The 72,089-nt window shown below is 38.5% G+C and overlaps 5 protein-coding genes and 4 non-coding genes across 9 annotated transcripts; 6 read left to right on the top strand and 3 right to left on the bottom strand.

Annotated features, from left to right (window-relative positions):
• Window positions 1-17,021: 17,021 nt before the first annotated feature.
• Window positions 17,022-17,093, top strand: TRNAP-UGG. The gene has a single exon. It is a non-coding gene; the product is annotated as a tRNA-Pro (tRNA).
• A 536-nt stretch (window positions 17,094-17,629) lies between these two features.
• On the top strand, window positions 17,630-17,701 carry TRNAP-UGG. Its single transcript has one exon. It is a non-coding gene; the product is annotated as a tRNA-Pro (tRNA).
• Window positions 17,702-19,551: 1,850 nt separating this feature from the next.
• On the top strand, window positions 19,552-19,623 carry TRNAP-UGG. Its single transcript has one exon. It is a non-coding gene; the product is annotated as a tRNA-Pro (tRNA).
• A 1,370-nt stretch (window positions 19,624-20,993) lies between these two features.
• TRNAP-UGG lies at window positions 20,994-21,065 on the top strand. Its single transcript has one exon. It is a non-coding gene; the product is annotated as a tRNA-Pro (tRNA).
• Window positions 21,066-22,594: 1,529 nt separating this feature from the next.
• On the top strand, window positions 22,595-27,323 carry LOC113358107. The gene is made up of 4 exons (XM_026601633.1): window positions 22,595-22,930; window positions 25,008-25,687; window positions 25,959-26,388; window positions 26,479-27,323. Exons 2-4 carry the CDS (start codon window positions 25,443-25,445, stop codon window positions 26,830-26,832), a joined length of 1,029 nt encoding a protein of 342 aa, XP_026457418.1. The 5' UTR covers window positions 22,595-22,930; window positions 25,008-25,442; the 3' UTR covers window positions 26,833-27,323.
• Window positions 27,324-29,403: 2,080 nt separating this feature from the next.
• LOC113360370 lies at window positions 29,404-29,793 on the bottom strand. Its single transcript, XM_026603883.1, has one exon. It carries the CDS (start codon window positions 29,791-29,793, stop codon window positions 29,404-29,406), a length of 390 nt encoding a protein of 129 aa, XP_026459668.1.
• Window positions 29,794-30,453: 660 nt separating this feature from the next.
• Window positions 30,454-32,516, bottom strand: LOC113360369 (uncharacterized protein K02A2.6-like). Its single transcript, XM_026603882.1, has 3 exons — window positions 32,487-32,516; window positions 31,043-32,385; window positions 30,454-30,892 (listed from the first exon to the last, which is right to left on the bottom strand). The coding sequence occupies exons 1-3, from the start codon at window positions 32,514-32,516 to the stop codon at window positions 30,454-30,456; spliced, it is 1,812 nt and encodes a 603-aa protein (XP_026459667.1).
• Window positions 32,517-41,475: 8,959 nt separating this feature from the next.
• On the top strand, window positions 41,476-46,836 carry LOC113360368 (probable serine/threonine-protein kinase SIS8). Its single transcript, XM_026603881.1, has 13 exons — window positions 41,476-41,640; window positions 41,751-42,312; window positions 42,385-42,425; window positions 42,994-43,062; window positions 43,297-43,397; window positions 43,486-43,564; window positions 43,666-43,764; window positions 43,862-43,930; window positions 44,087-44,136; window positions 44,246-44,327; window positions 44,770-44,864; window positions 45,100-45,159; window positions 46,677-46,836. Exons 1-13 carry the CDS (start codon window positions 41,476-41,478, stop codon window positions 46,834-46,836), a joined length of 1,632 nt encoding a protein of 543 aa, XP_026459666.1.
• Window positions 46,837-47,223: 387 nt separating this feature from the next.
• On the bottom strand, window positions 47,224-48,315 carry LOC113361921. The gene is made up of 2 exons (XM_026605002.1): window positions 48,061-48,315; window positions 47,224-47,378 (listed from the first exon to the last, which is right to left on the bottom strand). Exons 1-2 carry the CDS (start codon window positions 48,284-48,286, stop codon window positions 47,260-47,262), a joined length of 345 nt encoding a protein of 114 aa, XP_026460787.1. The 5' UTR covers window positions 48,287-48,315; the 3' UTR covers window positions 47,224-47,259.
• Window positions 48,316-72,089: the final 23,774 nt, after the last annotated feature.

The raw sequence follows: 72,089 nt of genomic DNA, 5'->3' as shown, positions 1-72,089 counted from the left end.
TGCAAAAATCATCTTCCAAATAACTTAGAATTTAAACAAATAAATCTAAAAACATTGCAAGATAAAAACGTTGGCAATATCTAGTGTACTCATAATAATGGCTATTCCAAACCCTAGTTATCCTTCTTAAAAATACAAGAATAAATTCTCATAAGAAGTTTCCTAGACATTGAGACCTCTGAAAAATTCTTTATCGTCCGCGAACTCCTTGTTGTCAATAGCCATGGGAACAAAAGGTTCATGAAGAAAGGAGTCAATTCCAACAAACCTTTTGAACTGATGCCGAACCAGGGCCTTCTGAATTTCAAGAGTTTTCAAAGCAATAGCCTTTATTTCCTGAATCTCCTTCCTTGTTTCTTTCAACTCTTCAAGAATATCAGAAACTTCTGAGAATTGGAAGGAACAACTCTTGGCTTCCTCACATTCCTTCTTTTTTCTTTTCAAAGTTGGAGGTAACAGAGATTTATCTTTTTCCTTCATGATTGATAGCTTAACAATCATATTAACATATTTTCCATCAGAAGACATAACGCTTGGAGTATCCATACAAGCGGATTTGTGAGAGGAAATCACAAGGTAATCTCAACAAGCAGTCTTATGATAAAAAGAGTTTCAAGAGAAGGAAAAATGAATGTAGGGTTATGGAACCTTTAAACACAAGTTCGCGCACGCACAACTCTCAACCCTAAAGAGGGTAGAATTGTCGAGAATAACCCCATTTTATTGATTAAACATGGAAATCCTTTCCAAAATCAATTAGATATGAAAGGAAGAACGAATTCCAGACTTGCAAAGCACAACAAAACTAAAAGAGAAAAACAAAACAACATAAAATCAATTCTCTTTTCCTAAATCCTGAGGTGTGCAAAATCTTGTATCTTTTTATAAGGCACACGAGACAAGATGCACCAACCAACACAATCAAGTTGTGTTGGGGTGAACAATAATCTGTCCACCATAACCATTTCGAAAGGAATTCATAGAAACCTGTTTCACAGAATGTTTAGACCATAATTTTTTATTTAGTGGTCTAGTCTTTTCTTTGGAAACTAACTTCTTTGAAAAAGAGATGCGTTTACATACTTCTGATGATTTCTGAACAAGTTTGAACTTGTTTGCTAATCGATTCGCTCTTCTTTGAAGTTTGCTGACATATCTCATTTTGTGTTTGTACTTGAAACACTTTGAAAGTTCATGACCTTTGAGAGAAAAATAAGAGCATGTCAACCTCGAAGATGATTCATACGCCCGAGATGTGTACGAGGCTAGACACATAGTGGAACCTGAAAAATCAGAAGAAGTGTTTCCAGTAAAAACAGATAGATCCACTTTTTCTTCCAGACCGGTTGAGATTTTTTCTGAAAGAATATCAAGATTGATGTATGTATTGCTACAATTATCAAAATCAATATTTTCCCATATAAGTGTAATGCTTGACTTTCCGTCTTCGTTATAATCATAGCTGTCAGAAATTTCATCAAGAGTTGCAGCTAGACCTTTGTTCCCAGTGTATTTTTTACGATTTCGACACTCATTTGAAAAATGACCAAAACCTTTACACTTAAAGCACTGAGGCATATCCTCGTCATTAGTTTCATCAATATCCTTGTTTTTAGGAGGAATACGATTATACGGTTTAACTAATGACCTAGGTTTATCTCTGGAGAATCGTTTACTTCTCTTCAAAAGAATATCCCTAAACTTCCTGTGATCAAGGAGACTGACTTGTCAAGATCCTCATCTGATGAATCAGCCTCAGAAAGATCATCTTCAGAGATGCAAACACTTTTACTTTTGTCAAGTAATTTAGTTTTCTTTTGTGCTTTGAAAGCAACATCCTTTCCGGATTTGGATGTGTGCTCATGATCAAATAACTTTAACTTCCCAACCAGAGTATTTCTGGAAAGAGTTGCAAGATTATTACCTTCAACGATGACATGCTTCTTAGAAAAGTATCTGGATGACAGCGGTCTGAGAATTTTCATCACAATGTTCATTTCAGGAATAGTCTTACCCAATGCAAAAGATGCATTAACAATTTCAGACACTTTGTGAATAAACTCATCAAACGAATCTTCATCTGCTATACGAAGGTTTTCCCAATCAGAATTTAGGTTTTGCAGCCTAGCTTCATTTTCACAGGTATTCCCTTCAAATACGGTTTCTAAGATATCCCAAGCATCTTTAGATTTTTTGCAAGTAGTCACATGATGATGGAGCTCTGGGGTAATGGCATGGATGATAGCATTTAATCCGTCAGAATTTTGCTTTGCAGTAAGAACTGGGCAGCATCATATTTACCAATATTCTTTGGAACTGTTACATCGCCTTCTGTAACTTTCGGAGGATCATATCCATTGAACACATAAACCCATGATTGAAAATCACGCGCTTGAAGAAAGGCACGCATAACAATTTTCGACCATAAGTAATTTGAGTTATCGAAGACTGGTGTTACGTTTATGGAGATATCACTTCTGTCCATATTCAGATCGCTACAAACACAGACTTAAGATCTTTAATGTGTTTGCCTGCTCTGATACCAATTGAAAAAGAGGGGGTCTAACAACCACACCCAACAATTCATTTGACAATCTAAATAGACAAACTCCAATATACTTTCAAGAGAATCAACTAGACAGTCAGACTCAATCTAGAGAAAAGTATATCAAAGAGTTTTGTATCTCTCTTTCTCAATTCAATCTGCAATCAGCAAATAGGAATTTGTGATCCCAATTGAATATAAGAGAATTCACTTGAACGATACCAAAGACCAATGTTCAAGGATCAATCAATTTCAATCAACAACCAAAGGTTTCCCAATTGATTGATTCAACACACAACCTGTGATATTCAATTATATAACAAAATATAATGCGGAAAAGAAATAATACAGACACCAGAATTTTGTTAATGAGGAAAACCTCAAATGAAGAAAACCCCCGGGATCTAGTCCATATTTGAAAACCACACTGTATTAAGCCGCTACAGACACTAGCCTACTACCAATGAACTTCAGACTGGACTGTAATTGAACCCTAATCAATCTCACACTGATTCAACGTACAGTTGCGCTCCTTACGTCTCTGATCCCAGCAGGATACTATGCACTTGATTCCCTTAGTTGATCTCACCTACAATCAAGAGTTTCTACAACCCAAAGTCGAAGACTTGATAAACAAATTTGTCTCACACAGAAAAGTCTATAGGAATAGATAAATCTGTCTCCCACAGAAATACCTAAGAGTTTTGTTTCCTATTTTGATAAATCAAGGTGAACATGAACCAATTGATATACCGGACTTATATTCCAGAAGAACAGCCTAGAAATATCAATCACCTCACAATCGTATGGTAGCGAAACAAGATACTGTGGAATCACAAACGATGAGACGAAGATGTTTGTGATTACTTTTTATCTTGCATATCTGAGATTAAATATCGAGCCAATATTAAAGAAGATAGTACTCAAACATGATAGAAACAGCAAGATCAGATCACACAACTACAAAGAAAATAGTTGGGTTTGGCTTCACAATCCCAATGAAGTCTTCAAGTCGTTAACCTACAGGGTTTCGTGAAAAACCTAAGGTTAAAGGAGAATCAACTCTAGCTTATGCAACTAGTATCACAAGGAGGTGTGGGGATTAGGTTTCCCAGTTGCTAGAGTTCTCCTTTATATAGTTTTCAAATCAGGGTTTGCAATCTAAGTTACCTTGGTAACAAAGCATTCAATATTCACTGTTAGATGAAAACCTGATTAGATTCAAGTTAATATCTTTCAACCGTTAGGTTGAACTTAGCTTGTTATACACAAATGAAATGTACCCTCATTTAGGTTTAGTAACCGTACCTATACGTGTACACCATGTTGGCTCAACCGTAGTTAACCGAGGTTAGCTATATGAACACTCTCATATCAACCTTATTCATCTTAACCATAGCTAGTTCAAATGACTCAAATGAAACTAGTTAAAGAGTTGTTCAATTGCTATATTCTCATAGAAGTATACAAGAACACAATTGAAGTAAAATCGGTTTGATAAACTCGAATCAATTCATGAACATTATAGCCACGGTTTTCAAAGAATGCATTCCTTAATATATAGATGTATTAGTTCATGAGCCAACCGATTTTACAACTTTAACCACTCAAGTATGCAAACGGGTATGCATACTTAAGTAGCCGGTCTGAGTTTGGGTTCGCCAGTATGCAAACGGGTACGCATACTTAGTACACTTCCAAATCCCAATAGAAATTCTCGGACCTATACCTCATGCAAGTACGCGTACCAGTATGTGTACTTGGTACACAGAATTTCATAACTTCAAGTACACATATGGGTATGCATACTTTAGTTCCGGTCATGGATCACATACATGCAAGAATGCACAATATGCTTGTAATCCAATGATGGTTAAGTATTCTAAACTCTTTATTTCAATCATTGAAACTTTCTTAGAGGATGACAATAGTCGTTTTCACACACTATTAGCAACAAAGCAATTTTCAAGTTATTGAAATAATCATAACGAAACATGCCAAGTCTACACCAAATGACTGTATCACACAAACCATATAAGATGTTACTCGGCGATTTTCACATGATTAAGATGAACTTGATTGAAGCGAAATCTTACCAACACATATTCCAAGAAATATGTAAGCGAGTTAAACTCAGCTCGAAATCTCAAATGTGTATAATAGAAAACTATATCGTAACACGACTTATATCTCAATGCAGAAGATAGAGTAGAAATAGATTTTCCAAGTGATAGGTGAGTTTCAGTCTCCACATATCTTTTGTTGATGAAGTTCCACAAGATCGCTTTAGTAGTTCTTCGTCTTCAATTGATGAACGCCATGAAGTCTAATGCTCAACTACACAATTTATCCTAGTCCGAGACATCTATAAGTAGACTAGTAATCAAGACTTATAGTTTTGATCACTAACATTGACAAACAAGCTTGAGATAGCAACGCTTGCGAGTTCGACCGAACAGTGCTCTAACAGAAAGTATATATATGAACTTGTTCATAATCGAAAGGATATCATGATTGATCAGGTTCTTTATTGAATATCATTTGAATGACCAATATAAGATGACAATGTAGAACCTATCTTAACTTATTGAGATTGAGGTATAACCAATTATAGACTATACTGTGTAGCATGTTGTAACCGGTCACAAGTTACTTTGTGGAGCATGGTGTAATGGGTCACAAGCTATATTTGGAAGTTAGTCGTAATCGGTCACAAGCTACCTTTTGGAAGCAAGGTGTAACTGATCACAAGATAATTTGGGAAGTTAGTTATAATCGGTCACAAGTTACTTAGGGAACCAAGGTGTAACCGATCACAAGCTAACTCGGGAAGTAAGGTGTAACCGGTCCCAAGCTACCTATGGGAAGCAAGGTGTAAACCAGTCACAACCTAGTTTGGGAACATGGTATAACCGATCACAACTTACATTGTGAGTCCTGGTATAACCGATCCCAATGAGCAAAATCGGGTTTCTGATATTCATATATCTCTTTATGTTCTGTGTGAAGCTTGGAATTAGGGTTTGCTGGGAAACTTCTAGATGTCGACATTATTTAAACATGTACATAACTCTTATTATTATTTGTTCAAAGATATTTCTTGATTCTCAAGGTGATCCCATACCGAAAAATTGAAAAATATTTAAATATCATTTTCATAATATAAGTTTTGATTACCAGCAATTAAAGCATATCCTCTGTAAAATATTATTAGTTAATGTGCTAGACTAATAATATAAGTTTTCTATGAGAGTTTTCGGAAATATGGTTTGGCATTTAAATCGAAATAGGAAAACCGAAATTAGGTACTTTAATGTGAATATCTTGAGAATATTTTCTGTTTTGGAGTTTCCTTGTTGTCCAAACAACCTTAGTCTATAAATACTTGAGTTTGCATTTTTTCCCCAAACTATCCTAAGAGCCGGGCAAACTTCATTCTAGTTGTTTCTGGTGGAGCCATCTATCCGGAGAGGAAAGTACCCTAATTAGGCGAAATCTCTTACGACCACTCATTTAAATACTTATGTGGGATCAAGAAGATCGACGAGTATCATTGGTGGGAAACTAGATAATTGCATTGTTATTCTAGTTTTCGATTATTGATTTGATTGACCAATGGTTGTTGAAACTTTGATTGCACCTAGTTTGTTTATTCTTGAGAACCATCTCTTCTGATATAAGGATCACTCAAACTAGATCAAAGTATCGACGTGATCTTTAGAAATATTTTGGATCTAAAGACATCTTGTGATAATCCATTGTTAACAGACTCAGTTTTGTGTGTGACTGATCACAAGAGGATTCAAGTTGTGTTGTGCAGGTTATTATTGAAGACAAACAAAGATTTGAAGACGACGAAGTTTTTCTTATTAGTTTTCGTATCTTGTGAATTGTGTGCACAGACCTTGATCGGCTGGGATCCAATTACAATCGTGTTTATCTTTGATAGACTTGATTGGCTAGTTGTGTGAGATCAGCATCACCTGATAGTTTCTCTTTGAGATCTATATTGATTGATTGCAAATATGGAATTTGGTTATTTTGGTAATCAAAGTTTAGGTTGATCTAACCAGTCAAAGGAGTTTATTAGTTTAAATGGAAGAACCTTACTATCTGGGTTACGATCAAAAGGATTGGCGATTCACGTGCGTGACTCTAGAAGGCACAAGGATACTGAGGAAACTAAGTATCTAAGGGATACTTGGTCTCAACTATACGAATTTGGTATTAGATTTTGTATAACAACTTAATTTTGAGAGTATTCAAAACTGGACTAGGTCCCGGGGTTTTTCTGCATTTGCGGTTTCCTCGTCAACAAAATCTTAATGTGTCATTTACTTTGTTTTCTGCATTATAATTTTTATTATAATTAAGTAAATTACACACGTACACTAATCTTAATTACTTGATATTAATCCTAATAGTCAATTGGTTATTACCGTAACTATTGTCAAGTAAATATCTTGTTGTCGTATTGTTTCGACCTCGTCCATAAAAAATCACACAAGGTATAGGACTTAAGTTGTATTGTCTCGACTCTGTCCATAGGCGATCACTTAAGATACCAGACTTATAGCTTGATATTTAAAAGCAGGCAAACATGAAGAGATCTAACAATATGTGTTTGACGTGATCCAACCTATAAGACATGAGTCAAAGTAGGAATAAGTGAATGAGAAAATTAAAGAAAGACTCAGTTAACGTATCACAAGAGGTTATTGAACCACTCTCAGAATCAGTTTGTGAGCAATTGCTTACTTACATATATAGCCTAAATATGTCTAACGAGCTAATAAATAAACTTCAGGATGAGTTGAAACCAATAACTACTGAATGTAAAATGATTCATAAAGATCACGAAAAGTTGAGGGAATATGCTTCTCAACAAATACAGGGACTTGAAGACAAAGCAAGTGTTAGTCTCTCTCAAACACAATTGTTAGAGAAATAGTGTGATGCTTCTCTTGAAAAGGTCCGTTTGTTGGAATAGTGAAAAGACGAGGGGACCCAAATATACCTCAATCTAAAACTTTTCCACACATAAGTCCTTTCTCCGAAAGTGATTGTCTATAGACTGAGTCGAGACAATACAACTAATCGGTTCACACTTTGTGTGATCGTCTATGGATACGAGATCGAGACAATACGACAACAAGATAACTTGTGTGATTGCCTATGGATACAAGATCGAGACAATACAACAAAAAAGTATGTTTACTTGATAATAGGTTCAGACTTAACCAAACACAATAGGATTGCTATCAAGTAAATAGGAATTAAAGTTTGTGTATTTTACTTCTAATTATAATAAAAAAATTATAATTACGGAAATAGAAAAGTAAAAGACACAGCAAGATTTTGTTAACGAGGAAACTGCAAATGCAGAAAACCACGGGACCTTGTCCAGAATTGAATACTCTCAGGATTAAGCCGCTATATAAAATCTAAACCAACTTCGTATAGTTAAGACAAAACAACTAAACCTATAGTTCACCTAGTTCCATCTGTATCCCTGCGCCTCCAACTTGCAATAAGTCACGCACTTGGAACAATTCCTTTGGTTCGTATTCCAAACAGTAAAGGAACAACAAATCTGTTCATAACAACTCTTTTCAAACAAGTGATATGAGTTTAACAAAAGGCTCTTCCGTTTATCCCAATAAACTCCTTTGTCAGGTTCTTAGATCTATCTCAATAACAATTACCAAAGTAATTGTCTAGATTTTGCAATCAATACTTCTTAGTCACAAAGAAAATATATTGATGCCGATCTACTCAACTAATCAATCAAGGTTATCACAAAGATAAACCGATTATAGTTGGATCCCCATCCGATCAATTTTTGTGCACTCCAGAGATTATGAACCCAAATCATAAATCTTCTTCGTCTTCAAATCTTCTAAGATCTTCAGTAAACACCTGCACACAACCAACTTGAGTCTTTTGTGATCAACCACACACGAAGTCTGTTAACAATGGATTATCACAAGACGTCTTTAGATCTACAAACAGTGTAAAGATCCCCGTCGAAACTTCGATCTAGTTTGAGTGAATCTTATATCAGAAGAGAAGATTCTCAAGCATAAACAAACTAGGTGCAATCAAAGTTCAACCACCGTTAGTCAATCAAATCAATCGAAAACTAATAATAAACTGCAATTATGTAGTTTCCCACCAACGGTACTCGTAGAGCTTCCCAATCCAAAATAAGTCTTTAAAACGAGCGGTCGTAAGAGATTTCGCCTAATTAGGGTACTTTCCTCTCCGAATAGACGACTCCACCAGTAACAACACAACTAGGTAGTTTTCCTGGCTCTGAGGATTAGTTTGCTCGAAATGCAAACTTCAATATTTATAGACCAAGGAAGTTTGGACACCAAGGAATTTCCAAAACCGAATATTCTCAAAGATATGCAATAAAGCCAAAAACGGTTTTCATAATTCTTGGAAATGCACTGTCCAAATATTGACCGAAATCTCAGTAGAAAATCTCCAACTAGTAAATGCACATTACTAATTTTTATTTTCTAAAGATATGCATTTTAATTGCTGGAAATTAAAAGCATATAAAACTAAAAACCTTAATTAAAAGATTCTCAATTTATTTCGATCCAGGATTCTTTCCTTTAGCTATTAAGGAATATATTTGAAAAATAAAATATAAGAGTTACTACACATGTTCAAAGTATGTCGACATCTTTTATTGTAAATCCTTTTTCATATTTACAATCTTGGAACCGATTTGCCACACTTCCAAACGAGTTTAGAATTGGTTCATCTGATTTCCAAGAACTATGTGATTGATCAAAAACATTCAATCACCATTCATGAGTTTAACGGTTCTACCAAAACAAGTTTCGGTTCTACCTCCATGTGGGTACTAGAATCGGTCACACTAGTTACCAAAAGTTGGTTGACTAGGTACTAGGATCGGTTACCACATATATATGGTATAAATTTGTATTCGGTTGCACAAGTTATTGGATCGGTCACACCAATTACTAAAACTTGTTAACCTACTACAAGGATCGATTACATATCTTGTGATTAGTCCCAACCAAGTTCTAGGATCGGTTACCCAATGACTAGGAATGGTCACACCAATTACAAATATCGATCATACCATCTCAGGTGATTACTTAAAATAAGTTTCACTAATAAAAGTCATACCAATGCAAAAGTCAGGACATCTGGATAGTTTTACCAACATACATAAACAAGTTATGAGCGGTTATACTGAACACACATATTGGTAATCCAAAGATTTGCAATGAATAACAATACCAATAAGCCTAGAGATTTCCCTTTCGATTCATAAAACAAGTTTATGAATTGTACTTCCTTTGAACGAATGTAAAACATTGTTTCTTAGGACGAAATCTTCACCCATACCCATACACATAATCACAATAACATTCATACGATTATTTCGATGTCTTACATACGAAGTTCAAAAGATAGACGTTATACTTCGTATTGTAATTCCTTAATATTATGTCTAACTAGAGTATATCATTCACATCTTCGCAGTTATGTTTTCAATATGCACGACTTGAAAGATACGTAGGAATGAAATAGTTCAAGTCAAATATTACTAACCTCAAGTGGAAGGATGACGTCATCGTTGTAGCTCTTTACTTCTTCACATTCTTCAAGTCTTCAGTAATACTTGTAAGTCTCATATCCTAGTAACTTTCTAGCTAACCTATACGAAGTTGACTCTATTAAATAATCAAGCGACTCTTTAAATGAGTTTTGATTCACTAAAATATGACAACCAAACTTGGCATACCAACGCTTGGTGGGTTAAACCGAGCAATACTCTAACAAATAGAAACTTGCTGAATCTGAAGCAAGGATTAACTCTCAACAAAAGAGTTTTGAAGAGAAAGAAGGTGCATATCTCTCACGAGAAAAACACCTTGAGACTGATCTTACTGGATCTCTTGATGAAATCAAGACGTTAGAAGAAGAAAAGTTGAATTTGAGAAAATTCAATAATGAAAAATTAACCTCAATATTAGAAGAAACAAAAAATCATCGTGATACACGAGGATTGGGCTGTAAGGGAATAAATGCTTCAAATACAAAGAGGTAAAATTTGTCAAAGCTACAAATTCTTCTAAACCAGAGGCATCCACTAATGTCAAAGATGCCTCTATTTATTGTAAAGAAGTAAAGCATGTCAAGCCTAAGAATCATGCTCGACCAAATTCTTCAAGTGCGGCTATCAAAGAAAGCACCTCCTCTAATGTCAAGAAAGCACAACGTTGGACAAAGATAATAATAAGAAGAAAACTCGCCGAGCTCCAATGCAAGTTGATCCACAAAAAGGTAACATCAAAACTCACACTCCTTATGTTACTAAGCTTTGTTATTTTTTTGGTAATAGAGGATACTTGCAAGGTATGGATGTTGGATTTTCAGGATATTTGTAGATGTGTACATGGTTATACACCAGTGTAATTCCCATAGATATATATTTTTTTTGCGTGTATGAATGATATGTTTGTTCAAGGTTTTTTAGGTGTGTACATATTGATGTAATGTATTTTTCATGAAAATATAGGTTTGTGTGTGATTATGAATGATCAAAATCTGTCGGTGTATATAAAGTGGTGCACATGTGAAAAATAACTGAATAATCTTATGATTTTTTTTTGTGTGTGCATGTGTACTTTTTTGTAAGCATGAGATAACAATGAAACGAAATTTAAATTTTTTTAAAAATAAAAATTATCTTGTCATATTGTATTTTTTTTGTAGATCAAAATATATAAATTTTATGATCTTTGGATTAATGGTCGAATCAAGAAGGTTATTAATGTATGGTCGAATCAGGAAGATGTATTTTTCAATTTTGAATCAGTGGCGGAGCTGGGATTTGAATCTAGTAAGGGCTTCAAGAAACAAAATGCATACTTAAAAATATATGGGCTGGCTTCATCATAGATTTAACTGGGATTGAGTTAAAACTGGTTAAAATTCACATGCATTTTAGCGATTTTTTTTTGTTTGAGGGTGGCTTAAGCCACCCCATGCTTGGTTGTAGTTCCGCCCCTGTTTTGAATATTTAAAAGACTAATTTGTATGTAGTTGAATGAGTCATAACTAAACCGTCTATTTAGATTGTATTCTGGGCTAAACCGCATTTTCCCCATGGAAATGATAAACATATGAGAAATCCCAAGTCAATCACCGACTTAAACAAAAAATGCCGACCCCACGCGAGAGGGACCGTCAGATTACTCCTCGCCCTGGGTTGCACAGACGCGGACGCATGGACGCGGACACTACAAACTTATCGAAAAACTAGGACGCGGACACATATATATTATTTATATATACAATCATGTATTTATATTGCAAAGTCAAGTGTTTCGATCCTAAAAATTAGAAAATGATGCTACATGTGTATAAATTTCAAAAGAAAAAAAGAGATCGTATGTTTATACATGCCGAAAGTCAAGCAATCAATCACTATTAAACACATGGCACATTCAAAATACATTATTAGAACAACACATGCCCAACCAAGGATATACGTGATGTCATTTCCAGTGACAAAACCCTAATAAAGACCTAAATGATTGATCTCAATGTTTGTCTTTCTTCATTTAGTTAATGATAGTAAAAATAAAGGAAAAAATTTAAATAAAAATGAAAAAAGATGCTTCAAACCCGAATCATCAGTGCGTCCAAACCAGACGCGCGCATGACGCGCACATTGATGCGTTGGACACGCGTCGTGCCAACATCCCATGTGCGTCCTGTGTCTGACGCGAGTCAGACGCGGACACGGCTCGAAAAATACAACCGTGCAATCCAGAGTCCTCGGGAGATTTTTCGGTGAGAGAATTTAGCAGATCCCTTTTTCCCATAGGTTAAGGCCCCTTCCTATGGGTGTGGAAAACCAAAGAGTTTGCCATTTAAGCACCCACTATGGAGGGGGCAAAGTGGCCTGGCTAAGTGGCAAATTTGCCATTTAGATAGGCCAGGTCAAGTTTCCACCGAGCGGTCGAGTCTCGACCACTCGGTGTAGTTTACACCGTTAGGTCTTCACTACACCGCTACCGACTTTTATAAGACCGGTCGGTCTAGTTTCCAACGCTGATTAGAATCTGATCCAACGGCAAAAAATATTTCCCCTATAAATACGACATTCCTCTACCATTTTAGATCACACCTTCTTCATATTTTCTTATATTTTCCAATGGCTCAAAACATGTCTATGGCTCAATTCATAGAAGAGGAACATGCGGCCGAAAATCAAAGAGTTGCACTTCGAGCTAGTGTACAAAATGAATTAAGAAGAGCAAATAGTTGGAGAGTTGCACAACAACGCAATTTCAGCACGTTTGAAGATGAATGCATCTGCAGGAATTATGTTTTCTACACTAATCATCCAATCATTGATGACGCATTACGACTTATTCCATTTTGGGAACGCGTTTTAATGAAATTTGAAGAAGAAACAACGAACATCTACAATCGCAATTCGATGGTGTTGGGTGCTCGGTTCTCCATAATTTCCAAGAATGTTAACAAATATATTGAAATGATAAGGGAAGAGGCTCGAAACATGAGAAGTGGTGAAAACCTTCTGGAGATTGATGAAAGATGTCGTGAAAAGTGGCTCCTTGATAACGGAGAGAAGTTATGATATGCAAGCTGTTATAATATCTTAAAAGTTTTGCCCCAATTTAATCTAGGTTTTCAATTCTAAGTTCTTAATTTTAACTTATGTAGAAAACTTTAAACGAAGATTATTATTTATGAAACAAAAGAGTGCAATTACATTAACGATTTAAATAAACCACGAAATAACAACTAACAAAACTCTAAAACTAACGATTACCACCAAATACATAATCCCCTAAGTATGTTGGATCTTGTGAAAACTCATTATTTGGACTCTGAGATGGTGGTTGTGTAGCATCAGGTGAATCATAACCTTGAAATGGTACCATATCCATTGGAGGAGGTTCTTGAAAACGGTGAAATGCTGAACTTATTGGGGTATAAATTACAGATTACCTAAATGCATCCAAATTGAGGTTTCCACCATCAGGAGTAAATATAGGACCTTGGGGAATGAAACCAAGAGGAGACTGGAAATCCATCCCCAAGTTTGCTGATGTTGGTGGTATCTGAGTTTCCTCCACCATACTCTCTTCCATCATAGCTGGAGTGCGTTGCCGACTTCTACGACCTCCACGACCCCCAGTTGCACGAATCCCACTTCCACGACTCCAACTTCCACCAGGCATTTGAGAACTTGATGCTACCGGAGTCTCGGGAAATTCATAACTCAAACTCTCCCTCAAAGCTTCCATATGTCTCAAGTGAAAATTCTGGAATTGATTGATAAAAAGTTCATAATTGTTACACTGATCCTGAAACTCTTCTGGTGTTGCCATCACACCATAGTATGGATAGCTTTGCTGCAAACCTTCACCAGTAAGTGGAACTGTAACAACATCTCCACTTTGTGATATAGTCATGACTTCCAAAGGTATTGGAGGCATACTTGACGACCCCATTTGCGTACTAGGGTACGTAAATAGTTAGCCCGTCGGTGGTGGGGGTTGGGATGGAAGATCTGCAAGTGGAAAATTGCCTAGTGCTGGAAAGTCAACACTACCTAAGTTTTGTGATTGAGTAGCAATATTTAGCTTACATACCTTCTGAAACCAACTGAAATAATCATACTCATTTTCTGGTTGTTGGATCAAATCATCAGCTTCTTCCCAAGGTTGTCCATTGTTTATCAACTTTATCCAATCATCATGTGAAATTAGTGAAGTTGGAAACAGGTTGATAGCTTTTACCTTTATTCCTTGTAGCTGAAACATATGTCTTTCTCCGTATTACCAAATACCCTGACCAATAACTGGATCGTAAAACACAAGTCGCTTAAGGCTCATCTATAGCATGTTTTGTGCCGTTGGTTCCTGATACTCATTAAGGACTGAATAAGACATTGACGTAATGTTGAGACTAGTTCTGCACAGTTGTTGCATCCTTTGCATAACATCGACATTTTGACCATCATTAATCTGACCAATCCAATTATCAGCTTTGTACTTGTACATGACTGGAAAAATTAATCGTTTATCGTGAAGATCAGGTTCGGCGACAGTAAAGTAAGTATACCACCAATACTGAAAAATAACATTGACGAAAATTGATGTGTTAGTACATTCGCCACTAGTTTGACAACTCGGTAATAAATCTAATAAATAGTTCTTACCTCCATTACGACCCAAAATCCATTTAAGCTATCTGTCTTCTTACTTGAGCAATCACTGAGACACATGTATAGCTCAGCCAAAATTGCAGAACCCCAATCATAATTTGGTGCTTTAGTCAAATCTTCTAAAGATTCCAGAAAACCAATTAATGACAGAAAAAAACTTGACCTAACATCCATAATACAAAAATACGTTCAAGCTCGGGATAATCTTCAACTCTGTTTATCCCCTTGCCATGGTAACGGGTCAAAAAAGCCTTCAACCCAGACACTCTTAATCCAAATGAGTGTATCTGTCTTGATTCTAGTTTTCCTTCAGTATCATTTGCGTACAAGGGGAGTAATTCTTTCCATCTTCCTTGTGATATCCACCTTAATTGGTTAAATTGTACTATGTCACCCTCACTTTTTATTCCAATCAACATATACAAATCTAACGGTGTGAACCCTAAAAACAACATGGTCATAAAATTAAAGTTTGTATGTGGCACTAAAATTTGTATCAAACTAAAAAATTAAAATGAGTGTTTATGAACTAAAAATTAAACTATTGAATGGAAGAAATAAAACTTACCACACTCGAAATCCTTAAAAAAACAACGTATTTGAAGTGTTCCACCAACGTTCACAAAGAACTCGCACAATTTGAGTCCGGTGGTTTTTGCCTTTCATGAAATATAAACGCTGCCAAGTGCCAAGGATATCTTCTCAAGGATTCTTGAACAGGTTGGGGGAGTAACTCATAAATTTTGGTTAGCTCAGACCACCCACCTCTTACTTTGGGTAAAAGAACTCGCTCGGGATGGTTAGCTAAATGCGTAGATGTTACACCAGCTCCAACCAGTTGCCTAACATTTGCGAACTCATGCTCTTCATTCTGATCCCATACAACATCACTATCTGCAACACCTTTTCCTGTTTCCTTCCCGTTTCTTTTCCTTTGTCTATTTGTTTTGGTACTACTCATTTTTAAGAAATCACTCTGGTCTGATTTCTAGGGGAGAAAGAAGAAAAAAGAATTTGTGAATGGAAAACTGAATGTAAGAGTGGTATTTATAGCCGGCGGAGCACCGACGGTGAACGGTGGAGACTAAACCGCTAACGGTGTAAACTACACCGAACGGTCGAGCGGTAGAGACTCGACCGCTCGGTGTAGACTCAATCATTTAGTTTATTTCCCATAGTGGCTCGGCCAGTTTGCCAGGCCAGCTGGCATGACAGATGGATGATTTAGCCCTTTGCCATAGGCAAACCCACCATAACATAAGACGACCACTATTGACCGAGGTAGTATTCCCATTTCCCTTCAACTTTCAAGTCTCCACTGGCAACAAAAGAAACGAAACCCTAGAAAATTACCAGTGTTGGCGACCAAAGGTGACCCCTGCTTCAATTTTACGAGAAGGAGGTTATGAAATCTAACCCTAGAACAACATAAACCCCTAGTTTTCTTTAATTCTCTCTAGTTGGATTTCTTTATTGAATCTGAAATCTCTCCCTCTGTTTTCACTTCTCTGGTTTTCAGTGGAGTAATGGAGTTAGTGAAGAAGGGATACTGTGCAGATATTTCGTACACTGGTAATTAATTTAATACAACATCCCTTAGATAAATCGTGGGGTTTGTTTATTTTTGTCAGTTTTTTATAATCAAATTTGGGGAAAACTGTTGTACAACGTTTATTATTGAAAATTGCACGATTATAACTCAACAGAAAACAAGCAAAAATTAAAATAAAATGTTAATATAGTAGCTGTTTTATTGCATTTGACTTCACTGCACTTAGTTGTCTATTTACATTTCTTTTATACCAAGGCTGTTAGCAAGTTCACATGCTGGAATTGAATATATGGTTTTTCTTTTGAATGAAATCTGTGTTGAGATCTCAATATAACATTAGTCATGCCTTTTAACATTGCATGTTTGTGTATATAGGTATGCATAGTTTATTACACCTATCTATTATCATCTAATCCCTATGCCACGATCATCTGGATCATATTGCTACACTGAATTCTTGATCCTTTCTCGAATGGAACCTTAGTGATTTAGTATTTCCTTTTAATAACGCATGTTGCTTTTGCTTCTTGGAAATTTATTTGACTTTGTGTAGTTTAGTACATTTATGCTTAGAGTTTAGATAACATTGGGGATACTTAGTGTATCAACTGTCCCTGTATCTTTTGGTGATGCCTGATAGCTGTGCTCAGGTTGACCTCTAATTTGGGCATTTGGTCTAGTGGTATGATTCTCGCTTTGGGTGCGAGAGGTCCCGAGTTCGATTCTCGGAATTCCCCATGCGTTTTTCATCTATTAGGTAGGTCTGCGAAGAAGGCCTCGGAATGCCCCAAGCGTTTTTCATCTATTAGGAAGAAGACCTCGGAATACCCCAACCGTTTTTCATCTATTAGGTAGGTCTGCGAAGAAGGCTGGTTTCAGATCTATGAAATTTTGTTTTTATGATCTATGCTTCATAGACCACTAATAGATTTGTCAGTGGTTTTCCATTGCATCTTAGATTGTAATAGCCTAGTCCAACAAAGTAAAATAGAACGGAGTTATTTGTCCTCGGACGTTGGAAAGTAATGAGTTTCTGTGAAAGTTAAAATAGAGTAACAAGTTGAACTGTAAATTTGATGTGACCTTCTGATTGATAGGCTGCCTTGCTTTAATTATCAACACCTTGGTTAGCAGCCATCAGCCTTCTAGGAACATAAAGATTGCGTTCTTTACTTGATCATAAGTTGGTATGTATCAAATTAAATACTGTTGGTCTGGTCAGGATGTTGTCTAATTCTAATGATAGTATATTAGTTGTATATACATACCAACCGGGCATTTGGTCTAGTGGTATGATTCTGGCTTTGGGTGCGAGAGGTCCCGAGTTCGATTCTCGGAACGCCCCTTACTCTTTTGATTATTTTGTCTTCCCGTCTGTTAAAGGTGCTACAAGCAAATTCTTACTTGGTTAACTGATGTCATGGTTGTGTTGTTACGACTCAGTGAAACCAACACAATCTAATTTTGATTACATAGACTAGGAGTCAGGACTCAGTATCCATTTTCCTGTCTTTGCGATTCAGTGATATTAGTTTGTCTAGGTGCGATTCGTCATACCGTTGTAGTTTCAGGTAACCATGTTTGACATAGAACTGTGACATATTTTATCTATGAGTTACTTTTTGGGATCTCGATAAGATAACTTGGTGAAGTTTTGTTTGCCTGGCTAATGGTACAAGCTGGTTAACCTCTAATTCCGATCTTAGTGAATTAGGCCTGTTCTCGATAAGATAACTTGGTGACATTTTATTTGCCCGGCTAATGGTACAAGCTGGTAAACCTCTAATTCCGATCTTAGTGAATTAGGTCTGTTTTGTATACCAACTGGGCATTTGGTCGGGTGGTATGATTCTCGCTTTCGGTGAAAGAAGTCCCAAGTTCGATTTTCGTAATAACTGTAACCTTTTTCATCTATGAAGATGGTCAGAAAATACTTCTGTCTGGTTCCGATCAATTAGAACCAATCCAATTTTTTTATCTGGTCCGTAGACTACAGAATGTGCAAGAGTGGTCAGTGATTTTCTTTTTGAATTTGACTCCAAAAAAAGATGCTATTTTCATCCTGTCTTTGAATGCTGTAGTCTATCAATTCATATTAAGTGAACTTATCATTATAGCAAGCCGAAGTGCCGAACTGTGCATGTGAGGCATACTTTCTCTTGATGGATCTTTTTACACTATTCATTAGCGCCCTCTGATTTGTAGCACTAGGTTTCCTATAAATCTGAAGAATGTATTTTCAACTTGGGCAAATTGATTTTAAAACTAAGTATTGCTGAATGATACTCATTGGCTCTGTCTGTGGCCAGGCTAAGCTCTAATTCTGATGATATTGATTTGGTGTCTAGCGGTACGATTCTCGCTTTGGGTGCGAGGGGTCCCAAGTTCGAGAATACCCCCAACCTTTTTCACCTGTATGAGAGTATGAGATTTGAAGTAGGCAGAGTATGAGACTTGTATTTTGTTATATTGTTCAGAGTGTATATAGTTTTATATTGCAAATCTGCAATTACAAATAACGCCTTAGAATAAATAGAGCGTTATTTGTAATTGCAGATTTACAATATTCACAAGTGTCCTGCATATCTGATTTCCGAAGTGTTCTATGCTACATTTCTTTGTTAGTTTATATTTTTAGGTGTTTGCTAGAAGTATTTTATGTGTGTTTCACACAAACAAATTGACATTATGGGATTGCCTATCAACTAAGCTTTTACAATGACTTTTGCTGTGATTAGGTTAACTTCTAATTCTAATGATAGTAAATTACATCTGTTTGTATACCAATAGGGCATTTGGCCTAGTGCTATGATTTTCGCTTGTGTGCGAGAGGTCCCGGGTTCGATTCTAGGAGTGTCCCTAAAACCTGAAATTCTTATGCTGATATCTTAGTCACTTAACCTAACCAAGAATAGTTGTTGCTTCTCATTTTCCGATTGGCATGGACAAATGAATAACTGGTCAACAATATTTTTATAGGTCTACCTTAAACTATCCAGAAATTTTTAGCAGCTCTGTATCAAGGTCATCATCGATATTATTACTATCGATGTTGTCACTATCTACCCTATGTGGGAATACCTACAATATAAGAATTTAGTGGGAATGCCTTATCAGTTAGCAGTGATTTTAGGCATGATCAAGTTTACCTGTTCAGTTTGTGATAAGAACTTAGTTCTGTTTTATATATCAATTGGGCATTTGGTCTAGTGGTATGATTCTCGCTTTGGGTGCGAGAGGTCCCGAGTTCGATTCTCGGAATGCCCCTAAGCCTTTTTATATGCTAGGCCGTTTCAAAGTACGAAGTATCTGAGTAATGCATTTCTGTCTTAGAATGCTTTAAAATGATTTTACTTAAGATGATAATGCATATCTGTCAGGTGCTTGTCAATCAATTAAAGATTTATATGCTAGTACGCTACAAGGTGCCAAGTATCTGAGTGATGCATTTTTTGTCTCAGAAAGCATTAAATAGTCAACAATGATCCTGCCTAAGATAACTATATAGGACAACAAAAACGGAAGAAGCTGGATGCGTTCCATTTTGAATTATCAGATTCATGCATAAAATATATAGACAAATTGGATTCCTAGTCTTTAAGTATTTTCACAATGAATTTGCGACATTGCGATTGGATTTTCTTATTTGGATGTTGTAAAATGAATAAGTGTGTTCGGGTTATGCAGCCATGGACATGTTGCAGCTTCACATGCATTAAGTGTTTACTAACTGTTTTTCAAATTTGTAGCCGCATAGTAGGTCAGGTGATGCAGTATGCATGACTAATATTATAGCTTAAAATCTTTTAGTTCACCATATAGTTTTGCAAGACCTATCAAAAGTTGGAGGTGTTTGCAGACATGTTGATATGTTTTTCTTAGTAGTAATGTAAGACCATGTAATGAAACATATTAAGGTGTAATACTATATACACTTGAGAGTACAACGAACTTAGACATATTGTTTGCTTGACTTGGGTATCGTCAACAATGCCTACTTAATTATGTATGGTAAGATCAGCTGACATTTGGTGTTATTTAGAGCATAGAATCCTGTTCTGTATAACAGGTGGCCATTTGATCTAGTGGTATGATTGTCGCTGTGGGTGTAAGATGTCCCGATTTCGTTTTCAGGAATGCCCTAAGCATTGGCAGCCATTACAATGAAACATGATTCGTCTCATCCCAAAATAGTTTTGGAGCTTGTCTACCATTTTAGGGTCATGCAACTTGTCAAAGAGTTCACTGTACATATGAACTGTTGTAGATGAAGTTTAGCAAATTATCAGCTATGGACAATTCTGCAGATACAAGATGTTGGATGGGATCCATGGCGTTTTTCCTGATGATCCTTAGATGACTAATCAGCTAAGACATGAACTTTCATCTGTAGGATGTGAATGCCACAAGTTTATCATTTTTAGTTCTTAAGGTATATGGATCTGTGTTGTTTTCTTGTACACTTGAGCTGCAGAATCAGCTAATTTGGTTTTGAATAACTATATGAAAAACTGGGAACACTGTTTTAAACAAACAAACAGACCTTGTTATCATGTAACTCATCCGGCATACAGGGTATTATCAGGATGGCCTCCAATTCCATTTATATAGTTTCAGCTTTGTTTATCATGACATCTGGGCATTTGGTCTAGTGGTATGATTCTCGCTTTGGGTGCGAGAGGTCCCGAGTTCGATTCTCGGAATGCCCCAAGTTTTTTTTTTGCCCCCTTAGGTGTTTAATATGTTAGGAATGCTAGACACTATGCATGTTATGTACCAATCACTTGCTCATCAGAATAGAATTTTCATGATCTTAACTAGGAGACGTCTTTTTGTTCTCAAGGGAGATCTCAACTAGCAGGCACCTTTATGATATCAAGAGATATCTGTTACATCTCAACAAAGAGACTCTTACTGTCCACTCATATAAAAGAGCAAATAGAATACAGGCACTTTGATTTGCAAAACTGAAGAGGTTGGTTATAAAGATGAGCGGAAAATCAATTCTCCAGCATATACTGATTGCTATAGAACACCGATGGCTCTGCAAGGTATCTTACATCCCACTGTTATTTTGATCCTTTCCAGTACTGGATTTTCGATGAATCAAAAAACACTACTAGACTAGGTATACGATTATGTAAATCTTATATTATTGTTTTGTGAAGATATTACTCATGAAGAGACTCCGACATCTGAATTTGCTGCTCTATATGGAGGAGTAACTTCACCTCAGCATACTCGCGTGGTCACCTAGTTTGTCCCAGGGTTGTTTTTTTTTCACTTTTTATCCTTATAACTCTATCTGCTACTTACAAAGAAGTTTGTCAGTTTTTTCTTCTTTTGTCTCTAAACTAATTATCGTTGGTTTGCAGTGGAAGACTGTTTCAGTTGCTGGCGGTGGTGTGTTAACATGGGTTAAGATGCAGTGAGTACTCCTCTTGGCCACAACTTCTATATTTTTCGTAATTAATAGAAAGTTGGTTATGCAATTTATTGCATGGTTTAACTCTTTTCTAGGCATGAAGTATGGATTATATTCATCATTGTAACCCACCAATTGTTCATTGTGATTTGAAGTCATCGAATCTGCTAGTTAACAAGAACTGGACTGTGAAGGTGAGCAGCATTTTTCTCCCTTCTCTTACATGCACTTAAATGAATTTTGAAAGAAATGTTTGTAGTTCATACTTCATATATTCATTCCTTGCACTACAAGGTTGGTGGTTTCGGTCTCTTGTGGCTCAAACATGCAACCTTTCTTACAACCAAGAAGTGGAGGGAACGAAAATACTTGCATAATATTGCCTTCAGTATATTTGCATTTTGTAATTTAATTGAGCTAATGGGATTGCCTTCAGTTCTTTGAATACTTAAATGCGTCGATGTGGTTGATACACATCAAAGTAGTCTCTCAACATTTGAACATAATAAACAACTCCCTGCTCATCTAATAAATGAGTCAAGTATATGTGACTTGGCATATGGTCTAAGAATTAATGCAATGAATTTTATCTTGATTGACCGTGTGGTAGGCTGTTGTCAGTATTCTATCTTGATCTAGGGACTAGGGTTCAACAAACTGTTTAATTAGCCAATTTGTAGTTGTGCATTAACCCATGCCTTGTTAAGAAGAAGACAAACTGATATTAGTGTGTCCAAAACACCTCTTAAGCTTACCCTTGGAAATTGTGTTTGTAATGGCCTTCAAACACTAAGAACAAACATCAAAAGTAAGGACAAAATTAGTATAATTAACAAGATGAAGACAGAAGAAAGTAAACATACGAGTTTTGACTGCAATCATAAAAAGCATAAAACCTTGATCTCTTCTTTTATATAACTCCAACCAACCAAAAAGCCTTTTAAGTTCCAAACTACCGAAATACCTGTTACATAGGGTAGAAATATTCTTAAAACAGATATTGTTAAATACTTCTAGAAATCATCTAAATATTAAAAGCAGATTTAAATTACTATATTTGGTCCAGCATCAGAGGCAGTCCTTGGATATCTTGCAGGCAATGGGTCAGTCACTTGATATTTCTGATCATAATAGTTTGATAGTTCACCGGTGAGTTGTCGTTTTTGTTTTCTAATTTATTTTCTATTTGGTCTTGTTTAGCATTATGAACTTTGACGTATTGAGATTGTGGGAATTTTTGGGGGTCAGTGGGTTACAAATATCTGGGGTATTCTTATTAGGGCTAGGATAAAAATGGCCAGATCTAGACAAGGCATTTTCTCAGTCATGGCCAAACAATGAAAACCATTTCTGGCATTTGGAACTATGACAGCCTTAGGTAATCAGATTGTGGTGTTTTTGTTGGGGCTATTTAATTCGTTTCTCAGCTCTTTGGTATATATCTTACGCAATAGTATATACATGCTTATTCATTCACAATTTTTTTTGTTTATCAACAATTTATTAGTATTGATGAGAAGTTACACTCATAATATATACTCCACTGATTTAGTAAGAAACATCACTACGCTGATTTCATAACGTGTGTACGCATCCCAAGTTTTTGAGAAATTGCCGCATCCATGTCTGAGTTGTGGCCGTTTGTTTTGTTGTCTTTCATCATTTGTAGTCACAACATTCTTGTCTTTGAGTATTAGACCCCGGAAAACCTGGCCTCTCTTGAGATTTTACTCCATCCATTTTTCAGTTTCCACTGCACACTGTAACTTGTCTTCCCTGGATGATGTTTCATTCATGTCCTGTCTTGTTTTCCTATTATTGTAAACAGTTATTCGAGGCAGGTTCAGGGTTTTATGTTTCTTAGCACCAGACCCTGGCAAGGTCCAATTTAGTAATGTTAATAGGTACTCATTTTTGTGTTCTTGAAGAATGCTGTGGTAAAGCTATTCCCCACATTTGAGTATTCAGACGGCTTATTTAATTGTTCAGACAAGGGGTAGGATTCGAGGACAAGTTACGGTATATTATCTAATACGATATTTGTTAGAATAATAGTAGTTCATTTAGCATTCTCAGTTGACAACTAATTGTGGCTACAATGCGAGAATGAACACACTTCTATACTTAGCATTTTAACTACTTTCATTTGCATTCTAATTATTACACCATATCATGAAAGAATAACTCATAGACTAAATTAGTTTCCTGAATTATTGATATTTAAGAGATAGTTGACCTACTATAGGATGTCCACCAGCCCATCCAAATTGGAGATGCTTTGCACTAGACGTGAGCAGTAAGCCAAGATTTTATGGTGGCAGTTAATATCTCAACATTTTCACCTTGGATTAATTCATCTAAACTTGAAATTCCTTGCACCGGCAGTTTTCCTGATAGAAATGAATGCTTTGCAGGCACGCCGTATGTGTCTTTAACTGTCTAATTAAATCCCATCTTAGTATGTACTCTGAAGACAGGGTAAAGAGTTGCATCATGACTCGAACCATACAGATGTTAGAAATCTTGTTCAAAGTCGGATGATCGGTAGTCGGTACTATAATGCCAACGGTTCTTTTTTTAAGGATTGCTAACTGAGTCCAGTCATCAAATCTAATGGCAAAAGAACAAGGTCCAACATATAAAAGGTGTTTCTATACTAGGAAATTGAGCTTTGTTTTTCTGTTTTGCTACCTACCTAGTTCTTGAAAATGTTTGTATCTGACAGACGTAATGGGTGTGTTATATTGTTTCTAATTATTCGAATTTAATTTGAACGTTCAATTGATCAACTTCTCTATCGCTCCTTGAGTGTGGCTTTAAGTTTGGATTCAGGGGTTGGCTAAAGTGAATACCCCTGGTACAATAAATAGTTTACTTTCAATTCCCTTTTGACAATATCAAACTGTCTCGATGTATGAACATGCTAAACCATTTGATTGCTTTATTCATGCCGATGAATGCGTTTTATAGGTGACTTGTAATTTCATGACTTTGACGTAGTTTAAAATTTTAATTGCGACGAAAGCTATCATTTTCACTCGTTTAGGATCCCATTTAAATGTGCTTTGTAACACTATAATTATGAATAGTCGTGGACAGAGAGTGAACTTAGATTTATCATGAAACCTCATGCTCTGGTCTATTATCGTGATAATTGTTAATCTGACAAGTGCTAGTAACCAACATTGTGCTTGTTTCCTTCTGGCTGTGCATTTTTCCGAGGAAGAAGACAAGCTGATACTATGGGGAAAAGTAGAGACAGGAAGAACACGTCTATACAAGACGAGAAGGGGTCAAGAAAGAGAATTACAAAAGTGGCAAAAACTGCAAAGATGGTAAAAGCAAAGACAAAATAGTAGTGTAAAGGATGAGCCAAAAACAGAAGAAGAAAGCAAAGTTCTGATTTTGCCTTTTGACCCCATCCAGGAGACTGAAAATGTCCCTTTACTTTCAAGAGGGACTACTATATGGCTCATCTTTCCAGAGCGAGTCTCTGAAAGTTTTCATGTTTGGGAAACAAATAAGTCTAGAACTGTTCCTTTTCAGTCTCTATTAGTGTTCTGTAAAATCCTATGTTAACCACATGGACAGCGTGCTAGCAGAACAATAGCCGAAGAAAATTCTAGAACTTAAAGCTGGAGATGCCAACTTCGAAGAAGAAATGCCTCACTTAATGCTTTGCGGAACAGATTCTGGCACTAGAAAAAGTCCAACGAGAAAGGGTGGTCGTTGGGGTTACAGAACCACGGCAGTGTGCACAACTAGCCTAGAAGAGAATACTATCAGTGATCACCCAACCTCTCAAGGGAAAATTGTAAATCTCATGAGCAAACAGTCTTCGATAATCTTGCAGTCCATCGGTCAGGCGGTTCATATTGTTGATCATAATGGTCTGATAGTTTACTGGTGAGTTCTAATCTTTTTATTTAGTTTTTGAGAACTTTGATCATAGGAGTTAGGATTAACTGGAAGTTCCGTATTTAAGCCGGGAATGGTATTATACTTTGTTAAGTTAAGCTCGGAAGACAAATTTTTGTAGTGGAGTAGTGGTTTGCGTTGTTACCGCAATGTACACGATTACAGTTCTCACAGTATGCGCATAAACATTACTAGTCAGACCTCCTTTGTTTATTTTGGCTTATCCTTTTTGGTCTATTTATGTTTTATTTAATGCCAGGAATCCAGCGGCTGAACGCCTTTTTGGTTATTCTCAATCTGAAGCACTTGGTCGGAGTCCCCTTGATCTCATTATTGAGGAGTGTGACTACAACAAAGCAAACGAAATAATATGCCGGAGTAGCATTGGCCAAACCTGGACTGGGAACTTCCCAGTCACAAACAAAAATGGACGACGATTTCTAGGATTTGGAACCACGACCCCACTCTATGATGATTGTGGTGTTTTTGTTGGGGTCATTTGTTTATCACTTGATTCTCAACCCTTCCATGAAGCCCAAACCTTATTTTCTGCAGGAACATACCTTTCCTTGGAAACGGCAAATCCCAGCTCTAGTGAGCTCTCTAAAAGTGGTCCGACGATAACTTCTGGTCTTGATTCGCAGGAGAAATATTTTCAAGTCCCGATTGCCTCTAAAGTATTGAATCTGGTAAGTTTGAACTTTCAACTTGTAAGTGGTTTTTTTATGATCTCATCTATGATAGTCTCTTTCTGTGACTGATGGAGGGATGCAAAACAGACCTCAAGAATGGTCACCAAAGTCTGGACAAAAATGAGAACTTGTAAGAAAACCATGAAACGAGACACCCAAGTTGGAGATCGCCCGTATTTTAATCATCACGGTTGCTTAGAATCTGTTTGCTCTGACGATAGGGAGGACTTCCTGGAGGAAATATCCCTGAGAAAACCGTTTCAAGATTTTGCGGATGAGGGTGAAGGTAAATTTGGAATCTGCAAGGTGAGAGTTTCTAGCATTATGGGGATGTTCTTACCATGGAAAGGACGTGAACAAGATGGTTCCATAATAAGAACCACTACCCATTGTGCCTTTCTTGGCTTTAATAAGATGACTTCCTTCAAGAAAAGAGGCTGAACCTGCAAAACCAGCTTTTGCAAAGTAACCAACTTGTGTGAATGAACCCGCTACTTCCTCTTTTATTCAAGTTTATCAGTGTTCTAGAGTGAAGTTGATGTAATCCATTTGCAGTGAAAGTCGTTGTCTTTGTGATTGAGTAATGAAGTTGGTTCAACTGTCTTCAGTGTCTATGTAGAAAGTGATACTTGTTAAGCAAGTAATAGAACTTCTTAAGGGAGTCAGTCTAGTGTTCGTAAGCAGTTTAGTTTTGTCATATTGAAATATATATCAGTCCTTAAGACCGTTATTTAGCTTGTCCTGATGCTCCTTGAGAAAGCCTCCACCAGTTTTTGAAGATTTTCATTTGATGTACTCGTCCTCGTTTTAGGCTAACAGAGCAATAGTCTGGTAGTACTGTTAGCAGTAGCAGTAGTAGTAGTCGTCAAATTTTAGGGAGACTGAAATATGAGACTTTTTGAAATATGATGTAATGGGAAGACTTGACACTCAGGAAGTAACAGGAAAGCATACTAAATTCTTATAATCACTATTTGTAACTACTGAATTCACTGAATATATGCATTGGTGTAAACAAATGGATGCCTGTAGTCTTAGAGTACATGAATTGCCCAGGAAATTTGGTCTTTGCCTTGATGCAGTATTCTTTTAAAATGGCTGAGATGTGTAGTAGCAGTAGCAGTCTACATCGTCAATTATTCAAGGAAATAGACTCTTTAAGCTATGATGCCTTATGGGAAAAATTCAACTCCCAGGGAAGAGGTAGAGGGGGGTGTACTTCTTTATGTTCATTATGGATATATGTTTTGCTCCTTTCTCATTAACTTTCTACGGTAAGTACATTTTTTTTTCTTTTTGGGTTTTCACTTGGTTAAAGAGTCAGGTTGATGTACAACTTTCTGTCATGGTTTGCGGTGTTTTATTTCTGTTTAAGTTTGTAAGGGCCACATCGTGCTAATGCATCTGAATGTAGCATGTAATTGTCCGGCGGTGTCAATTGCTATAACTATTGACATGTTAATTGCTTTTCATCAGTCCTAAGTCGTCCAAACTCCTAAGCATGGCTTTCCTTTTTGAAGAGAAAATGAAACCAGTGAAGAGAACAAGAGAGAACCGTGACATAACCTATGGTCGGACCCTATGGGCATGAAGATTTTGACTCTGGCGGGGGTATGTATTTAACACATTAATTATTAATTGAAATTCTGAATCGTATTGGATTTGCTAACTAAACCTGAGGCTGTATATATTGGAGAAAGAACTCTTGTTGGAACTTAGGTGTATGTATGATAGACATTACGCTTTTGCAGCTGTAGTTTTGAGCATTTTTGTGATAGTTGGGTGGTGTGAATAATAATGTACACGATATGTTTGAGGAAGGATTTTAAAGTTTCATTAAGATCAGCAAAATGTTGTTTCCTTTAAGCTATCTTGACGGAAACTAAATGGTAACAGGTTGAATACGTTTTGCTCAGACAAGGTCAGATGCTGTGAACTTATCCGGTGAGTTCAGTTTATCTCATATTCTTTTTTCATTGTCGACTAAGTTATAAGGTTGTTCATATGTAGTGTCTTAAGTGTCCATATATATATGGCCGGCATGCGTCCGAGGTCTCGAAATTTGAAGGGTTGTTGGAATGATTCCAGAACCTTAAACTTCCTTCTGATGCTCTGACAATTATATACTATGGATTCACAAATATTGTTTTATACCTATTGATGCTATCTAAAGTACGTTAAGATGAAACATGCCAAACCATTTGACTGCCTTATTTGTCTGTTGTTGGTCTAATGCTTGAGCTGAGTCAAAATCCTTGTTTTAAGCCCCACCTCTCTTCTGACAGGTGTAAAGCAAAATTATGGTGTACTTGTGTTTTCTGTTTCTTCAGGCAGGAGCCATTCTGTAGAAAAAGACAAATGATACTACTGTCCAAAATTAGCAAACATGGAGCTAGAAATTTGAAATGTTCTTCAGATATAGAGAGACAAAAGTCACAAGACCTGCCAAAAAGGAAATACGATAAAGGAACAAACAACACAAGTAAAGGAAAATTTTGGTTTGCAGCAAGCATAAAGGAAAAATAAAAGAGAGACTTAAAGCAGCAGTTGGCACACTGGCCTGTTATATAATAATTCCCTGTATGTTTCAATTCTGTTATATATCAGTTTCTCTTCACAAGGTCATGGACAATCCAGTATCAGAACAACTGCTGACGAAGGATAAAAAACTTGAAGCTGAAGATGCTTGCTTCGTGGAAGAAATGCCAAAGTTGTTATGATAAGAACTTAATAGTTCTTACCCACGGCCAGCAGAGTAGACTTTAAAAGAACACAAAAACTTAGAACAAACTTATAATTCTCATAGATAATTAAACTAACAAACACCAGACCTTCTCATATAGGCCACTGAACTATAAAATTAAGGAAAGATAACCTAGAAAAGAAACTACTTCTATAACTAGGAATCTAAAATAAAATTCTTAAAACAGAACAATTTCCAAAAATAAACTAATGCCTAAAACAAGAGAATTTAGGGATTTCTAATCCTAAACCTAGTTTTAATTAAGAATTCTAAGTAATTGGGGATTTCTTATCATCCCCCCCCCCCCCCTTAAGATTTTCCTTGACCTCAAGGATCAGTTCAACCATGGAGATTACTGGATCAACCTCATCTTCTCCTTCTGGTAGATTATCCCCAACAGCTGTGTTAGGAAACAAAGCCTTCTTCAGAAACGATACATGAAATACCGAATGTATCTTTGACTCCTTAGGCAAGTCCAATTGATAAGTCACAGGTCCTGTACGCTCCAAAATCTTATAAAGTCCAAAATATCGTGGAGATAATTTTTGGTTCTTTCTTTGCACATTAGAATTTTGCCGATATGGCTGCAACTTCAGATACACATAATCCCCAACTTGATATACAACGTCCCGACGTCCTTCATCTGCCCTTAGCTTCATTTTATTCTGCACCACTTGAAGTTGATCCTTAAGCATTGATAAAACTTCATTCTCTTGGTTATTGCCTCATCCAAAGTTGTGGTTTTCGCTTCTCCTGGTAAATAAGTTGCTATACCGGAGGAGGAATGTCATACAAAGCCTCAAACGGTGTGTATTAGTTGAGTATGATAGGATGTATTATACCACTCTGCCCATGGTAACCAAGATGACCATCCTTTTGGTTTATTTCCAGCAAAACACCGTAAGTAACCTTCCAAACATCTGTTAATCACTTCAGTTTGATCGTCGGTTTGCAGATGATAGGAGGAACTCATTCTTAATTGAGTTCCATGTAGGCGAAACAACTCTTGCCAAAAATTACTTGTAAATACAGCATCCCTATCAGAAATTATAGATTGAGGAAATACATGAAGTTTGATGACTGTTTCTAAAAACTTATGGGCTACCGATGTGGCTGTATATGGATGTTTTAATGCAAGAAAATGGGCATATTTAGTTAGTCGATCCACCACTACAAGAATCACAGTGGATATATCTGTCCATGGATATATCTGTCCATACTGTAGTAGGAAACGACAATGGTTGAGGATATCCTGCTGGAGAAAGAGTACTATATTTATTCCTTTGGCAAACATCACATCAAGCAATGTAGTCTCTCACCTATTTATGCAATCTAGACCAGTAGAACAACTTAGATAAACGTTTTACTGTCTTCAAATATCCGGCATGACCAGCGATTGGAGAGTCATGAAACTCAGCTAGTAGTAGTGCCTTCCACCTTGAAGTAGGACTATAGATCAGAATATCATCAAAGAAAACCAAGACAAATTTTCTTAATTGATTTCTGAACACATCATTCATAAGATGTTGAAATGTAGATGGAGCATTAGTTAATCCAAACGACATCACTAGGAATTCATAGTCTCCATCATGGGTTCGAAAAGCTGTTTTGTAGATATCTTGTTCATACATCCTAATTTGATGATAACCCGATCTTAAATCTAGCTTCGAAAATAATAAAGCTCCATGTAGTTCATCTAATAACTCATCAATGACTGGAATAGGAAACTTATCCTTGACAGTAGCATGGTTTAAAGCTCTATAATCAACACAGATACGCCAAGTGCCATCTTTTTTCTTAACTAAGAAAACAAGAGAAGAGAAAGGACTCGTGCTTGGCCTAACTAATCCTGAGTCTACCAACTCTTTAACAATCTTTTCGATCTCACCTTTATGGTAATGTGCTTACCTGTGAGGTCGTAAATTGATTGGAGCACTCCCAAGTTGTAACGTTATGCGGTGATCATGGATTCTCATAGGTGGCAGCATCGTGGGTACCGAGAACACCTCACCAAACTCTTCAATTAATTCTTGTATCTCCCCTGGTGTTTCTTGACTAATTTGTGCTTCTGAACATTGGTTGATTTTGCAAAAGAACCCAGTTGATTCCTTATTTAAGAGTTTCTGGATGTTATTGATGTTGGCTAACTTTACTTTATTTTTCTTATCTCTTTCTAGTCGAATACGTTCACCATCTCTCTTAAAATCCATGGTTAAATGTTTGAAATCCCAAGTTATGGGACCCAACGTTTCTAACCATTGGACTCCCAGAACCACATCGCATCCCCCAAGTGATAATACATAAAAAGTTCTTTTGAACCCATATTTATTTAACTTATAATCCAGATCCAAACATCTTCCTTCACAAGTCATTCTAGCACCATTAGCTACCAACACCTCAAAAGTCTCATCTTTAATTATCTTAATTCCCATTCTTTTAGGTATCACAGAATCAACAAAATTATGGGTACTTCTAGAATCGATAAGTATGGTAACTTTAGCCTTCTTAATTTCTCCTTGTACCCGCATGGTTTGTGGAGCTAATGATCCATCGAGTGCATGCATATAAATCTCGACGACTTCTTTTTCAGATTCTTCTTCTATAGCAACTTCATCTGTACCTTCATCTTCATCCTGATTGTCATATTTATCAATTAAGAACAATGTCTGAGTTTTACAGCGATGACCTCGGTGCCACTTTTCATCACAGTTATAACATAGTTGTTGCTTTCTTCTTTCTTCAGCTTCAGCCTGAGTTAATCTTCTAACAACTGGAGTTTCTGTCATCGGTTTTGAAGATGATATAGGTGCTCTAGAATTAAAAGGTCTACTAGTATTAACAACACTAGGTGTCTTTGGTGCTATTCTGTATGATTTTTTTCGCAATGTTACCTTCTTATCTTGTAACCTTCCAATTGCCATTGCATCATGTAAATTAATAGGAGTGTGGGATTGAGTTTCTAGTCTTACCTCGTCTTTTAATCCACTTAGAAAACAGCTCACTAAAAATTCTTCAGGTAAATTATCCACCAAATTTGATAATCGTTCAAATTCTTCACAATATTCTACATATGAACCTGACTGCTTAATTTTAGCGAGTTTTGCTCCTGCATCTTCATATGAAGTAATACCGAAACGACTAATAATGGCTTTCTCAAATTCTCCCCAAGTAACTACAAGTTTAGTTCTCTTCAACCACCTATACCATTGTAAATCTTTACCATCTAAATTACATGTTGCCAACTTGATTTTCTGATTCGCAGGTGTTTGATAATACTCAAAATATTGTGCAGCCTTAAAGAGCCGACCTTCTACATCAGGTCCAACAAACTTGGAAAAATATAATCGCTCACCTCCTCTTTTTGATTGGTTTTGTCCCTCATTATTCCCAACTGCTTTGCTTTCCACAAGCTGGCCGATCCTCTCAATTAACAAAAGCTTGATTTGATGTCATCTCAGCCATCTTCTCCGTTATCTCACCTAATTACTTCTCCATAATTACTTGTTTTTATTTTCGAGTTTTGGTCATAAACAGGATACGCCTGCTCTGATACCAATTGATAAGAACTTAATAGTTCTTACCCACGGCCAGAAGAGTAGACTTTAAAAGAACACAGAAACTTTGAACAAACTTATAATTCTCATAGATAATCAAACTAATAACACTAGACCTTCTTATATAGGCCACTGAACTATAAAATTAAGGAAAGGTAACCTAGAAAAGAAACTAATCTAAAATAAAATTCTTAAAACAAAAAAATTTCCAAAAATAAACTAATGTCTAAAACAAGAGAATTTAGGGATTTCTAACCCTAACCCTAGTTTTAATTAAGAATTCTAAGTAATTGGGGATTTCTTATCATGTTACTTCAGGGAAAGAAGTCACACGTTGGATTTGACTCTGGGCCTAAACTGTGTGTGTAAGCAGATGTTTCACCCCAATTTAGCAAAGCATCCTAATTGAACTATAATTTTGGGCATACCAAAATCTTCCAAGGCATACTGAATGAAGACAAAAAAGGTTGTGAAATAGCAAAATCAGATAACCCCTTAACCCAAATTTTTTTTAATGGCAAATCTGCCCTTTACGTATTAGTGTTAATAATCTTGATTAGTGATTAAATATTTTGTTTAGTGATTAAAATAATTTTCAGAATTATAAGAGTTGTTTACATGAAAAATTTGAGGAAAAAAAAAATCAAAGTTTTGGTTTGGTTAAGAAGGAGAGAAAGAGAAGGAGAAAGTGAGAAAATTCTAATTCTTGATTCAATGGAGGATGAGGAGGGTCATCATTCATCTAAAAAACCTAGGAAAATACATATCAACTACAACAATGATTCAGAAATGACTGATTTCTTAGATTATGAGAATGATTTTACACCCACTCAAACTCAAGCTCAAACTCAAACACAAACTCAAGATGATGATTTTTATGAGCCAAATCCTGATGATGAAGACATTGATGAGGAACCCAATGCTTCTAATACACAGGTACACTTATATCCTATACTTAATCTCACTTCTATAGCTCTCAATTATCAAAAGTTAGGTTCTTTGAATCATGGTTCGGCGAAACAGGTTGAGGTTCGGCTCACATCTATGAGCCGAATCTACCAATTGATGAACGGTTTGGCTTACTGAATCTGTTTACTGCATGTGCCGAACTGTTTTCTAGACACTAGTTCGGCTTATATGAAAGTTTCATAGTAAGCCGAACAACATCCTGAATAGCTCGAAAAAAAAATAATTACCGGTTCGGCTTATATTTCGAAAATCGTATGAGCCGAACATCAATTTGTTATTTTTTGGGTTAAAATATTGTTATTGGTTCGGCACATATTGAGAATATCGTAATAGCCGAACCTCGTTAATGTGCTAGGTTCGGCACATATTATGATTATCGAATACGCCGAACCCCTATGCATCTCTATCTGTGACTAGGTTCGGCTTGAAATTTCATGAAATTTCATGCCGAACTGTTCATATACACTTACAGCAAGCTTTTGTGAAGAACATTTCGGCTAAAAACGCAACTCAATTTTGAGCCGAACCCAACACTGTAACCGTCATTTAATCGATGAAAAACAGCAAATAGGAGATTGGGTTTGTAAAACTTGCTTTCTTATCCTCATTTCCGGAGTTGGAGATGCAGTTGGTTCAATTTCTGGTTCAATTGGTGGTTGATTTTCAGTTTCTACACCTTCATCTTCAATTGGTTCTTCTTCTTCAATTGATGGATTAGAAGACGATTTGGTTTGCCTAGTCCCTGCTTTTCTTTGTACGAGTCATTATGTGGTTGAGTTTAATCGACGATCAAATTTTTACGAATCGACAATTAATCACGATAATGAATTTTATTTTTTCGCATGAGGGGGAAGAGTTCGGCTAGAGGAGGAGGAGGAAGAAGAGATGGTAAGAGAAACTGATTTTGATTTTTTTTAAAACTGATTTTAGATTTTTGTATTAAGGGTATATAGGTAATTGAACTACCCATAGGATACCCCTTATAAGATCACCCAAGATGGGACTATTATTTTGTATGCCTAGAAAGATTTTGATATACCCAAAATCAGGGTTCTCCTAATTTGGCTACTCCCAAGAGAAAGGGATGTGACAGGGCTGTAGATGTAACTGGTTTGGCTTCTTTCCCAGACAGGGGGAGTAGTAGCCACGGGCCTCCAAGTTCACAAAATGGGAGTACAAACCTCACGGATAATCAATCCCTCGGTATCTTGCAGTCAATGGGTCTAGCGGTTCATGTTTTTGATAGCAATGGTCTGCTTGTATACTGGTAAGTACTTATCTTATTTATTACTCCCTCGTCTGAATTTGATAGGCTGGTTGGTTGCACACTTATTTGAGAGTCCCAAATTAAGCTAATTTCGATATTACATATTAGAAATAAACCCAAATTTGGTTTTTCTTATTTACACCTATGTACAAAAACCATCAACTTCATATCCTAGATTCCTAATGGATTATAAACAGATGTACCCCTATATTTACACCCGACTTAACTATGTACTCCCGTTTTTTTCCCATTTACAAATATGCCTCTGTTGGATGTTTTCCATCCAAAAACGTTAAAAAAGTCAATTTCTCGGTCGTATGTCAATTTATCTTGACCGAGATGAGAAAATGATGCCACGTATTTGTGAAAATGAGGCCACATGTTTGTTTATAATTAAGTATTACGTGTCACAGATCTCGGACACACATCTAGGTCAAGGAGATCCCTAAGATATCTGATGGTATCAACTATGTAACTATGGTTTTTCCGCCAACACGTGTAGTTACTTTGTTTTCTCCGCCAACACGTGTGGGCTTGCTGGACCAGAAACGCAACACGTGGATGTGTGATGACCATAGATCTGAATTTCAACACATCTCTATGAAAATTAACGGTATTCGATGGAAGAGTTTTAGATGAAGATGGGGGAAAATAAGAGAGAAGCGTCATAATCTCGTAAACCCTTTCTTCTTCTTCCCTTTTTTCCTCTCTGTTTCTCTCCCCCCTTCTCTGTTCCTCTCTCTTTTTCAGATAGAAACGTCGATTTTCCACTCTCTGTTTGTAAACGAGTAAGTAAATATGGTGAAGTTAAGACGCGGAAAGAAGAAGGAGAAGAAGAAACCAGAAAAAGAAGAAGAAGGATAAGAAAGGTAAGTGAAAAACATCATTGGGTTCTTCTGTGTGTTCGATTGATTAAACTTTTTTCTAGGGTTTCTGTTTTTTTTTTTTCGATTTTGGGTTTGTTTGTTTGATTTTGGGTTGCTGTAAATGTTTGATTTTAGGGTTTTTCAGTTCTTAAGGATATGGGTTTTGTTTCTGCAGTAATTGATGATTGGGTTTCGATTGTGTGGATTGATTAAAGTTTTTTGAATAGATTTTAGGGTTTCTGTTTTTTTGAAGTTTAAGTTTCAATTGATATGTGGTTTGAAATACAGTCAGTAGCAATGAAATGAATCCTAAAAGCATCAATTCTGCAACAAACAACAAATCAAAAATTACAGTCTTTAAGACCCATTGGGTAGAATCAAGTAAAGAGATGATAAGTGGTGGTTTACCTTCTTTGATTTTCAGTAAAGCTTCAAAAGAGGCCTTTGATTTTTCCTCTTCAAATGTTGTAAATCGTCAAAAAACCAAAGACAACAAATGATTTATCATCAAAAAATATCAGTGGGTTTCCATTAATTTACGAATTAAGCTAAAAAGAACGAGAGACATGCATTCAAATAAGGAAAACAGTGGGGGAAAAACACATGAGAATGGAAATAAGATGAGAGTAGCTACCTGTATTGGTCATGTTAGGACTATATGTCTCTAATTGGTTGATTTGTGAGGTTAGTTTGAAGTAAATGATCCTTGTATATGTATGTTTGATCTAATACTATGTATTCATTTGGTGCAGACCTGAAGTTGAAGATAAGTTTCCTAAGAGAGACATAAAGGTGAAGGTTATGAACACTGTGATGAGTTTTGAATTCAAAGGGTTGGATAGAGAGATATGGGTCTCCTTCAATTGAAAGAAAAGATCAAGCCCCTACTTAGATTGCAGCCTAATGAGGAAGTGGATTTAGTATGGTATAGTGACCCCTGTTACCAGATTCATTACTTATTGAAGAAGAATTTTGGAGGTTTTGGGATAATGCAGAAGTACATGAGAATTGGACTACACTGCATATGCAAGTTATCATTCCACATGAGTATCTGAAGGGTTAACAGAGGTAGCTATTCCACACAAGTATTTGACACCAACAAAGTCTTCAACACCAAAGAAACCAGTGAGCAAAACCAAGCAAATTCCTACAAGAACAAGTCCTAGACTATCTAAGAAGAAGAACCAAAGTCAGGCAGCGAACAAGAAGTTATTCATTGACTTAGATAAAGAAGAAGTATATGTTCCTCAATTTACACAACAAACACAGTCTAGTGTAGCTGATAACATACCTGAAGAACAGTTTGCAACATTTATCCTGACTTTTGGTTTGAAGCAACACAGGCAGCAAGCGTTGTTGAGGATGATCAGTATGTTGTACAACTTCCAAATGAAGAACCTGATGAGTGTCACCCTGAGCAGGATTTAGAAAACTTCAACTGTGGGTATGATAATGAAGAACAACATGCAAAGGACTATGAGGAATTTTTGATGAAGGCTGCGGATGGTGGCTTGGCAGATAATTTTGATGATCCTAACTTTGGTGAGGTGGAGGTTGATAATGACAATGAAGGTAATGTTCTCTTTCTTGGGTATTTGATTGTTTGTTTTGTTTTTGTTTTGTGTGTTTTATAGTATCTCAAGTATCTTAAAATGAATTTTGTATGGTTGTTTTGTGTGTTGTTTCAGAGGATCATTATGCGGATATAGTGAGTTCTGATGGAGAAGATGAAGGTAATAATATGCTTGTTTAATTTGTTTCAGTTCATTATTGTTAGTTATTGTATTTTCAAAACAAGTTAAGATGAAGGTACTGACTGGTAGGATTTGTTTGTTTGTTTGTTAGGTGGACAAGAACAAGCTAAACCAGGTGGGCCTGAATGTAATGCACCTCACCAGTTTAATGGACCTCAAGCTAATGAGCCATGTCCCACAGCAGAGTTCGAGAAAGAATATGCAGAGCACTTTAGGCAAAAAGAAGAGGAAGACTTGTTCCAAGAGGAGATAGGTGAGGAATTTAATCCTACTAAACTTGTAGTTGGTACCAAATATGTAAATAAAAATGAATTTAAGAAACATGTTAGGCATTTCTGTGTAATGAATGGACATGAATTTGTATGGAATAAATGTGATAATAAGCAACAAAGAGTAGTATGTGTTAATTGTGAGAAGACGGAATGTAAGTTCTTTATATATGGCATCAAGCGAAAAGGTGAAGGAGACACCTTTACACTCAGAGGGTATAATATAGAACACAACCACCAAGGTCGTGGAGATGGGTACAACAGAAGTGCAATTCCTCCTTATGTAGCTGATTGGTACATGGAAAAAAGAAAGGAGTCAGGTTGTGATGCAGAAATACCTTGTCCATATGACTTAGCAGCACAATTTAAAAGGGACACAAAGGTCACCATTGCATACCATACTGCATGGAGGGCAAGGGTTATGGTGTTGGAGAATCTATATGGGAGTTATGAGAAGAGTTACCAACAAGTTCCTAACTTTTGTGAAATGGTTAAGGTAATGTTACTCTTATCTCTGACATTATTTTTTCTTGTTAGTTGTTTTTGCAAATAATATTCATTTTGTCATTCTTGTTAGTTATTAATTCTACTATGTTGTATGCAGAGGAGAAACCCAGGAAGCCATTGTTCTTTCTCATATGGCACTCTAGACAATACGTTCCTTTCTTTAACCATATCATTTGCTCCTGCAATAAAGGGGTGGAAGGCTGGCTGTAGAAGGGTCATTGGCTTGGATGCTTGTCACTTGAATGGAAAGTTTGGTGGTGTGATGCTATGTGCAACAGGTAAATTCTTCTTTTTCTTCACTTATACATTCTTGTAATTCAATTTATATGTCATTTTGGATTATAATTCACTTTTTATATGCAATCAGGTCTGGATGGTCAGAATGGCTTAGTTATGCTAGGTATAATGGTGTGTAGGAATGAAACCATAGAAAATTGGAAGATTTTCCTTGGAGATTTGAAGCCTCTGGTAGATGAAGATGGTGTGCGTATCTGTTTCATCTCAGACAAGCAAAAGGGAATCTTGGAGGGTGTTGACTATCACTTTCCTTTAGATGAACACATATATTGTTTTAGGTATAATGTGTATGATTTCAGATTACTATTCCCTTTTTTCTTTCTAGATCACTTGTAATAATCCTATAATGTATTTGAATTTACATGTGACAGGCACTTGCTTGCAAACTTCAAGAAGACCTACAAGAGTTTTAGTTTGCAGAATCATCTTTGGAAAGATGCTAAATGTTACAAGAAAAAGCATTTTGAGGTAATGCATAAGCACATTTCACTTGTTTAAGTATATTTCCTCAAAATTCTTAATTTATGTAACCATAAGAATTGTTTTTGTGTTAGGAACATATGGCCAAGATGAAGGCTGAGAATGCTGATGCTGCTTGGTATCTCTTGAAAGAAGAAAAACCACAAACCTGGTCCAGGTCCCATTTCGAAAAAGACAGCAAATGTGAGCACCTTAATAATAACTTTTCTGAGTCCTTCAACAATATGGCAAAGAAGATGAGGGATAAGCCCATCTGCAAGTTAGGCCTGATGTATGGAGATCTGCTGATACTTGGTATAAGAGAAGAAATGAGTCTGCAAAATGGAGAGATGGTGACATAGTTCCTAAATCAATGAAGTTGATATAAAAGATGATAGATTTGAATCCTAATTTTAAGTTGGTTCCAGCTGTGAAGTACAAAGTCTATGAAGTGATTAGTGTGCATGAAGCAGTTTTTATTGTGGATCTTGAGAAGAAAATTTGTAGATGTTTGCAATGGGAATTAAGGGGATTTCCATGCCAACATGTTGTATGTGCTTTGGCTCCAATGAGACCTAACTGGGCTGAGTTAGTTTCCTAAACTTGAACCTCTTTGTACATTTTGGTTTGTATTACATTTTTGCTTGGACATTGTTTAACCAAAGCCATTTTGTTTTGTTATATATTGTAGGTACTGTAGCCCTTACTACACAGTGGACTACTACAAGAAGACATATGCTCCTGAATTCACTCCACTAGAGGGTCTAGCTGACTGGATAGAGGTACATTTAATTTTAAATATTTTTTGTTTAAAATATTATATGTTTTGTCTTTATTGTTTGTTGTACAATAAATCAGGGTAATAAAGTAGATTCCTTTAGGGTTTCATTGTACTAGTATAACAGCCTCCACAAGTTTTCTAACTCTTATCTTCGTCTTCTTCTTCTTCTTACTTCTTTGTAGCCAGAAAAACCAGAAATGATGAAGCCACCAGTAGACATTAGAAAGCCAGGCCGGCCAAGGAAGAAGAGGATATTGTCATATGATGAACCAAGAGGTCAGAAGAAGGCTAGAAGATGTAGTAGGTGTAAAAATGAAGGTCACTACTCATCAACTTGTGTTGGTGGTCCAGTTGGAGGAAATCCTAAGGGATTCAAGCCTAGAACATGTGTTGATGGCACAAAGCAGACAACAGTTGAAGCTCCACCAAAGAGAAAGTACAAAGCTAAAGCTGCTGCAAATTCTGGAGGTGCATCTGCTGCAAATTCTCAACCTTGTGCTAGCAGATCTAAGACGCAAACAAGCGTTGCTCAATCTTCCCAACCAGCTGCAACATCTTCTGCAAAATCCAAAGGTGTCATGAGAAAGGCAGGTGATGAATCTTGTTCTCAGCCCAGTTTCAGTCAGCACAACACCCATGTTGGATCTGTTAGCAACAACATAACCTTTACAGCTCCAAACCCAAAAGGAAAGAAGAGAGCAAAGAAGTATATGAAGCTTTAGATGTACCTATTTTATGTTGAGTTGTGTTTATGATGACTCTATTTTATATTTGAATGTTAAGACAATTGCTGGAATGTTATGTTAAGATAAGACAGTGTAGAGTTACTGAAATAGATAGTCTTTTATTACTATTGCAGTTACATTTGCAGATTTTTCTTGAATTCCTTGCATACTTCATATACTATTGTTTCTATAACTATTGCATCTTACACAAGTTTAATTTGTGTTTGGAATTACAATTCTCTTTGGAGCACTGTTGATTGTTAAGTGAACAATTTTGAAAATAGTAAGGATTGATTGTCTTTTCCACAGGCTGAGACTTACACAAGTTCAATTTGAGTTTGGAATTACAGTTCTCTTTGAAGCACTGTTGATTGTTAAGGGACCAGCCACGTGTACACAACTTACGTGGAAGAATAGACGAGTTGGCAAGTGAGTTGGAAGATTTAACTGTTGACATGGAGGTTAACTTTCCGTTAGCCGTTTTTTCAAAAAAAACGGTCAAAATAGGAGTACATTTGTAAATGTGAAAAAAACGGGGTACATCTGTATGCGCCCAAAAAAACAGGGGTACATCAGTATTTCACCCATTCCTAATCTATGTGAAACTATTGGGCTATACGAAAAATATAAATTCCTTACTACTTGGGCTAATATACTCCATTATATATACTACAGGAACCCAGTGGCTGAGGACCTTTATGGTTATTCTGCATCGGAAGTACTTGGTCGGAGTCCCCTTGGTCTGATTATTGACGAGTGTGACTTCAATGAAGCAAACGAAATAATAAGCAGGAATAGCTTTGGCCAAATCTGGGTAGGGGAGTTCCCAGTCAAGAACAAACAAGGACGACGATTTCGAGCACTTGCAATAAATACCCCACTATATGATGATTATGGTGCTTTTTGGGGTTATTTGTTCATCATGTGATTCTCAGCCCTTCCTAGAAACCCCAGCTCCATTTTCTTCTGGAACAAATCCTTCTTCAAACGCCAGCTCTTGTAAAGGTGGTGCACAGACAACAACTGATCTTCATCCTCGGCAAAAACCTTCGGAAGTTGTGATTCCATCCAAAAGAATAAATCTGGAAAGTGGAAATTTGATATCTGAATTGGGTTCTTTGTAATATTTTCTGTCTCTCTATTAAGTATTAACCGAGTCTTGAAACAGATATCAAGAGCGAGCAACCAGACAGTACAGTCAAAAACTAGAACTTGTAAGAGAACCTTGAAATGTGAAACCCAGGCAAAACTATATCAACCATGTTCGTTAGAAACTATATCCTCTGACCATAGGGTGGATGGCTTAAAGAAAATACACCAGGCAAAACTCTCTCGAGGTGTCGATGATGAGGACGAAGGTAAGGCTGGGTTCAGCAACATAATAATGTCTAGGGTGAAGGGGATATTCTTACCATGGGAAAGAAGTGTGCAAGAGGGGCTGGTAGGTAAGAATATCACCCATGATATCTTTCCCAGCTTGACTCATGAACAAGAAAATGCCTTACAGAAAAGTTCTGATCCACAGAACCAGGTTGTTAAGAACAATCTGAGTGAAGCATCTAGTTCCTCGTCCTGTTCTTTGAAACCTAATCGAACCAGTAACGTAGACAGAAGTAGCAGCAGCAGAAGCAGCAGCAGCAGTTCACATCATAAGTTCAACATTGAAGTGGGCTCTTTAAAGCTTGCTATCTCTTGGGAGGACTTGACATTTGGTGAACAGATAGGACGAGGTGTTTTATATTTCCTTTTTCTGATTTCCTCTTATCTTTACTGATCTTTGGTTCTTGATTGATGGGTCTCAGGTTCATGTGCAACTGTGTATCAGGGCCGTTGGTGTGGCTCGGTATGTTAAGTTATTCTTTCGCAGCCTGATACTTTGTGGGATTTAAGTGCGACATCTGCCTAATTCATTATTTTAAGCTGAATTAGCAATTTTATCTTCAAAAAAAAAAAAAAAAAAACAGAAAAGAAAAGAAAAGAAAAAGGAATAGAAAGAAACGGTGACATGTTGGATGTATGTTATGTCTCTGATTATATTGCCAGCTGCGGTAATGATGCTCGTATATTAGGGTGTCTTGCATCATTTTCAAAAACAGATAGGTTGTGGCAAACCAGTTAGGCCAGTATTGTAGCCTAACATATTTATCTGTGCGTTTTACTTTTACCTGACCTATTTCAACAGTATTGTAGCCTTAACTGTGGGCAAACCAGTTGGGTTGTGTGTTGTGACCAGTCAACCCACCAGGGTTTTGGTCGAACCTGACTCATTGTGTTATTTTATATATTAACCGTCTAAGACATTCAGCTAATACTAGTGCTAGATGTTTCTTACCCGCCTGGCCCTGGCATGGTTCAGAGGGATGTATAAATTTCCAAGGTGTTAACTGGAACTAATTTCCTTTTTCTTGCAGGATGTCGCTATAAAGGTGTTTTCCGAAATTGAGCACTCAGATGACTTGTTACGTTCTTTCAGACAAGAGGTAATTTTTTAACTCAAGCCAAATTTTGTCTCCAGAAAACAGAGTTGTTTGTAGGATACTTCAGCATAATTCATGTTACATGATAAATTTATTGTGGATGTAGTGTCATTTTCATACTCATTTCTTCATATGATGATTTAAAATCGGCTAAACTAATTTGCGCTGCGGCTATATTCATGTTTTCCGCTCTACATAGACATTAAGCAATTGTCTTAAAGTATGTTTTTTATGAAGGTATTACTTATGAAGAAACTCCGGCATCCAAATGTGCTACTCTTTATGGGGGCTGTAACTTCACCGAGGCATCTGTGCATTGTCACTGAGTTACTCCCACGGTTCATGCTCCACTCCCATTTGTTTTACATTATCCCCAATCGAGTATGTTTGGTTTTAGGCTCAACTCTGATGATCTTTCTGTTGCAGTGGGAGTTTGTATCAGTTGCTTCGACGTAAGACTCCTACACCAGAATGGAAGCGGCGTGTTCTGATGGCTTTGGACATCGTGAGTACTCTTTTCGGCGGTAAGTTCTATTACATAACATAGGTATCATGGAACTCGATTGTGAAATTAAGTAACTTTGTTTTGTTGTGACCTTTCTAAAGGCACGAGGTATGAACTACCTTCATCGTTACAAGCCACCTATCGTGCATCGTGATTTAAAATCTTCAAATCTGTTGGTCGACAAAAATTGGATTGTGAAGGTATGCATATATTTTCTTTTCTTGAGGGCACATACCAACAGTATCATTTAGAATGAAGCATCTGCATTTCATCTTGTTAACCGTTTTCGATCAGCAGGTTGGTGATTTTGGTCTTTCACGACAGAAGCATGCGACATTTTTAACTACAAAATCTGGGAAAGGAACGGTACTTTATGTGACGTTGCATCAGTTTATTTTCTTTCTTTCTTTATTTTGGAGTGAAATTGCGATGGTTTTATGGTCTAATATATTCCTGTTGGGTGTTGTGAAGTATCAAATTGATCACGAAGTTGCCATTTCTTTGTCGTTGTTTTATGTGCAGCCACAGTGGATGGCTCCAGAGGTTATCCGGAATGAGCCAGCTGATCAAAAGTTTGTTCCATTTCTTTCAGTTGCATTGTTAATAGGATTTGATTATTCACAGTTCTGGTACTAACTTAATTTTTATACCATATTAATTCATACATGGGAAACTTTGCAGGTCTGATGTATATAGCTTTGGAGTAATATTGTGGGAGCTTGCCACGCTGAAAATCCCTTGGGATGACCTGAACTCAATGCAAGTAAGTTCTTTCTCAGGAACCATAACATTTGATGCCTTGCTCACGTAACCTTGTTGCCGTCTTACCATCTTATAGTAGGATTATGGGTCTTAACTGTGAGGATGTTTGTTGATTATGGGGGATAATTCAACTGAGATTATAATAAAAGAGTCGTAAAATTTTGAGAATGATTACTGTATTATTAAGTCTCTTAATAATACATAGAACAGTATAGACAAAAGTGTATATAACGTCTTTATGTACACTTCTTTTCAGTTTTAGTTAGTGACGCCTTCACCCTTAAAATGTGAAGCAAGAAAATGTGAAGAACTGTTACATTTTGATATTTGAACAAGAACATTTTGTTCCACATGTCTTATACACCAACAATTTTGGGTCAGTGAATAATGTTTGATGTAGAAGAATACAGAATTATTCACTGTTTTGGAGGAGAATCATGCAGGTGATTGCAGCTGTAGGGTTCATGGACCAACGAATTGAGATCCCGAAGGACACAGACCCACAATGGGCATATCTGATCGAGAGTTGCTGGCACAGGTGTTTATCTTGCAAAGTCTTTTTTTTTCTTTACTTTTTTTGTACTTCAAATTTCTGTTTGAGTGCTCATTGAAAACCTATTAAGACAATAACTGGATACTCCCTCCATTTTTGGGCAAAATTAGAAAAGTGAAAGACCTACTTTTTCTGGGCCGGAGGTAGTATTGGATATTGTTCTATTTCCTATCCATTTTGATCCATTGTTCTCATAGTTTTTTGCAACTTTACACCATAGTGACCCAAAAAGACGGCCAACATTTGAGGAACTGCTTGAAAAGTTGAAAGTTCTGCAGAGGTATTATTTTGCGAAAATGCTCAAGCCAACTTAGCGAAGGGTGATTAACATCAATATTGACACCATGGATTCGAGTATGAGTTCATTCCTCACCAGCATACGTTATGTGTCCCCAATGGCTTAGTTTTGAATGAAATCCCATCTATGTACATACTCTCAAGCTGGTGAAAGTCGTATTTATCTTACCAGCTTGCCTTATGTGTCCTCTATGAGTTTGTGTGAAATCCCATCCCTGTACATGCTCTCAAGATGCTGTAAGGCAGTTATTCCTTGCCAGCATGCTTTATGTATTCTCTATGAGTTTGTGAATAAAATCCCATCCTTGCACATGCTCTCTAGATGCTGTAAGGCGGTTATTCCGTACCAGCATGATTTATGTGTTCTCTATGAGTTTGTGAATAAAATCCCATCCCTGTACATGCTCTCAAGATGCTGTAAGGCGGTTATTCCTTACCAGCATGCTTATGTGTTCTCTATGAGTCTGAACCACATCCAATCTACTCCCAAGATGGTAAATAAAGGAGTTTGACGTTGATTTGTTTTGTCTCGACTGGTCAATTGATACAGATTTCTGAAATCCCATGCAATGCAGGTTTTTCCATGTAACCATGACAGTCGCTGTCCTGATATTTGCCCCCATGTCGAACACCTAAAGACACACAGTGTCTGATACTCACGGACGCTTCAAAGGGGGGTTCATTTGCTTAATACTGTTAGTCTGTTATAAATTGCTAAGTGTTTGGGCTTTGGAATATCTGGATTGACACATTAGTTGTGTAATATGTCACTTTTTGCAATTGCCCACATAGTATTTAGCTTTTTTTTTTTTGATTAGTTCACGAGCTTGAAAGTCGGATGCAAGATTGATTTACACATCGTGTTAGTTCAGTTTTAACTTTTCTTTGGACTATGTACTATGTCTGCTCTTGGTTTCTGGTGAATTTTCACAGTGATGCAAATATATTTTAGTGGGAGTCAGTGTTTGATTTTGGCTGTAGTTTGCATTTTTTGGGACTAATAAATAGGCGGAAGAGCTGTAATCTGGAAATGATGGGAATACTCATAGCTTATTTGCGCGTTAATCTAATGGACTTTGATCCCTTGGAAGTGAAGCGACTTCTACATTCACCAGATGCCTATTGCAGCTTAAAACTTTCTTAATTTGGGGAGTTTTCTGAGGTAATGTAGTACAAGTGAATGTGACCAGAGAATGCATTCAAAGAGCAAACTGTAAAGTTTTATAAGTGAATCGAACATTTTATACTTGCACAATATTGAACTTCTCTTTCTGCAATATTTAGATGATATTGTTCTATAAATTTCATATTATGAACGAGGAAGGATTATGTGTTGCACACTCAAGCGTGGAGGCAAAGGTCTTAATGACTGAGTTCGAGGTGGTAGATGGTTTATCTAGATAAATTGCAAGGCTGACCTTTCCAATTTTCTAAGTGTTTGTTTTTGCTGATTCAAGGTCTAATATTTCGAGAATTTCTACTTGCTCTTTGTATTTTCAGCTTGCAGGAATGTGTCAAACTAGGTCCAGATGACGATGTTCAAAAACCATGTTTAAGCCTGCCGACCTTATCTGAAAGTTGTAAGCAAGCAACATGGCAATATTTGTACTTGTATGTTTCTGTGTGTGCATTAACTCTTGTTAAGAAGAAGACAAACTGATAGTAGTGTTTAAAAATCTCAATAAAATCAGCATTGGGAGTTGAAATACGGAATGGTACTAGCCAAGAAGATTGTTCAAGATACTGAAGGGCCAAATCTGACACAATATAAAATAGGAGAAAAAACACTTTAAGCGAAGACAAAGTTTGTAATTAACTAGATATACAAACAGAAAAGTAAGAAATTTTTTGAGTTTTTAGTCCAACAGCGACTTGAGAGTCAAGGGAGTAACTAGATATAACGAATCTCTGCAAGTTACTTTTTGTGGTAAGTTAAAAGTAAATCTGAAACTGTTCTTTTATCTATTTCTCTAAGTGTTCTATGAAATCCTGTCACTAACTACATGGACATTGCATTAGCAGAAGAACCACTGAAAAATACCCGAGAACTTAAAGTTGTAGATGCCAACATCAAGGAAGAAAATCAAAACTTAATACATCGTGAAACCGATTCTGGAACTGGAGTTGACTCTGGACCTAATTCGCTTTGCAGTAAGCAGATGTCTCTTTCAGCTTCAACACGGGGATCAAGTTTGGCCAGCCCTACAAGAGAGAGTGGTTATGGGAGTGACACAGAAACCATGTCAGTGTGTTCAACTAGCCTGGGAGAGAATAGTATGATTAGTATCCCTGATAGCGTAAATTACTCAAATAAACAATCTTTGAATATCTTGCAGTCAATTGGTCAGGCAATTCATGTTTTTGATCGTAAGGGTCTGATAGTTTATTGGTAAGTTCTTTCGTAGATTTTCTGAACTTTGATAAATAGGACTGCGGACAGTTTTGGAAAATTCAATGAGTTACAAATATCTGGACTTTTCATGCATGTTTATTATACTTCATGTATTTCTCTACTTCTTTGTTATGTTATTATAGGAATCCATCGGCTGAACACCTTTATGGTTATTCTCCATCAGAAGCACAGTTTGAGTAAAATCTTTGAAAACAAAAATCATACATGCAGGATTTATGTACACCACCGGTCAGAACAAAGAACAAAAAACAACAAAAAAAAAAAAAGAGAAAAGAAAAAAAAAAAAAAAAAAAAAACTGAATCACATACAATAAATGCTTGAGAAGAGAAGTTTAAACCACCAAAATATTGCATAAGCAGAAACTGAAATCTCTATCAAAATTAATCTAATAATAAATTCAGCAAAAAAAAATAAATAAAAATCAAACCCAAATAAGCTGAATTAAAATTAAACAAAATTGAGAAATATACCTGAACAAGTCTTTTTAGTGATGAGTTTATAAACCAAAACAAAAATCCCAGCAGCATGAACAGCTTCAGAAGCAACAAAGAAATGGTTATGATCTTTCACCGAGTATTTCAAACCAACTAATGACAATATTGCAGTAACCACTCCTAAGAATATCTTCACTTTCATTGATTGTTTTCTTATCCATCCAAACAATTCATTCACTGGTGAATTCCTTCTTCTCCCCATACTCACCAAAAAAAACAAAAAAACGAAGAAAGAAGACCAGTCATGAACAAACAAGGTCGGCGATTTCAAGTATATGGACTAGTTTTAACCCATCTTTATTTAGTAGGAACTGTTTAATCTTAAGAAACATAAAATTTTAAACACTTTTTTAGTGAAAGTTAATTTTGTTGTGAATTTTTGTAGTTTTTTGGGTTGCAGAATTCCTTGAAGAGGTGGTGGTGGTGCTTTAAGGTGTTGTAATGATAATAATAAGTGAAAGCTACACTACTAAATAAAGATGGGTTAAAACTAGTCCATATTATGTGTAAAGTTTGATTAAGTGACAAAATAAGATGATTACTTCGGATATAATACTCTTATATAACATGATGGGTTAAAACTAGGAATTTCCCAGTCATGAACAAACCCAAGATGGAGATTCACTGTATGTTGAAAATCAAGGAATCTTAGGAACTGTTTGCTCTGATGACGATAAGGAGGAAAAGCACAGGGAGAGCAGTTTGGAGATTTTACCGATAAGGGCGAAGGTAAATTTGGATCTGCAAAGAAGACTCAGCAAGGATCGCATATTGCTGAAGTAGAGAAGCTTGCAACTATGGCGAATGGAGATAAAGATGTTGAAGGAATGGATGGGGTAGATAATGCTCCCCAAGTTGAGGTGCAGGACAACAATGATCCTGTAGACAAGGGTTGGAAAATTGCAAAAGAAAAAATATCCTCAGTTACCAAGAACATTGTTGAGGATGATGATAGGGTGCTAAAAAAGACTTCTTGCAACATCAATCAATTCAATTTACTTAATTTCGATTCTGAGATGGGTAGCATGGAAAATGATATAGAAGGGACCAGTGGTGAAACTAACGGTGAGGCTAATAGTCATTCGGTGATGAGGTTGAGACGTCATCAGAGGAAGAAATTCATGCTGTGAAATTGAAATCTCTAGAAGAGTTGCCCCGAAGGAAGATCATGACAATGACAAAACTTAGAAGCTCTTATGAAATTTAGCAACTTACTGGGAATTGCTGGCAATGACAGAATGAAATGAAGAAGATCTTTGGAGGCAGAAGAAAAAAGGAAAGCTAAAACCGGAAAAGAACTCTTTTAAGGATTAAGCGGAATGGTGAAAGGAGTGATTTTGAATTTAGGAGGCGGTAAACGAACCCCAGCCAAGAAACACTGATCTGGTTTTTGGGTTTTGGTTTCTTTGGTGTGGTGATGGAGTGGTTTGTTAGTTGGATGAGCCTGTAGAGGCTTACCCTTGTTTGTTTTGTGCAGTTGGAAAGACGTTTGGTCTTTCCCTGTTGTACCTTAGTTGCACTTCTTTGTGCCTCCTTCCATGTTCTTCTTTTTGTGCGTTTAAGCTCCTAATAAAATTTTAAACTTGTTCCTTCAGAAAAAATTAAAAAAATTGGGATCTGCCACATGATAATAACTTCTAAGGTGAAGGTGAAAAATCAGGAGGAAATGAAGCCTTTATAGAAGAATAAGTGATTTGGTAATCGAAGTTGTTGTATTTTGGGTCATTATCAAGTGTTGTAATAGATATTTTTTTTATGAAATTCAATAGTATTCAGCGTCTACATATGCTTGAAAGTAATGCCACACTCTTATTGTCCAAACCTTGAGCTGGGACTCAAAATCACTCCGCGACCTCAGCCAAAGATTGCAATTAGCAATATTATTATCCTTTCCAATGCATTTTCTTTTGTTAATGTATGTCCACCTTTCATCATCCACCACGTGTACAGAAAGAGACACGTGGAAGGCATGCAAAATAAGATATCAAAACATGATAGCAAGCATCTCATCAGAAGATGCCACCGGTCAGCAGATCTGACGGTCAGGGACAGAAGATCACAGAGGTATGATGGCTCAGAGGAGCACCAGATAATACCCCTTGGGTGTTATCACACCCAATCCCGAGGAAGTTCCCAGATCAACGGCCGAGAGGAAGTTTGGCTGACACAGATGTGACCAGACAAAGAGGCACTTGTCTGACACGAGCAGACATCCATCTACCCGCATTAAATACCAAAGAGATATACACGTGTCAATCAGCTCGTGGAAGAGGCGAGGATAATCCCTCGTATTCAAGCTCAGGCCGCAGCATATGCCGAAGGCCTCTGTGTAATAGGCACAAAGCACAAGAAGATAAGATTACAACGGCGCCTCAGAAATGGGACCCACGTTCCAACCCTATAAATACCCCTCTCCACTAAGAGAGAAGGGGTCGACCAATTGAGAGCAATTATAGGAGAATATAGGAGAGAGAGAAATAGTAAGAGTAAGTAATCCCCCTACTTCCGCAGACCTATGTATACTCTAAAGTCATTCGACTATCTTTGTAACCATCCAATACATAGTGAAACACCAGCCCCGTGGATGTAGGCCTTAGTGCCGAACCACGTAAATCTGTCTTATTTACATTTCAGCACCTTACATTCAGCGTTAAACTTCATATGCTTTACATTTATACTTGATTCTTGGTTTATTCCTTTATACGAACATTATTTATGATAATATTCGACTAGACAATGACAAGCCCGAAGGCTTCGAGTCGATGAATCGATATAATCATCCCCTTTACGCATACGACGTACAATTCTAGAATTAGGATGTATGCAAATATTGTTTGTGAACACGTGGATGACTTCGTGATTTATGTGTTCACAATCTGGCGCTAGAAACAGGGACTTTGTCCCGGTAAAAGATTTATCTTATCCCGTGATTTCACCTTAAACGCGCATTATGGTTGTGCCCTATTCTGGGTTCAGCGTGCTTTCAAAACCTTTTTTATTCTGAGTTCAGCGTGCTTTCAAAACCTTTTTTATTCTGGGTTCATGGTCTTCATTTTCACAAACACCATTTCAAAGCAGACAAATCCACGGCTGTCTATCACAGATTTTCACGTGAGGCGTTTTTCTTTTAAAACTAAGACTTAATAATCCAGATTCATGAGTTCTCGCGACAGATCTGCCTTTTCAAGAGTTTTCTTTTTCAAAAGTAGTCTGAAAACAAGGTCCATGATTGTTTATTAGAGGATTTGTATTGCAAAAACTAGACCGATGGAGTCTTTACATTTCTCTTTTATTAAGGCCCTTGGGCAGCTCATTTCCGTCTATTCCAATAATCTTGCAGATACGAATGGCACTAACCCGATCCTCGTGGATATCTTTGGTTCTCTTTATTTATTCCCCTATGCAGAAAAAGATTAAAAATGGAAAAGATACTAGAGGCAGTAAAAACCAAAGCCTCATCAAAGGAGACACCGAGGATTACCCCGGTCATGACCCGAAGCAAGCAGAAAGGAGACAAAGCTAAAACAGCTACTCAGAGGCAGGATGCTGCGGAAATCACCTCACCTATGAACACTAACTCCATTGCAGCCACGACTCTCAAAGCAGCAGCTACAAAGAACAACGCAACTGTTGCGTCCCTCCAGACTACAGAAGCTAACAAGACTTTGGTTTCAAACCAAATCCATCAACAAAAAGAAGGGGTGGCAGAATCTATGACACATCAGACCGCACATCCACCAGTCTTCGGAATGCCATCAACCAACGGTTAGAATCAAACGATACCAGTGATTTTAGTACCGCGGGTGGAAGCTCAACCGAGGGGACCAAACTTGGAGATACCAACAATTGAAGCTGATCCTCGGCCACCCTTAATACACACAGTAGACGAAGGGGGAACTATGGCCGTAGGGGTACAAGTCGGAACTCCCAATCAGGGATCAAACCAGTCCCACCGACTGATGGTAGAGCTCGAAGAATTAAAAAAGAGCCAGCAGGTCTAGGCAGATGCCGTAGCTCTTCTGGCCAGAGAGAACCAAGACTTGAAAGATAGGATTGCCCAAAGCACGAAGACTAGCCAACAACTGGACGAAGAAAATTCTAAAGCACCAGAGCCTAATCGAGACCGAAGAATCATCCTAGCAAACGCCGCCAGGGGAAGCAGTGCATTCGATCCGGAATATGTCGCCGAAGACTTAGACTATTATGACAGTGAAGTTCGAAGAAAGAAACGCTCAACTGAGCATGAGAACGTGGGATATTACCGCGCAATGGAGGAGCTGCGTGATGAGATGATGGCTGAGATCAGGCAGTTAAAAGTCAGACAAGGCGGAGGAAGGATTGAAGAGGTGATGAAAGAAGCTAACTCCACGCCCCTAACTCATCGCCTGGAAAATACCCTCATTCAGTTAAAGTGCCCTGTCCCAACTTTTGAATGCTATGACGGATCCAGTGATCCAAGCGTCACATATCCGGTATTATAATCGTATCTTAGCCCGATAGAGTCAAAACGACGCCGTCCTCTGTAGATATTTCCCATCAAGTCTGAAGGGATCGGCTTTGTCTTGGTTTGAAAACTCGCAGAGAAATTCTTGAGAACCTACATGTACAACAAAGCTGTCAATACCAGAATGGATAAACTTTTTTCTCTGGAAATTGGTTACAAGGAGAACACGAGGGAATACACCAACAGATGGCACAAGATCTTCCAAGCCATAGGGAGTATGGATCTTGTAGTAAGTATCAATTGCTACAAGTGGGGATTAGACCGAATGAGTCCACTATTTGTTGAGATCCACGGAAGCGTACCTAAGACAGAAGGAGATCTTCGAATAATTATTGAGAAGTACGCTCGTCTTGAAGAAATCCAGCGTGAGAACCCGAGGGCACAAACGCAGAGGTCTCACCGTACCAATTCCGCAGAACAAACCAGCGGGTCCAAAAGAAATAGATCAGTGGAACGGCCTCACGAAGATAGGAAGGAACGAAGAGATGAACGACGAAAAGACGATCAAAAATTCGAAGATCAGGTTTACACGAAGCTCAATGCTAGATACGCTCGGATCTTGCGAGAGATCAAAGGAAGGGAAAATTTGGAGTGGCCGTGGTCTAAGGGAAAACACCCAAGAACCGAGAAGTCTAAAGATTACTGTGAGTATCATTGCTTCAATGGACACCAGACCGAGAAATGCAAAAACCTCAAAATAATGATCCAAAAATTGATTGATGCTGGCGAACTCAAGCAATACATACGAAAGGAGGTCACCGAGGACAGATCCAAACGAACCAAGCAAGTCCAACTTCCAGAGGGAAACCGCACAATCAACACCATCTCGTGTTCCGAAGCCGCAGGGCCCTCACTTACAGCGCAGATAGGAAAGAGGCTACGAAGCAATTCGAAGACCACTGCGAATATAAGATTGATGGCGTAGAGGTGGACGAGCACGAAGAGTGGATGGACGCACCTATCATCTTCGATACTGAAGATATCGAAGAAGATATGGAAGACCATAACGATCCCTTGGTCCTCACACTACCAGTGGCCGGATGTAACCTCAAAAAGATCCTCATCGACGGGGGAAGCTCAGTGAACGTTCTATTCTACGACGCCTTCAAACGGATGAAGCTCCATGATGAACAGCTAATGACCTCTTATTACACCATCTACGGGTTCAACGGAGCGCCCACAAAGCCATTGGGAGACATCGTGTTGCAGGTGAACGCCGGGCCCATGAAAGTAGAAACACGATTCAGCGTGGTTGACGCCCCATCCCCCTATAACGCCATTATTGGACGAAAGTGGGTACATAAACTCAAGGGAGTGGCAGCAACTTACTACCAATATCTCAGGTTCCCTACACCCGAGGGAGTGATGGAAATCAAGGGAGATCGGGTCTCTGCAAAAGAGTGCCAGACCACTCAGGATCGTATCAACAACGAACAGGAAGAGCAGCGAAAAACCCAAAGGATCAAAAATAAAGAAGCTGCGAAAGAAAAGGCCATAGACCTGTTCCTCAAGGAAACCACAAGGAAGGGCTTGACAAAGGATGATAATGTCCTTAACACAGAGGCAAGTACTTCAGCAGCCAACGAAGGACAGAAACATACCAAATAGCAATTAAAGAACGTCCCAGTCCTTGGGGACCCGAAGCCGGTGTTCACACCAGTGGAGCCCGTAAAAGAAATCAACATAGGAACGGAAGAAAACCCGAAGATGATCAAAGTAGGGACCATAATGGACGAAAAAAGAGAAGATTCCTTAACCAAATTACTTAAAGAATACGCGGATGTATTCGCCTGGAAGTTAGGAGACATGCCGGGGATTGATCCGAAAATAATCCAACACGAGCTGCGCATCAAACCAGGCACGCCACCTTTCAGGCAGAAAATAAGAAAAGTTGCACCAGAGTATCATAAGGCAGTAGAAAAAGAACTTCGGAAACTACTAGAAGCAGGCTTCATCAAGGAAGTCAAATACCCTACATGGATCTCCAACATGGTCGTCGTTCCTAAGAAAAATGGAGGGGTTAGGATATGCATCGACTTTACTAACCTCAACAAGGCATGTCCAAAGGACAGCTATCCCCTGCCGAGCATAGATCAACTGGTTGAAGCAGTGGAAGGTACGAAGAGCTGTCATTCATGGACGGATATTCTGGTTACAACCAAGTAGCCCTGGCAGAAGAAGATCAACTACACACACATTCTACACCCCGCATGGCCTTTATTGCTACACTAGAATGCCCTTTGGACTTCGAAACGCAGGGGCAACGTACCAGAATGGTCGATGCTATCTTCAGGCCATGGATTGGTAGTACCCTAGAAGTCTACGTTGATGACATGCTCGTCAAAAGTAGGCTGCGCAAAGATCACCACCAGGACCTGAGAGATATTTTCGAAGCAATGAGGAAACATCACATGAAAGTAAATCCAGAAAAATGCACTTTCGGTGTCACCTCAGGGAAATTCCTCGGATATCTGGTAACAAAAAGGGGTATTGAGGTAGACCCCGCGAAGATTCAGGCCATAGTGGAAATGCCATCTCCGAAGAATTTAAAAGAAGTGCAAAAGCTCAATGGGTCCTTAGCAGCCTTGGGCAGATTTATTGCCCGATCCTCGGACAAATGCAAACATTTTTTCAATATTCTCAAAAAAGGGAGTAAGTTTGAATGGACCGCAGAATGCGAAGAAGCCTTCCAAAGAATCAAGGAACACCTGGCTTCAATTCCAATCCTGCAGAAGCCTGATCCTGATGAGGTTTTGGCATTGTACATAGCAGCGACAGAAGACGCAGTTAGCGCAGTGTTGGTCAAAACCAATACGAAGATAGAACACCTATCTATTATGTCAGTAAGACCCTCAATTCTGCGGAAAGGAATTACACGAAGATCGAACAACTCATCCTGGCATTGGTATGGGCTACTCAAAAGCTGAGAACCTATTTCCTAACTCACTTCATCCGCGTCCCATGCAAAGCACCACTGGAAGCAGTCCTCAAAAGCGCGGGAAAAGTAGGTAGAATAGCCAAGTGGAACACCCACCTGGACCAATTCAACATCATTCATGAAATTCAACATTCCCAAAAATCCCAAGTTTTGGCGGATTTCTTAGCAGACCTCCCCCTGGACAACGATGAAGAGATTAGGGGAATACCAGAAGCCGACGAGGAAAGCAAGGATCCAGTTGATGTCCTCGAACCCGCGAGTCAAAGACAATGGGAAGTCTTCGTTGATGGTTCCAAAAATAAGGAAGGGGCAGGAATAGGCATTGTCATCACCACCCCAACTGGAGAAAGGATCGTACAGGCACTCAGGTTAGAATTCAAAGAGCATACTAACAACATCGTCGAATACGAGGCAGTCGTACATGCCCTCCGCTTAATAATAGAGATGGGGGTAACTGATGTAAGACTGACAAGTGATTCGCAGCTTGTCATACGGCAAATAGGGCTCGAATACAATGTGTACGACGACACCCTCTCAGCTTACATGGCCTTGGTCCAAACATTGGCATCACAAATTCCGAACATCAAGTTCCGGCACTTATGCAGAAGGGATCTCAGGCACGCGGATGCCCTAGCATATAATCATCCATGCTGAAGGACAAGAGTATCGAAGCTATCAAAATAACAAGGGTATACGAGCCTTCGATTGCATCACAATTTTCCTTTGCTACAAATCAAGATACAGTGGAAGAAAATATCGAAGATCAGGTGGGAGAAGACATCCGTGACGATTTTGACGAAGAAGATATCCTGTCAAGAGCAAATCAAGACGAAGATTTCAACAACGAAGATGATTGGAGAATGATGATCCATGCGTTTCTCAAGGATGGAACCTTACCCGCGGATCACAAACAAACCAGGAAAATACTCTCCAAAGTAGGAAGATATGATCTTCGGGATGGGATCCTGTACAAGAAATCTTTCCTCGGACCGTTACTACGTTGCTTATCCAGGAAAGAGGGGCATCGAATTCTAAACGACATCCATTATGGTGACGCAGGGAATCATAGCGGCATGAGATCACTAGCCGACAAAGCAAAAATGCAAGGATATTACTGGCCCACAATGATACAAGATGCTGCAAGAATGTCCCGACGATGTGAAGAATGTCAGCGTTTCGCCAAAAAGATACACGCACCAGCAACAACGTTGAATTCTGTGGATAGTCCGTGGCCATTTGCAAAATGGGGCATAGATATCGTTGGGCCTTTCATCGAAGGATCAGGGAAAAGACGATTTTTGATAGTAGCCACGGACTACTTCAGTAAATGGGTGGAAGCCAAAGCCTTAGCCAGGATCAGAGACGTGGACGTGTTTACTTTCATATTCCAAAACATTATTTGCAGGTTCGGCATACCAGCGGAAATCGTGTCCGATAATGGTAAACAATTACAGGGGAAAAACATAGACATGCTCTTCGACACTTTCAAAATAAGGAAAAACAAGTCCACCCCCATATACCCTCAAAGCAACGGACAAGCGGAAGCTACTAACAAGACCCTCGCCCTTATCCTCAAAAAGCAATTAGACGAACACAAGGGGCGATGGTGTGAACAGCTACACAATGTATTATGGGCATACAGGACAACACGAAGATCTGCCACTGGGGAGTCCCCATTTCTCCTCACTTATGGAGCTGAAGCAGTCATCCCAACAGAGATCCTCATGCCAACCACAAAGACCGAAGCATGGGAGAAAAATCTCACAACAGACATGATGTTAGAGAGACTGGACGACCTGGAAGGAAGGAGGGAAGCATTGCAAAAGATGGAAAATTATCAACGGAGACTAGCGAGAGAGTACAACAAAAAGGTTAAGCTTCGAAATTTTGTAGAAGGGCAGTATGTGCTAAGAACAATCCCGCAGTATCAACGAGAGAAGAAATGGGGAAAGTTAGCACCTACATGGGGAGGACCTTTTATAATACACGACATTGCGGGAAACGGTTCCTACTATCTTCGCAATCTGAAAGGCGAGGTCCTCCGGCACCCTTGGAATGCTAAATGGCTCAAACCGTACTACCCATAGGAGCAGCGCAGCTTTGCATCTGCGTGAAGAATACCAGAAGAAGAAGGCAGCGTAACCGCTTTACATGTTTCTATCTCTGGACGAGGAGAGCAGGCCTCAACCTATCAATCAAACAAACTTTTTGGGAAATCTTCAAGCAAACGAAATGGTCAAAAGGCCCGCTGGATGAACGCATGTACATTACATAATAAATTAACAATATTGGGGAAAGTAGTTAATCTACAATCTCTCAGGGCTCCCCTATCAGTGTCTATGAGTGTAAGACCAGGGGGAAGGCACCCAGCAGAAAGAGATACCCAACCAATTTTAAGGCAGCGGGTCGACGGAATGGGTGCATGTAAATATTTCAAATAAGCATTCCATATCCTAGAACGCTGCCTCGGCCCCCACCGTTTGGGAATCCTCTGGCCCAGGATTCGCCAGCGGGGTGACAGGTCTCAAGACGATCACGAAGGTATTTACCTTCGGTGTCGCACCCAAACACTCTCAACTTTTTACAAAGCAAGTTATTTCTAGTTTAACACTTCACAATACTTAAAATAAAAAGATGAATTGATAACGCAGGTATGCCAAAAGGATGATCCATTTCATAAAGAGTTGATTACAAGATTCAGCAAATAAGATAAGCAGGAAACACATCAAAAAATGATCCGAAATTATATAATCAACAAGGATCAACTTTCTATGACTAATAAAAGAAATCTACTTGGACGATACAGCTCCATCAACAGGGTTGTCTCTGCGAGATGAAGGTACGCTACCACCTGAAGAGGCCCAGAAGAACCAGGCAAGGGCGCGGGAAGGGGACGACGCGGATAATTCTTGACAAGACCATGTTCGACTTTAAGATCAAGTTCAATCTTATCTAGGACTTTGTTGGTCTTCAGCCAACTGACATCGAGCTTTATAAGTGATAACAGCGGTCCGCTGGTTGGCCTGAGACAGCAATGCAGATAGGCGTTCCGCCTCTTTGGAGGCAATCTCCGCTGCTTCCTCACGAGACGCGGCCAACCCTTTGAAATAGTTGGCTTGTCCTTCCTGCTGCACTAAGGCAGATTGAGTTTTTTAAGCTCATCATTTGCTGCGTGAAGCTGTCCCTCGAGTGCTGAAAACAAGAAATACCAAGGGGTTAAAACGAAGAAATAACAGAATCACACTCGATAAAACGAGGTTATACCTTCGACATTAGCCGAAGCCTCTTCATACTCATTGACAACTGCGTCCCGAGCCTCATCAAGAAAGTCATATTCGTTGGATAGTTTCTTATAATCCGTTTGAAGGTTCGTAAGAGCAAATTGACTCGCGTCTAAGTCTACCTGCTTCATTGAATCCAAGTGACGAAGATGGTTGACTTCGTCATTCATCTCCCCCATCCTTTTATGGAGTCGATACACATTCACTTCAAGATCTCTTTCAGACTCCACTTGGCGAGCAAAATCAGCTCGAGATGCTTCTAGGGCTTTACTAAGAGCACCAACCTCGTCCCTAGCATTATCTCTTTCCTCGGAAAGATGCAGCATACTATCCCTAACCCCGGGGCCTAAGAAAGAACGAGCCTGTTGTAACTCTCCTTCCAAAAAGCGCACTCTAGCCTCTAAATCCGAAGCATGTTCTCGAGCATCACGCAGGTTGTCACGCGTCCATAGCAGCGTACCATTAAACAGACAACGGTCATGATTGTACTTATTTTGCATATCAACCATCAGAGTTCGCTTTTCACACCACTCAGCTGTTAAGGCGTTGTGCTCATCAGCACGAGCATTCCACTTTACGGCTTTGCTTTTCAACTTACCCACCAACTCTGCAATACGGGATTTCTGTCGTTCCCTTTCTTTCTGAAGCCATATCAGCTCGGGGACTCCACCCACTGAAGATAGGGTGGGGAGACTCAGACAGAACACCAAAATACAGATAGAGAATCACGAGGAGTGAAAGATCCGTAAAATACGAACCTGTGAAGGACGAGACATTTCTACGAGTCTGCTCCAATTCGTTGCGGACTATAGCAAGTTCTGAACGAAGACTCTCCTCAGCGTTACCCAGCTGTTCAGACGACCCCTCAGTTCATTTATTTCCACTTCAGCCGCAGACAGTTCCTCTTCTCTATGACGAATCTTGGCCTCCAACTTTAAAGACTTTGCTTTGAAGAATTGGTATAGAACATGGTTACAATGTTCGCTCCTCATCATCTATGTCACAAACAACAAACATTATTATACCAAGGGATCAGATATCACGAAGAATACAATGTTCGGATATCATGAAAAGTACAAGAATTTACCTCTAAGACACGCTGCTGGGTAAAACCGTATTGGTACCCATCAGCTATGGCCATCATATCAGCAACAGATGAGGTAGGGTCAACCACTAGGTTAGCTTCCGAAGCTCTCAGATTCTTCTCCCACATCTCAGCAATGCGGGCTTCAGAAGACAATTGCATCATCCGACGAGTATAAGCGTCGGAATTCTTCTCACCAGTAACCATTGTGGCAGGTTTAGGGACGAACATCAGGTTCTTCTTCTTAAGCCAAGCCAAAATGGCATCTTCACCTTCAGGCATTAGCGAGTAAGGGAAATCCTATGAAGGAGACTCAACCGCAGACTTCCCCTTGGCGGTTATCTCCTCACCCGCGCAAGTCTCGACATTACCACCCTCAGCATGACCACCTGCATTCTCAGCTTGCTGATCAGTGGTACCTTCTTTGCCAAGATTCCCAAGCACATCCCAATCATCATTTGGGGAAAGCAATGAGAAGTCTTCGGCAAGACCCATGGCAGCATTCACATCAAAGGATTCCCCCGCGGAATATATCCTACCGAAAGAAAACTCAGGGGAAATAATGGGCAGAGTACCCACACCAACAATATCATCGCCAACAGGGGCAGATCCACCCCCGCCAGTACCACTAACGGTAATATTACCCTCAAACTCACCATCACCACCCGCGGCAACTTCTTCTTCACCATTACCACCTTCGTCATCAGGGTGAGAAGTGTCGGTACGCTCTTCTCCATCGGACATTTCTTCATCCTCACCATACCCTTCGTTTACGGGACTCGTAACCTCCTCATAAACCTCAGCCTCACCGGTAACCGTAGTAGAAGATTGTTTGGGTCCAAGTTTCTTCTTCTTCGACACCTACAAACCAGTATACATCCCACAAAGGCTCATTTTTTCCCTCACTTCAAAAATGAAAATTATTTCAAGCAAGGAAAAAGGGGCAAATAGAATAGAGAATATAAGAAGAAACTATACCTTGGAAGCAGCAACACTCTTCATTGGATGGGTAGCACCAGAACCCTCCTCCTCATCTCCATCAACGACATCAAGAGCATAAGGAAAATTCATTCCCGTAAAATTCGGACGCCAAAGACAGAAATCTCCATAACGAGCAGGAGGAGTTTCACGAGGCTTGCTATTTTCAGAAGGACGCCAACCGCGTGGACCCGGAATCCATCCATAAGCCCAAGGACCAACTACCTCAATAACAGTAGCATGCCATTCATAATCATGGTCACGCTTAATCCTTTCACGAGCAGGAAAGAGTTTCCGTTTAGCATATCCCTCAGTACCAGGAACATACTTCAGCTTGGCATCACTCACCTCACTCAAAAGACGAATTTCACCACGGGGAGCAGCAATATTACGAAGACTAACACTCCGCGGCTTACGGTTTCCGTTGTTGACATAATCCCCAAAAGAACTGTTAAAATTCTGAGGAGTGTACCACTCTCTCTCAGCAGGATTTGGAACATAGCAGGTCATCATAGTCTCTCCCTTGCTTCGCATGTAACATTCCTTCAGTGAACAAAGATAATTCCCAGATAGTTGTCACACGGAACGATTATGAGTGTTCGTGGAAGAGCCTTCGCGACTAGCCAACACGTCATAATAAAAGGAGTCACCCGACTTATATAGGGGCAACATGAGACCCGCCTCGAAGGCTCCAACCGTAGTCAACAGATGAAACTCGTCAAACTGATACTTAGCAAGGAGCTCGTAAGTGATATCATCGTCAGGGGCATAGAAGCGAACCTCAAAAGATTGAAGTTCATGTTTTTCCTTGAACATCTCAAGATCAATATGCTTGAAAGTGACCTTCTTCTTACCAACTGAAATGCTGCGTATCACGGGGACAGTTTCTTCTTCGTCTGCGGAATCAGAAGTAGGACTCAATTCCGAAGCTTTCCTTTTAGAAGGAAGATTTTTAGACGGATCAGCTCTCGACATAGTACCCTTGGAGCAATTCTCTTTGAAAGAAACCGCGGGAGGAGGCGGCAAAGATTTCTGCGGAGGCACTGAAGGAGGAGTCATTGAACGAAGGGGCGAAACATCCACTATTTCAGTACGAGGAGGAGGAGCCCGCGTACTCCTAGAGTCATCACGAGGAGGAGCCTGCGTACTCCTAGAATCTTCACGAGGACGATAAGGGGCACGGTTAACAGCATACCTAGATCCAGAAGGACCCTTCGGCACATCCCCTTTCTTAGTAGGCACAACCTTCGCACCGGAGGAAGATGAAACCCTATGACCCTGAGGATCCGATTGCGAAGACTTTTAAGGACCTTACCCAAGTGGAGATCTGTCAGAATCTCGACGCGGAGGGGATCTTGGCGGACTAGACGGCGGGGTTTGGTAAGGAGCCCGTGGACGATCAGACATATCTACAAGGAAACACAAAAACAGTTTAGAGAAGAATACGAGGAGATCACTATAGATCAAAAAACCCATAATTGATGGTTCATCATGAAAGACCCTAAGAACTAAAAAATACTCCATCCAACTCCAGAGATAATACTTAGATACAGACTCACAGACGTTGTAACAAAGAACAGGGGAAAGCATATATGCTTCGACATGTATGATATTCATCACAAAACCAAGAATACAGCAGCAGGAGACAAACAGGTAGATACATAGATAAATCAATGATGAACAGTTAATGAAAAACCCCATACCTGTATAGAAGAGGACGACAAGCACCAACCACAGTCGAAGAAAGGAGGATCGGAGATATCAAAAGATACAGGGGCAACAACAATCGAAAGCGAAAGAAACAGAAAATTGAATGTTGTTATCTTCCTCACAAGAATGATGATAATAAATGACTAAAGAACAAGAATAGAAAACAAGAAGAGGATGAACACTGACAAGAAGAGGATAAAAGTTTTTTTTTCACATTCTCTTTCCTATATATGAAGCTAGAGAAGACAATAACTGCTCCTCATACCAAGGAGCAGTTACGGGAAAAGTTAATGAAAAGTGGGAAACGTGTAGGACGACCTTTCTTCTTCAAAATTGCAAAATACGCCCAAGTCAGAAGAAGAGGGGAAAATTGTATGTACACCTTTCATCATCCACCACGTATACAGAAAGAGACACGTGGAAGGCATCCAAAACAAGATATCAAAACATGATAGCAAGCATCTCATCAGAAGATGCCACCGGTCAGCAGATCTGACGGTCAGGGACAGAGGATCACAGAGGTATGATGGCTCAGAGGAGCACCAGATAATACCCATTGGGTGTTATCACACCCAATCCCGAGGAAGATCCCAGATCAACGGCCGAGAGGAAGTTTGGCTGACACAGATGTGACCAGACAAAGAGGCACTTGTCTGACACGAGCAGACATCCATCTACCCGTATTAAATACCAAAGAGATATACACGTGTCAATCAGCTCGTGGAAGAGGTGAGGATAATCCCTCGTATTCAAGCTCAGGCCGCAGCATATGCCGAAGACCTCTGTGTAATAGGCACAAAGCACAAGAAGATAAGATTACAACGGCGCCTCAGAAATGGGACCCACGTTCCAACCCTATAAATACTCCTCTCCACTAAGAGAGAAGGGGTCGACCAATTGAGAGCAATTATAGGAGAATATAGGAGAGAGAGAAATAGTAAGAGTAAATAATCCCCCTACTTCCGCAGACCTATGTATACTCTAAATTCATTCGACTATCTTTGTAACCATTCAATACATAGTGAAACACCAGCCCCGTGGATGTAGGCCTTAGTGCCGAACCACGTAAATCTGTCTTATTTACATTTCAGCACCTTACATTCAACGTTAAACTTCATATGCTTTACATTTATACTTGATTCTTGGTTTATTCCTTTATACGAACATTATTTATGATAATATTCGACTAGACAATGACAAGCCCGAAGGCTTCGAGTCGATGAATCGATATAATCATCCCCTTTACGCATACGACGTACAATTCTAGAATTAGGATGTATGCGAATATTGTTTGTGAACACGTGGATGGTTTCGTGATTTATGTGTTCACAGTTAAGAAGAAGACGAACTGATATTTTCTGTCCAAAACACCTTAGCTAATAAATTAAACCTTGGAAGTTGAAATATGCAATGGCCCAAATGGAGAGAAAAAGAGATAAAATTGAAACTACTATCCAAGGAATTATGAGTTTATTTGCAACTTGCAACAAAGAGTACTAGTACCAAAACATAATAACAACGAAAAGGTATCTGAATCCATATGAGAGGACCCTTAAAGAGGCCTCTCAATCTAGTGCACCACTTTATATATATTGTGAGAGTGTTCTTTCAATGTTCTGCAAAATAAATAAATATAGAATTGTTGTTAGTATCAGTTTGTCTCCAAGTGTTTTGAAACATGGAAACTCTGCTAGCTGAACTTTCGCTAAACAAGATCCAAGAACTTGAAGATGGAGATGCCAACCTTGAGAAAGAACGTGCGATTGGGGATATAAAAACTAATTTGGGGATATAGTTACATGACAAAAACTGGATCCAAATATCAAATCTGGGTTATCCCTTATGTAATTATTTTTTTAATTCCTAATCTAGCCCTCACTAATCAGATTGAGTGGTTAATAATAATTAGTAAAATCTTAAGTATTTGGGGGGATAGATTAGTGTGTATTTTTATTTGAATTTGTGTGAGTGAGGTGAGAGTAGAAGGAGGAAAATATATTTTTGAGTTGAAATTTTTTTGTGACAATGGAAGATGATTGTGAGGAGAAAATTGTTGTTGTTGAATCTTTAGCTCAACTACTACAAGAAGCATATCTTCAATCTTCGCTTAATGATAACAACTCACAATTGGACTTATATGATGAACCAACACCCTTGGAATATGATTTTCGTGAGCATGAAGTGTTTTTTGAAGAACCAACCCAAGAAAGTAAACAAGTTCAACATACAAACATCCCCAACACACAGGTAATGCTGCCAAGAAGTCGAAAATTTGATTATTTTTTTTTGAAACCGCCATTTTTTCTCTGAAAAAGCTTGATGCCGGCATACTCGTAGTATGAGTACCACGCCGGCACCAACAGAACCGGCGCGGTATTCATACTATTTTCATGCCGGCGAAAATTACCCCAATTTTGAATCAACCGCCGGCGTGGTCTTCAACCCAACAATTCCATGCTGACACGCAGTTAAATTTTTACCTACCACCGAATATTCCATGGAATATCCAGACCGGCATGGTTCACTTCTAACTTAACTATGCCGGTACCACAAGAAAAACATCCAGGATTTAAATATTTTTCAACTTAAATACCGGCGTAGTAATTAAATTATCGAGCACGCCGGCACCATGTACCAGCATGATTTGTAAACTACAGACAAAACCGACACAAAGTACCGGCTTGGAATCTTACATATCGAGCATGCCGGCATTGCGAATCCCGGCATTAACGTTCAAGAAAATACAATACCTGTACTGTTTAAAATTATGAAGTGCAATTCCGGAATGCCGGAACATTATTCAAAAATGCCGGCACATGTTTCCAGCTTTGGTTGTTTTGGTGAAACTGTCGTCGAGCATGCCGGAACTGGTACCTGACATAGTAATTTAATTTTATTTCGAACTAATTCAATTTTCTTTTCATTCATTCCTTAGATTCTGACATACATTGATCCAACAAATTCCAAACCGCTTGGTCCGGATACGTCCGAATACTATAAAATGCCTCCGGTATGTTACCAAACAATACTTTCACCTAGTTTTTAGAACTTTATGTGGGGATTGCTTGTAATTAACCTTATAATCTCCCATTGTTGTCCTCATGTAGGGAATAAAATCTCCAGAGGAAGCAATTGCTTGGGAAAAAGAGACGGCTCTTAAGAACATGTGTGTGTTGGTGAGGAATACCCAACGTTCAGATAATTGTTTTAAGATGGTTTGTGAGAGAAGTGGGCAGTACAAGAAGAAGGATAGAGATAAGATAAAGGGTTATGTATATCCAAAGAAGACTAATAGGGTATACAAGACTTGTACGAGGAAGGATAATTGCCCCTTTAAGCTTTTATTCTATCTAAGAGACAAAGAAAAGGAATGAGATTGTACGGTGTGGTTTGTCCGTCATAACCACCGGGATCCGAAATATTTTGTTGGTCACTCCCTAGTTGCGAAGCTAAAATCTCATGAATTCGAGGATGTAAAGATAATGACCAAAGCATGTATCAAACAAGAGTGATTCTCAGAGGCTTCACGGAAAAGGATAATCAGAATGTACGTTTCTTCTCTAATTACAATTTATAGCGCACAAACAACCATTAGAAGGGTGGAATGGGAAGGGAGGACCGTTATGCAAGAATTTGAGAAGATAGTTTGGGATCACAACTACACGCGTATCATTAAAAGAGGGTCGGACGAAAAGCCCCTTCAAATATTCATTGCACATCCTTTGGTTTCACAATTGGATCATACATGTTGTGGTGTTCTTATGATGAATTGCACCTACAAAACAAACAAATACAACATGCCATTGTTCAACATCGTAGGGCAAACATCAGACAAGGTATCATTCACATTGGCTTGGTGTTTCATGGAAAACGAGAGGGATCACAATTAGTATTGGGCATTACGACAATTGAAATTATTTTTCCCGGAAAATCAATTTCCAAGGGTCATCATAACCGATCAAGATGACGCACTAATGAATGATATATCCGACGTATTTCTGGATGCACAAAATTTCCTATGTACATATCATATAGGTCAAAATGTGATAAAACATTGTCATGCTTTGTTTGAACCCTCTAAGGCAGATATTAAGAATAGAATGGTTGCTCAACTAGAGGAATATGTTCGCAAGAAAAAACTATCACCGGAAGAAGAAGAATATGAAAGAGGAAAGATTAAAGAGCGAGTGGACAAAGAACACGATGAAAATCATAAAAGGTGGTTGGAATTTCTAAAGGATTGGGAGAAAGTTTATTGGTCTCTTACCATGGATATATATGAAAAGAGATTGAACATGTTTATTGCCAAATATAACGAATTGTATCCAAGTGCCGTCTCATATTGTCGTGATAAATTGTTGCATCAGTTCAAGGAAAAATTTGTGCGTGCATGGATAAATCGGTATAGACACTACGGGAATGAAACAACTAGTATAGCGGAGTCCTCTCATGGGATATTTAAATATCTCATCCAGTCCATCCAAGGAAACGTAGTTACGGTCACCGAGGAAATAGAGCAATACTTTAAGGCTGATATCGATAGGATCAAGAAGGACTTTGAGAAAAGCTCAATGGAAAGGATGACATCACATTTTTGATATGGTAATTTTCTCCAAGGAATAGAATTCAAGGTTTCGCATTGGGCAATAAAACATATGATTATAAAAATGGAAAAAGAGATAAACTACGGCAAACCGGGTGATGTGTGTATTTTTCCAGACATGTCTTCATTGGGGCTTCTGTGTCGTCATATGCTTGTGAAGTATGAACAAGTTATACCTATTGAGGTTATTGATATATTTTGGAAGAAACTATCTTTCGACCCCCCCCCCCCCCTTCGGAAGCTCCCGGACAATCACCATGGGAAACAAAGGAGGCCGAGGAACTCTATGAAGCTTACTCACGTGGCAACTCGGCTAGCCGACAAGTATTGTTGAGCCAACTAAGGCTAATTACACGCCCATGGATAGCACAAAGTGAAGAGACAAGAAAGGGAGATCCGCCCGGTAGATCACAAACTAAAACGACTAGGAGAAAACAAAGGAAAGAATTGAAAGCATCGAGTGGACGTGAATGTGAAGACGAGGCAAGTAAGAAACGAGACCCAACTGGATGTGAGATTTCAGAAGCAAGGTTCGCGGAAGCGCCGATTCCAAGGAAAAGTGGTAGGCCGAGGAAGGAACCGCCATCAAGTCAACAACAAACGGCGAATTCCGTATCCACACCACAAGGCGATGAAGTGCCGGTTCCAAAGAAAAGGGGAAGGCTGACGAAGGTACCCGCATCGATGGAACAAGAACAACAATCCGAGGAAGCAGATACCACGCATACAGTTGAGGTTACAAAGAAAAGGGGTAGGCGTAGGAAGGTACCAACAATGATTAAACAGGGGGAGCATTCCGAAGTCACACCCATAGTTGAAGGGCCGGCTTTGCATATCAAAACTGAAAGGCCGAATAAGGAACCTACATCAAGTCAAGTACATCAACAACATGATGGTGATGTAGTCTCTTTTAAAAGGATAAGGGGTAGTCCAAGGAAGTACGGACTCCCATCACATACTGAAGACGTTGGAAATGTAGAGATTGCAGAAGATGGATTGGATATACTTAAGCTAAAAGTTAGTAACATGAAGATGTCTAAGGACTCCCAAACAGGTAAGACTCATAGGCATTACCATACCAAAATACAGTCCTATGCACTGCAACTTACCGAGGTTATTCGCGAGTATATTGTATATACAAATGATGTCGATGGAGATGGAAATTGTGGCTATCATGCCGTGACCGAACAATTAGGAATCTTTGAGACGGCGATTAGTAAAGGGATGACACCATGCCGATACGCTAGAAAGAGGATGGCCGAACATCTTATGAAAAAAAAGAGTTGTTATGAACAATTGGTAGATGATGAGGAAGGGTTTGATAGTTTTCATGGTCGGGTGTTAGGGCCATAACACGAGATGAAGTTCCTTCCTACTGAATATTGGATGAAAATGGCGGTTTGTGGGCATCTTGTGGCGGATACATTTAACTGTGTTGTTCGTTATTTTTCCCCCACCGAACAAACAACTTATACGCCAAAGTGGCAAAAATGCGAAGGATCTCTTAAGAAGAGAAAAGTTGTTTTGGCGTTCGTGAACGGGAAACATTTCGTTATTCTGAAGCTAAAGGAAAATTGTCCATTTCCACCGGTTTGTCCGTTGACTAAAAACAAGGATATAGTGCCCAATCACTCGGAGGAATGGATGAAATTGTATGAGGAGAACCACCAATTGTGGGATGCGTTGAAGCTATGAATTAACCCGGAGAAGGGAGAAATTCCTATTCATAAATTAGAATAATGATGAAGAGTAGTTTGGAAATGTGCGGATCACTGCTACGCAACCTTTTATTTTTTTGGAAGTTTGAAATGTAATCATTAAACCATATGCTATGGATATGCCGTCATGATTTAGTTCAAACTTTACAATGCCGGGATCTGATCCCGGCTTAGAAAGTTTCTTTTCTTCAATGCTGGAAAGGCACAATAAGTACACAGAAATATCAGATTTAGTTCCGGCGTCGAAATTAACTTCATGATAATGCTGGAATTATACACAGATCACTTATGTGTGAGGAAAAGAAAGAGTACCGACATTGTCTGGAAAAGCGAATCTATGCCGGAATTCTCAATTCCTTTGGTCCAGAAAAGAAATCAGTATACCGGCATTGTTGTAACAATTTCGACCATGCCGGTTTTGAAAAAATAAACATAAAAATGGCAATGTTTGACATAGATTAACCAATATAACATGTTCTAAGACAAAAACAAATGAAATCAACATCTTCATAGTTTAGCAAGACACACAAAATAACATAAGCAAAGACTAGACCATATGTAAAGTTAAGATGTTCCAAACCGAAAACAAATGAAACAAAGATGTTCAAAGTTTAGCAAGACACACAAACAAACATAAACCGATAGTAGATTGTTCAAAGACATAACTAATACTATAAAAGAAACATTAACAAGCATCTTAGATCACTCGGTCCTTGGTTTCTTGTGAACCCTCTTCTTCGTTTCCTTCCACAAGTCCTTTGCATTTGGATCTTCAATTTTGTATATGTTTTCCTCGACTGTCTTCAATTCTGCTGGGGTCAACCTCCTTTCTTGTTCTTGCATTTAAACCAGTTTCCCAATTTTCCTAGCCTCGATCGCTGTTGTCATATTTTTCCATTAGTATGTTAACTTTTATAAGTTTATAGATATATATTCGAATAATAGGAAGTGAATCAGAATTACGTACCAACAACGTGAGGGTCTTTTGAAGTACGGGTACAGTAACTTCTTCAAGAGTTGTGGAGGGAGGTTCTGCTTGTGGAGGCACTATTTCGGTGGCCGGGCGTACAATACAAGGATGGGATTACCTCGAATGACCTCTGAGGAAGCTTGGTTCCGACTCATAACCATTTTCCTCCAATTCCCAACCACCCCTATCCAGCACTAGTCGTTGTTCTTCCTTTTATTTCCAATGTAAAAGTAGAGGAGTTGGTTTCTAAACTACCAGTGTATGTTGTTCACCTGATAGGCATTGAGGAAAGTCATGAGAGAATTTGGCATCAGATTTACCCGTAAGTTTTTTCTGCTTGTACCCAAGTTGGCGCATCACACGGCGAGGGTTATGCATAACAAATCCTTTTGGATGAAACAATGGTCCGTTGTAAAATGCTACGTTGTCATTCCTTGCAAAGTGAACTCCTCTTTCGTTCCTATATGGGTCAAACACAACATCTTCGACAATGATAGAGTCAAAAGCCTCTCTCATGGCGAATAACCGAGTTCTGTTGTTTGGCTTCGGTTTATTTTCGAAAAAGTATTTCTTAGCTATAGGACCCTGTGGGTCCAAACCACGAGTTGACGACTCCAAATATTTGTACTCCGCGAACACTATTGGGAAGTGTTCATAAGCCCACACCTATACAAATGAAAGATCGTTCCAATTAAATGTATAAGAAAAGAACTAATTGGAAAACAAAATAACTAGTTCACGTTACCTGTAATACAGTGAAATTCCCATTAAATTGACAGACAGTCGCCTTAGAAGATCTACGCATCTCCGCCAACAAATGTGCCAAGAAAGCAGTGCCCCATGAATACTCATGAACCTCCTCCAAGGGATCCAAGTATTGTAAGTTGTTCATATGCACCATGTTACCATTAGAGTCAGGGAATATTGTGATGCCCAAGAGGAACAAAAGATAAGCAGCGACAGTTTGCTGTATTTTTTCGACATTCAATTGCTTTCCCATCATATTCCCAAACAACTCTCTGAGCTTGACGACTTTAATAGTCTTTGTCATGGTTTTCTTTGACATGTACATATTTGCTTTTGTCGTTGCCACGTCCCAACCAGACAACTTTTTAGTCAGCTCACAGATCTTGGACCATTCTAGGGTCTTACCGTCTTCTTCTTTTTTAACGGATTTTCCAATGATCTCAAGACCTAATATTCTTTGGACATCTTCAGGGATAATGGTCATCTCGCCAAAAGGAAAATGCATGGTATCGGTTGAAGCAAAAAACCTCTCCAAGAAGCAATTCTCCGTCACTTGATCAGTGGCCACATAGTTTTCTACCGCGGGATACAACCCAGATGCTCTTACTGCCGCTTGAACAGCCGGACACTCCCGTTCCAAATTCCATGTATCCATTTGTTGATGGCGGCAAACACGGAAGGCTTTCTTGTGGTCCTATAAAAACACACCAAACAAACTTCAAATCACCTGATCATATATAAACAATATAACAACAATATGCAAACGTCTTACATAAATTTGATAGATCCAACGAGCCCATGAGTCCTTGTAGTCAAATAAGAGTTTCAGATCTCTCGGCTGACCCCAGTATTTGCCATCAGTGTGTTCTGGAGTCATGTCATATGGTTTTGGGAGGTGCTTTGGTGGGTCCTTTTCCTTTTTCTCACCGGCTTCAACTTCAGGTTATCCTAAGATATGCGAGGATGATCCACCTGTTGGATCAGGAGGTACAAATTTCTCCCAATCAGCATCATCATCGCTGCTTGTGTCTCCCTCCGGGGGAATCTCCCGAATCATGAACATACCACGTTCCGTATCATCTCGACCACGTCGAGGCCGAGAAGACTTAGGTTTTACTTCATCAACAACTTTTCCCTTTCCTTTCTTCAATTTTGCAGCTTGGGACCTACATACAAAATGATATTTAACAAAATAAGGAAATCAAACCCGACATGCCAGATGAAAATAAAGATTCTGCCGGCACCGGTTCCGGCATTGTGGTCTAAATAAATTCTACGCCGGTTCGCAGGTACCGGCGTTGTACGTAAATAAAATACTACGCCGGTAATGTGGGAATTGTTTACATAGATTCAACAAAATAAGGTAACCAAAACCGGCATGGACGTTGAACATAACGATAATGCCGGCATTCATACCGGTATTGTACTCTAAAGAAATTCCATGCCGGATACAAGGTACTGGCATTGTATGA

This window comes from Papaver somniferum, chromosome 3 (assembly GCF_003573695.1).
Source record: "Papaver somniferum cultivar HN1 chromosome 3, ASM357369v1, whole genome shotgun sequence".
Lineage (NCBI taxonomy): Eukaryota > Viridiplantae > Streptophyta > Magnoliopsida > Ranunculales > Papaveraceae > Papaver > Papaver somniferum.
The sequence above is the reverse complement of the archived record's forward strand: the minus strand, read 5'-3'. Positions and strand labels throughout refer to the sequence as shown.

Bases quoted from the DNA above. Each gene is read 5' to 3' on its own strand.
- LOC113358107 (XM_026601633.1), top strand. From the start codon at position 25,443: ATGCCTCACTTAATGCTTTGCGGAACAGATTCTGGCACTAGAAAAAGT. The intron at 25,688-25,958 runs GTGAGTTCTAAT...ATTTAATGCCAG, and splicing joins AATGGTCTGATAGTTTACTG to GAATCCAGCGGCTGAACGCC. The intron at 26,389-26,478 runs GTAAGTTTGAAC...GATGCAAAACAG, and splicing joins CCTCTAAAGTATTGAATCTG to ACCTCAAGAATGGTCACCAA.
- LOC113360369 (XM_026603882.1), bottom strand. From the start codon at position 32,516: ATGAGGGACAAAACCAATCAAAAAGAGGAG. The intron at 32,386-32,486 runs GTGAGCGATTAT...CCTGCGAATCAG, and splicing joins AAACCAATCAAAAAGAGGAG to AAAATCAAGTTGGCAACATG. The intron at 30,893-31,042 runs GTAAGCACATTA...TGTTGATTATAG, and splicing joins ATCAATTTACGACCTCACAG to AGCTTTAAACCATGCTACTG.
- LOC113360370 (XM_026603883.1), bottom strand. From the start codon at position 29,793: ATGAAGCTAAGGGCAGATGAAGGACGTCGGGACGTTGTATATCAAGTT.
- LOC113361921 (XM_026605002.1), bottom strand. From the start codon at position 48,286: ATGGGGAGAAGAAGGAATTCACCAGTGAATGAATTGTTTGGATGGATA. The intron at 47,379-48,060 runs GTATATTTCTCA...TCTCTCTTGTAG, and splicing joins CACTAAAAAGACTTGTTCAG to GGCTGGCCAAACTTGATCCC.
- LOC113360368 (XM_026603881.1), top strand. From the start codon at position 41,476: ATGGTGCTTTTTGGGGTTATTTGTTCATCATGTGATTCTCAGCCCTTC. The intron at 43,063-43,296 runs GTAATTTTTTAA...TTTTTTATGAAG, and splicing joins TACGTTCTTTCAGACAAGAG to GTATTACTTATGAAGAAACT. The intron at 44,137-44,245 runs GTTTGTTCCATT...GAAACTTTGCAG, and splicing joins AATGAGCCAGCTGATCAAAA to GTCTGATGTATATAGCTTTG.